The sequence below is a fragment of the Microcaecilia unicolor genome, chromosome 2 (genome assembly GCF_901765095.1).
Source record: "Microcaecilia unicolor chromosome 2, aMicUni1.1, whole genome shotgun sequence".
NCBI classification, from domain to species: domain Eukaryota; kingdom Metazoa; phylum Chordata; class Amphibia; order Gymnophiona; family Siphonopidae; genus Microcaecilia; species Microcaecilia unicolor.
This window is the reverse complement of record NC_044032.1, coordinates 119,594,684-119,666,772: the sequence shown is the minus strand read 5'-3', so window position 1 is coordinate 119,666,772 and position 72,089 is coordinate 119,594,684. Positions and strand designations below refer to the sequence as shown.

The 72,089-nt window shown below is 42.7% G+C and overlaps 1 protein-coding gene and 1 non-coding gene across 6 annotated transcripts; both read right to left on the bottom strand.

Moving 5' to 3' along the window:
* Nucleotides 1–17,644: 17,644 nt before the first annotated feature.
* Nucleotides 17,645–42,897, bottom strand: SDHAF1 (succinate dehydrogenase complex assembly factor 1). Of its 5 annotated transcripts, none has more exons than XM_030193252.1 (3): nt 42,478–42,897; nt 40,007–40,126; nt 17,645–19,945 (listed from the first exon to the last, which is right to left on the bottom strand). In XM_030193252.1, the coding sequence occupies exon 3, from the start codon at nt 19,891–19,893 to the stop codon at nt 19,639–19,641; it is 255 nt and encodes an 84-aa protein (XP_030049112.1). In that variant the 5' UTR covers nt 19,894–19,945; nt 40,007–40,126; nt 42,478–42,897; the 3' UTR covers nt 17,645–19,638. The 5 variants fall into 5 exon arrangements, with proteins under 5 accessions (XP_030049112.1, XP_030049110.1, XP_030049111.1 ...); XM_030193250.1 differs by having other exon boundaries at nt 39,986–40,126; nt 42,478–42,896; XM_030193251.1 differs by having other exon boundaries at nt 17,645–19,950; nt 42,478–42,896.
* Nucleotides 30,922–31,054, bottom strand: LOC115463953. The gene has a single exon (XR_003941208.1). It is a non-coding gene; the product is annotated as a small nucleolar RNA SNORA47 (small nucleolar RNA).
* Nucleotides 42,898–72,089: the final 29,192 nt, after the last annotated feature.

Below are 72,089 nucleotides of genomic sequence, written 5' to 3'. Positions count from 1 at the left end.
TAGAAGTGAATCAATATTTTACTTGTTATAAATGTACAAAGACTAGGGGATACTCAAGGAAGTTACATGGAAATACTTTTAAAACAAATAGGAGGAAATATTTTTTTCATTCAATGAATAGTTAAGCTGTGGAATTCTTTGCTGGAGGATGTAGTAACAGCATTTAGCGTATCTGGGTTTTTAAAAGGTTTGAAAAAGTCCATAGTCTGCTATTGAGACAGACATGGGGAAGCTACTGCTTGCCCTGGGATTGGTAGCATGGAATGTTTCTACTATTTAGGTTTCTGCCAGATAATTGTGACCTGGCATGGCCACTGTTGGAAACAGGATACCGGGCTAAGACCATTGGTCTGACCCAGTATGGCTATTCTTACATTCTTATGAGCCTTAAAAGTCATTAAGCTAAAATGCAGGTCTTGCTTAAATTAAACTAGGCTCTGAAAGGACAATGGTGACTGACTAGTACAGGAGATAGCTGATTTATTGTGTACTGGTTTGAAAGCAGAGTTGTCTGAATGGTGGCTGTAGACAGGTGTAACTTTAGGGTTTGAGAATGCCCCTTCATAAGAATAGGTTAATGTTCCCTAGTATATGGTTCAAAAGTTGTAAATAAGTAATGTGTGATAAGCTCCTAACTGTAAAACCACAACAGGATAAAGAGAGAGTCAGGTTTTGCTTTGATTTTTGTAAAGGTAGAGAGCAAGTCAAAATCAGAAGACAAGAAGTCACAAGAAAGCAGTTTTAAAAGATGAAAGCCAGTATAGCAGAGACAACTTTATTGCTGAAGTGGTACATACATAAAAACCCAACATGGCCACATTTTGACATATGCCTGCATTGAAGATATAGTTTATAAAAACAAAACAGACATATCTTAAAATAATCATCCAAATTTACATAAAAGTTAAATAAAATCCAAACTAGTTAGAAACAATATAAACAAAAAAATAATTTTTTGAATGCAAAACTCAAACGTGAAAAATGTACATCATTAAAATACAAATGTGCTTGAATTAAAAAATAATACATGGAGCAGAGAATGACATGGAAGTCCCCATCCCTGTCTCCACAAGCTCTGTCCTCTTCCTCACCCTGTCCCCCCACAAGCTCTGACTCCATCCTCACAAGCCTCAAACTGTTATGATTTTATGTTTCAACATTTACAACAATATATAGAAAACACGATATAAATGTCCAGAAATCTAAATGTGTACAATGCAAAGACGGCAGAGTAAGGTATGTCCTCCATTGTTGATGTTTTCTTGCCCCTCCCACCCCCCACTATCTTGATTTTCACAATATTTAACAGCACCTTCCATGAACCATAATATGCCAGAATAATATAAAAAGAATCATGCTGTAATCACTGACCTGTAAATAATAATCTCCCTCACACCCCTCTCCAAACTTAAAATCTTCCCCCCCCCCCCCCCCCCCCTTGTCCCCCCTTCCGAACCAAAACTCAATTATTCCAACCTGGGAAATTACATACCAGAACCCTTCAGATCACATTAAGAATCAGACTACGACCTCGGGGGTGCAAAATCTGGAGATATAGCCCCCAGATGGCCAAAAACCTTGTCTGTCTCTTGGGGGAACACCGAGATTCTTGGGCCTCCCAGGACGCCAAGAGATGTACTTGGTTCCTCCAGTACCTGTATGCTGGAGGGTCCCGCACCGTCCATTATTGCAAGATGCATTTCCGGGCAAGTAAACACAGCTTATGTTGGATCATCACATCATATTTATTCCTACTCCCAAAAGCTCCCGGCACATCAAAAAGCAGCCGATCTACAGTTCCTAGAACCTTGTTCTATAACCCATGTTCTATAAAACCCCCAACCCATGTTCTATAAAACGTGTTACCTGGCACCAAAATGCACTGTGAGGCAGCTCCACAAAGCATGATACATTGTCCCCGGGGCTCTCCCACATTTCAGAAGGTAGATTCCATCAACCACCTCATGTGAAATAGCTGGGTAGAAGAGATGAATGCTCTATGAATAATGCGATAAGCACATTCCCTTAGTCGTGCATCAGTAGTAAGAGCTGGTATGCGTGCAACAGAAACTGATATATCCCAATGTGTCAATGGAGCCCATAACTCCCGCTCCCATTTAAGTTTCAACCCAATGTAATCTTTAGTTGATTTCCATTTAGTGAGGGCTTTATATAATAATGAAACAGATGCCTCACCCTCCCTCAGGGATTTAAAGAACTCCCTAAGCTTGAGCCCCATCTGGCCACTGAGTGAAGTCTGAGGCAGCGTTGCCACATAATGGGTTACTTGTCCAAACGCAAACCTATTCCCCCAGGAAACTCCCACCCTCCTTGGTAGGGACTAACATCCCCTCAGTCAACAAGTGCTCCAGTTTGATTATATCCTGGTCTGCCCATTGAGCAAAACTCTGTTGGTAAAGTCTGGTTGAAAGGCTGGATTGCCCCCAAGGTGATCTGGACAGTGATGCTTGGGTCCCCCCCCCCCCCCCCCCCCCCAGGTTCTACACAATCAACCTCCATATTGCCCTTAAAGGGTTAAGTAACACACTCCCTCAAAACTCCAGCGGTATCTGGGTCTGCTTTTGATGTAATATGGAAAACAACTGGTAGGGAGCATAAAAAGCTCTCTCAAGCCTCAACGGGGGTATAAGTCTGTATCTGAAGGCACCAGTCCCCTAGATGCCTTAATGGACATGCCTGATTGTAAAGTTTCATATCAGGTAAGCCCACTCCTCCCTGCCCCAACCCCCTATCAAGTATGAAAGTGGAATTCTAGATTTCTTATTAGCCCAGCAAAACCGGGCGATCAATCGATATAAAGCCTTAATATCTTTCTGATATAGCCAAAGAGGCAATGTCTGTAGGGAGTAAAGCCACTTTGGGAACACCACCATCTTGACCAAGCTCAGTCTACCCATCAAAGATAGGGGCAAATTCCGCCAACCCTCTAAGATCTTCCCAGTATCCTCCAACAGTGTGGAAACAATTGATATACATGTGTCACGTCCATGGGTAATAAAATGCCCAGGTACCAAAAGGACTTCTCTGCCTATTGCATGGGGAAGTCCGCCCCCCATTCCGTCATTAACCGAGCCAAAGAGGCCTGGGCCTCTGATTTGCCTAAGTTTAAACGCAGTCTGGCATAGTCCCCATATTCTTTGAAGATTTACAGTAGGGCGGGCTGCGAATCTCGCAGCTCAGTTAAATGCACCCAGATGTCGTCTGCGAATGCCGCCACTTTAAAGATCTGGGTGCCCAACGAGACCCCGCGCACCGCTGGATTATCCACTGTGTCCCTCAGCAACGGGTCTAATGTTAAGACAAATAAAAGAGGGGAAAGAGGGCATCCCTGCCTGGTACCTCTTAGAATCTGAAAATCACGTGACTCCACCCCATTAACAAAGACTCGCGCTCTAGGAGTACAGTATAGCGTTTTCACTGCCGATAGGAATCTCCCTGTGAATCCGTACTTGACCAACATGGCGAATAGAAAGTCCCAATGAACCCAGTCAAAGGCTTTTTCTGCGTCAAAACTGACGAAAAGTGATTGCAAATTCTTCCTATGCCCATACTCTAAAGTTTATGGAATCATATGTCCATGTGGTAAATGGTATATTGGGTATACCATACGGAAAATCAAGCAACGCATTGCTGAACTTATTAGTAACTTAAGAATCCAGAAGAGGGAGGCACCCCTCATTGATCATTGGATGAATATACCCCACAATTTGTCAGATCTGAAATTCGTTGTGCTTAAGCAGATGAAAACCACATATGGCGGGAATATAGCTAGAAGACTGAAACATTACGAACAGAGAACTGTATTTCAGTGGGATAAGGTGGCCCCGTGGGGTTTAAATCATGAAATTGAATGGTTACATGACTAGCAGCTGTCAGCCTCGCTTTCAACGGCATGACGATATCTTTATTGAATTCGGTTGACGTAAACCAAACAGCTGAGTGCCTACGTCATCACGTCTGTTGAAAATTTAAAAACAGCGGAGGAATGCTGGCGCGGTCATACAGGTTGGACTTTGGAAGTGGAGGATGTTCCATCTGGAGGTATGCCATCATCAGAATTTATCAAAAGTTATTTGTTGTTAAAGAAGGATGATTTATTGAACAACTAAAAGTAATACTGGTAATATAGTGCAGGGTATGGAGGTGGTAAATGTTATGCGGATTACAGCAATTTTTATGTTGATTACAGATGAAAATTTTACGTCGGAAGGGAAGTCCAGTTGAATCTCGATTCTCCTGAGGACGCCAGCATTGGCGAAACACCATGGGTGTTGAGAATTGGAGTAAGGAGTGAGGATGGACTCATCATTGATGAAAACCAGTTTGAGTTTTTAAATTTCACACATGTACACGGATCACAGCTTCTGGCTACAGACTGAGTAATGGAGCAGTCATACAAGCACCAGCCCGCAGCTAAGTACCTACTGCTTGAAATCAATATGTATTTTTACATCTAGTCTCATGGAGGAGGCAGGGAGGGCTGAAGTGCAATGATGCTTGTGAAACATATCATTACTTTTGTTGACTAGCCAGAGGGATATGTTATTTACTGAGCACTTCTATCACCACTAAAATAGTGCATTCACTTTGACATTCACAGCAATAAAAAAAAGGAAAAAAAAGAGATAGGAATTGTTGGAGTAAAGCGGTTTCTATGTAGTACATACTCTAAAGAGGCCAAGATTCTCCGAAGATTTTTTGCCACCGTACAGCCTCGCACAAAATCCACTTGAGATTCATGCATAATCTTTGGGAGTACACGCGCTAGCCGATTCCCTAGTATTTTAGCAAGAAGCTTGACCTCATAATTTAGCAGTGATATGGGGCGGTAAGATTCCACTAATTCGGGGTCCTTCCCCGGTTTTGGTAGTACTATAATCCACACCGTGTACAACTGCTCAGGCAGATTGCCAACGTCCACTAAGACATTAAACATATCTGTTAAGGAGATCACAATCTCCTCTCCCAATAATTCATAGAATTCCGTTCAAAACCCAGCAATACCAGGGGCCTTCCTCAATGGGCTCTGCCGAATCCCTAGATGAACCTCTTCTGCTAGTATTGGCTTATTAAGCATCTCATTGTCTGCTGGGCACACCGACGGCAAGGACATGTGGGTCTAATGAAGCTCGCCGGGGAGCCCCACATCCTCTGGGGTATCATATAACTGCCGATAGTAGGATTAAAACTCGTTGCTAATTTCCTGATCTGCCTGGACCTTTATACCTCGATTTGACTTTAACGACAGTATTCTGGAGGGTCCCCTTTTGATTGCTATAAGACGCAAAAGAAGACGTCCACTTCTATTCCCGTATTTATATAACATGTATTTGTAGTAGGTCTGCAATTTAAGGGCCCTTTGATGCACAAGCTCACTTAATGGCACCTGCAGTTCCAATACCTTCTGTTTATGTTCCAGGGAGTGTGACTGTCCAAACTGCTGGCGAGCCCCTCCTAGTTGTCTACTTAAGCGAAAGATCTTCCTGTTCCGGACCCTCCTTTGTGACAAGTATAACTAATGATTTCTCCCCTCAAAACCACTTTTGCTGCCTCCCAATAAAGGATCGGATCTACTTCAAGTTCTGCATTATGAGCCTTGTAGTCTCTCCAACATTTAAGAAGTCTATCCCGAAAGACCTGATCTCTATATAATTCCACTGGAAATGCCCAGCGCCACCCTTGCATAGGAGACTGGGACCACGCACAGTCCATCTATACCCATGCATGGTCTGAAATAACATAGGGTCCAATATCTACCTTGATCACTGAGTTAAAGAACTGCCTGGAGACTAGGAGATAGTCAATGCGGGCCTGAGTAGAGTGAGCTCAAGACAAGTGTGTGAAGTCCCTCTCTTGAGAATGTAGTACCCACCAGACATCAATTAAATCTAACTGATGGCATAAGTTGGATAGTCCTCTACTATCATGAAAGGATCCAGTCCTGCCAGGGTGTGACTTGTCCAATTGTGGGTCCATTACTTATTTGAACCACCTCCCCCCCCCCCCCCCCCCCCCAAGACTGCAGTTTGAGGGCATGCCAAGAGTTTAGAAGTGACCATCTTATAAAATTGGCGATCATATTGATTAGGGGCATACACATTCCCAATAATGAATTTCTTTCCCCTCACTAGTTCTTCACATAGTAGGAGCCTACCCCCAGAATCTGTATAAAGAGACTTGACCTTATCCGCCACCCCCTTCTGAAACAGGATAGCTACCCCTCCCTTTTTCCCCTGGGCCTCCGCTGCAACACATTCTCCCACCCACCATCGTTTGAGCTTTGTATGTTCAGAGGCAAACAAATGTGTCTCTTGCAATAAAGCAATATCAATTCGGTGGCGCTGAAGATGTTGTAATATTTTAGAACATTTAATAGGGGAGTTAATACCTCCTACATTCCAAGTAACCACCTTCAGCGGTACTCCTCACACCAAGGCTTGAATCTTTCCAGATTGATAAATCCTATGTTCCGAAAGGGGTGCCCCAGCCCACTCCCCCCCCCCCCCCCCCCCCCACACACACACACAGATTTGCATTCCCCTAGAGGCCTCACATTCAAATCAAAAAGTAACCAAATAGTCTCCCACTGTGTACCAAAATTTTCCCTACTAAGTCTTAGTCTTGGGTTCTGACCCCCTCCCAAACACCATCCCCCTCTGCCACTTATCTTCCCACTATCTCCCTCACCCCCTACCATGCTACCTATGGTTTCCCCCTTGGAACCGTCAGATTAGACACCACCCACCGCAAATCCCTCTAGAAAGATGTAGTTTGCAGCTTAATCGACAAACCAAAAAAAAAAAAAAGGATTATACTTGAAAAAGATACTAGAAAAGGTATAATTCAACTAAAGTCTCACAACAAAGGCCATGTTACAGCGTTCCTTGGGTCCAGGTCCATCAATGGGCTAGCACCTTCCTAGACCTCCAAAACTTGGGTGTAATCCTTCTCAGCAAAGGATGGCCCCGGGCTCTCCCCCCTTGGCTGTCCTGAATCCACCAAGCGCAGGAATTCCTGTGCCTCCTCCACCGTCTGATAAATTTTGGTTTCTGTTTGATAAGTCACTCTCAGTTTAGCTGGATATTGCAGAGCAAAACGTATTTTTAAGGCAAAAAGTCTTGAGCACACAGGCGAAAACCACCGTCTTTGGGCTACAACTGCTGCAGAATAATCCTGAAAGCATAAGATTTTCTTGTTATATTGTAATTCCTGACCATCTCTCAAAGCTTGCAGAATGGCTGTCTTATGTACAAAGTTGAGGAGGCGGCAGATCACCACTCTCGGTCTTGAATGGGGTGGCTGGCGGGGACCCATTCGGTGAGCTCGTTCTACGCAGAGAACCCCAAGTGAGGGCAACAGCTTTAACTGCCACAGCAGCCGTGTTTCCAGGAATGCCTGCAGGTCCCCATCACCCAGCGCCTCTGGTTAGCCCACGTACCGAAAGTTATTTCTTTGGGACCTATTCTCTAGGTCCTCTAGTTTCTCTTCGTATGTTTTCACAATATTTTCCAGGCGGGTATAATCCTCCATTTTAGTTACACGATCCTCTTAAGATCCCATGTCGCTGCTGGTACGCTGCAAAATCCTTGCTAAGCTTCCCCATATAATCTTGTAGTTCTAACTTAAATTCAATTGGACTCAGTTGCTTATCAAATATTACTTCCATGGCCCCTGTTACCTCGGCCGCCACCTCCGCTACCCATGCCGATCCGATTCTTGATGTAGCTGGGGCCGCCATTTTGTCCTCGTGCGCTCTGACTTTCTCCTTGCGCAGTCCCTTCGCAGCCATGGCATGTACAGATCTTTCCAAACGGCGCCGGACACAGTAAGCAAGGATCTGGTTTGCGTTCACGGGTCTGGTCAGTCGATAACGATGATAACGGAGGGTTTAGCGGTGGGATGGCAGGAGCGGGATTTTTCAGTACCCGCTCCTGGACATGGTGTCACATGACTTCAAACTTATGATTTTATATTTAAATCTTTATATTAAAGTATAAAAAGGAACTGTATTCTGTACTACTGTTGCATGTAAATCACAAACCTAGTTAAGTACAAAATTACACTACCAGCAAATAGAAAACAAAAATAAAAGATCAACCCCCCTGTCTCCCCTTCCTCTTCACAAACATCTCCTCCCCTATACTCTCTGCCTCACTTGGAAAGGTGCCAAAAAGGCCTAAGCTCTTATAGCCCTTCCCAGCACAGCCACAAAACCCAAAGGAAATCCAGACAAATGGATTGTGTTCATCTACCTGTGGTAGGAGACAGAGAATGAAAATAGTTCCCAAGTGATTCATCCCTGAAGAGTATCGTGCAGCATAGAATATTCAGTATTTTGAATAGCCAAACCCGCCTGATTGCCAGTATTGAAACTTTGAGACCAAATGTCTCAATCAGGTCATAACCCTGCAAGCCAATGCAGATATTTCACCAAGTCAGGAGACATACAACATACAATAGGTGAGGAAAACTTAAAAGTAGAATCATTGATATCTGTAAAATATAGCTTGAGACCAAAATAAAATTAACCAACCAGAGAGGGATCCTGGACTGGTCTGATAGGACTAAAGGAAAGAAATACCAGTCCAGACAAATGGGATGCAGCAAAACAGCGACTCCAACATAGGACAGGATTAAAAGAAACACACACACAAAAGATTTTTCAAATACATCATTAATCTCCCCAGTTTAAAAAAAAAAGAGAGAAACAAGATAACTGAGAGATAAATTGGAATAGCCTTAGAGTTCCTTTCCAGTAGAACCCAGTAGAACTAACACCAATCAGAAGGACTCTGGAAAGACAAAGGGTATGGAAGAAGAGAAAGGAAGTAAGTCTCATAAGTAGGAATAATAGAAAATAGCATTGATAGACCATGGAAGAGATGTGTAAAGCAATAAATAGACCCAACTGGTGATTTTTTTCTTTAATGGGTCTTTGAATGCAAGACAGCAGCCTAAACACATGTATGAAAGGAATATCCTAACTACAATAGAAGTACTGGAGGAGTTGAATATCCAAAAGAAGGGAATAGAAGAACAAAACTGTCAGGAGCTGAAAAACAACTGTGCTTCCCTGTCTACATCTGTGACAACCAAGAAAATTCAGAAGCAAATTGAAGAATCACCCTTCACTGAGAGTAAAGAAGGGAGACCAATGGGGACTAAATAAAATGGCTATTGACTGACCTGGTGCCAAAGAATGCCCTATTCAGACATGAAAATCCAGATCTATATATATAAAACTCACCCTCAACGTTCTATTTTCACTGACGTCACTGAAGCCAGGTTCGTAAGTTCGAAGCTCTGAAGCCACAGAAAATCACAGTCTCTGGGCCCCGCCCTCGCATCAAACGTTATGACGTTGAGGGCGGAGCACATTCTCACTTCCAGAAAACCTTACTAGTGCCCGTTTCATTTGTGCCAGAAACGGGCCTTTTTTTTACTACTTTCTTTTTAAAGCTCGCTGCACATGCTCGAATTCATTAATCTGATCTCCTTCCTTACAACCTTTAGCTTCCCAATTGTTCTATGTGTGTTACCCACAATTCAACTTCTGCATAAATTACTGAACGCATTAAAGGAGCCAACTGCAAATCCCTAGCACTTCTACGGAAGAAAGCGCTCACGTCTCTCGCGATTACGCTTACCTTACCTTTAAGGCAACCTTAAGGACGTGGTGATGCTTGGAGTCGGCCTCTCGATTGGTGGAACTGAAACCGCCTGGAAGCAACAATATCCCGCCGCTAATTAAGACGAAAACTCGGATTCGAAAGGGTGTGGGGTTTGGTTTCAGATAAAACTCTGACCCCGAGGATCCAAACCGCACGACCTTAAATAGCGAGACCTCTCTGTTTGTTCTGCCGTCATCCACAGATCGAATGTATAAGTGATGACATTTCATACAGAATTCGCTAATTACTCTGATCAAAGGATTAAAACTGTGGTTTATCGGGGTAGCAGAAAACTTACATTTGAAAAGCAGGTAGTGGGGATGGGACGACTTTCCTACGAAGAGAGGCTGAGAAGGCTAGGGCTTTTCAGCTTGGAGAAGAGACGGCTGAGGGGAGATATGATAGAAGTGTATAAAATAATGAGTGGAATGGATCGGGTGGATGTGAAGCGACTGTTCACGCTATCCAAAAATACTAGGACTAGAGGGCATGAGTTGAAGCTACAGTGTGGTAAATTTAAAACGAATCGGAGAAAATTTTTCTTCACCCAACGTGTAATTAGACTCTGGAATTCGTTGCCGGAGAACGTGGTACGGGCGGTTAGCTTGACGGAGTTTAAAAAGGGGTTAGATAGATTCCTAAAGGACAAGTCCATAGACCGCTATTAAATGGACTTGGAAAAATTCCGCATTTTTAGGTATAACTTGTCTGGAATGTTTTTACGTTTGGGGAGCGTGCCAGGTGCCCTTGACCTGGATTGGCCACTGTCGGTGACAGGATGCTGGGCTAGATGGACCTTTGGTCTTTCCCAGTATGGCACTACTTATGTACTTATGTACTTAGGTAATTTGATCCCACAAACCAAATCAACGTATGAGCAAGCAAACATAGGAGCTGCTGCAAAAGCTCTTTTAAGTAGATAGAACCAAAAAAAAGGGGGGTAGAGAGAGGGGAATCACTCGGTGCCTGGAGGGGGTGCCGGGGAGAGAGGTTCCCCTCTCTCCCCGCCCCCCCCCCCACCCCCCTCCAGGCACCAAGCGATTCCCTGGGTGGCTGGAAGGGGAGCAGGGGACAGAGGAGACTCGCTGGGTGGCGGTAGGGGGGCAGGGGAGAGAACAGCATCGCTGGGGTGGATACAGGGAGGGGGGACCCTGGCACATACTCTCATTCTCACATACACACTTGCACCCACTCTCACTCTCTCTCTGTCACACACACTCGCACATTCACTCTCTCTCACAGTCACTCTCACACACGCTCTCTCAAACATACACACTCCGAGGAAAACCTTGCTAGCGCCCGTTTCCTTTAAAACAGAAACGGGCCTTTTTTACTAGTGTCTTCATAAGAGCCCTGAGACACTTAGACAGGACAACCAAGAATGGGAGTCTGTTAGGCTCAGAATAAAACCTACTATATCAGAGACTTCCTGAAGTTGTGTAACAGCGGTGGCTAATTGCAGTGCTATCAAATCAGAAAAACCGTGATCTAATATTGGCCATAATGGGATATGTTGTGGGACTTGTGGTAGAGTGATGGTAATTAGGGGTTAATTGCCGGAGCCACCAGTGGTAAGTCACGTAGTAAGTTTGACTTTATTCCACAGTTTTTCCCTGATGCACAATAGTGCAAATTCTGTATTATAAAGATTGAGACAGAATAGGCAACAAAAAACTTGTGACAGGAATCTGATCTATCAGATCTAGGGGGTTCCGCAGGTTGGCCCAGATGCACTAAACCCCCCTGCAAAAAGCCCTTACCTTAGCGATCCCCGTTTCTGCAAACCGATTTGGAGAAAGCCAGGCATGCACAAAGGAAATTGCATGCAAATGAGCTGCTCGCATGCGATTTCCTTCATTGGGGAGGAAGCCAGTCGCTAAGCGTGGCTGCTCTGCATGCTCAGAGCAGCTTTCATGCACGTAAAGAAATTCCGTCTATGAAAGCCACGTAAAGCCTTTTTTTTCTTTGAACACTGCTGAGACGAAGCAGCGTACAGCACTGAAGCATGAGAACTATTGTGCTGCAAAGGAAATCACTCTAATCCTCCTCCTCTGAATACAGGCTCCAGTTGCTATCCAAAGTGCCTGCCTGTCAGCCAATCACAGCACATTTAGTGGACACCAGAGAAGCCAATCACGCTGTGATTGGCTGCTGGATTGGCTCAATCAGGGAGCTCTGGGGGTGGGGTGGGGGATATGTAGCTGCGTATATGAGAGCCATGCAACCTTTTTTGAAAACTGCTGTGCTTCTAGCAGCAAGGCATGAGAACTGTTCCATTAGGGGGACACAGAGCAGCAGGTGATTTAAACAGAAATGCTGTGCTGTAAACAGAAGGAAGGCAGGAAATCACTCCCTACCAGGCATTTTTATTCCTCCGGGCTCACACACCTCACTGCCTTCCCTGCTCCATCGCGTCTTCTCTCCCCTAGGTTCCTTCTTCTTTTGCAGGAGTGGTAAAGGTGGCTGTGGAGTACTTCTAACATGAAGAACTGTCAGGACTGAGAGCTCCAGACCTCCTGCTAAAATTTCAGTGCTGAAGGTAGGTAGGGGCTGCATCCATGCATCAGGTTGGAAAATAGCTGTGCATCGCTTTGCATGCACATTTGTATAGTAATTAGCTCGTTATAATAGCTTTGCATTCTGTTTTCATTAGCTGCTACAACTGTCCCCTTCAGTCTGTTCCTCATGGCGGCAGCATGATTGAAACAGGCAGAGGCAGCCTTCTGTCAGGGGTGGGGCCTCTCCGCAGGTGCATCTACCTATCTCTATATATTTTTTAAAAAGCATGCACCCAAACATAATAACTGAATACCCTCAGTCAAAAGCATACTTTTATTTGTCAGCTCCAGGAGCAGCTTTCCTTTTCCATTTAGTAGAAGAATAGCAGTAGCACTGCTCTGGTATTTCAATAAGCTTAAACATTTTAGCTAAAATGGAACACTATCACACATCATTGTTAAGTCAAGTCATGTGTACCAGGGGCTGTTTTAAAGACTTATTCTGCATGCAGATTAAATAGGTACTGCTTTGGTCATGATACAGCCTGGTATTTATTTCTCAGAGACTTGTGTATATTAATGGTACTCTCAGGATTGCCAGAAATCATTATTATTACTTCATGCTTTTTTATTTTTAACCCTGGACTGTCAGGCATCTGAGCTGGCCCCAATCTTCACTGGCTGGCCCCTTACAGTTGAGCAATAGTGATTTCCATGCATGGTCCTATGTCTTTCATCCTCTGTAAGCCATCCTGCTTCCCACCGACCTTGCAACCAGTAACTGAGAAAAAAATATATATAAGTAGCCTTACTATAGGGTCTCATTGTCCCGGTTCCATCCGTGTCTGCTATGGCTCTTGCTGTCTTGCTCACAAAGTAAGTACAACAGTAGTATATCACTGTGACTTCACCACTGACTCGCCACACACTACTTGCCACTGTTGCCACACTCAAACCCACAAAACGGGTTTGCCACCTTTACGGCACACTATTTAGCTGTGTGGTGGCAATGGCAGGCAATGTAGCAAGAAGAAGAGTCCAATCATGGTACTCTTCCAGGTGACACAATGCTTGGAGGGCGAGGACCACAGTACATTTAATGCATTGCTGCCCCATGGACTAAGAGGAAGGTCTAGGCCAGGTCATGCACGAGGTGGATCATCGGAGTCTGCATCAGGGAGGAGGTGTAGGCAGGGAATGCAGCAGAACCAGAGAGAACAAGAGCAAAAAGGTAAATCAGCGGTGTATGTGTGTGAAAGGGGGGGTTACCATTCGTGCGGAGCAGTAAATACTTTTACTTCTGCATCTACATTAATTCTTTTAAAAGTGTACTGTTACCATGGATTTACCACGATCCGCTGTGTGTCCCCATCCCTGTGTCATTCTTTTATCACAGAGAAGCAAAAATGATTGTTCATTTGTTCCACTAGATGTCAGTGAAGTATTACTGACTTGTTCAAATCAATGCATTAACAGCACACAAAACTATGTACGGACCATAGTGATGTATAGAAACAGAAAAATGAAGGCAGATAGAGACCATAGGGCCTATCCATGCCAGCTGCTATCGCTTCCTCTTCCTTAGAGATCCTCCTCCCTGACTGCCCCAAACAAAGACGAAAACAAAAAACCAACCAGCCAAATCCTAACGATCTATGTTGAAGGCCTCACACAAAAAATGAGCCTTCAACAAATGCTTGAATGTTAACTGAGAGTTCTATCCGCAAATACTCCAGTAACTGGTTCAAGAGCATGGGACTACCATGCTAAACATTGCACTGCGCATTAAACACAAAGAAATCTGACAAAAAGACAACAATTAATAAAGATTGATAGTATTGTTTTTACATGTCGTCTTATTTTTTTCTCCAAGTTCTCGCATCAGGGTTGCCATTTTTAATTCAACAAAACCAAAAGATTAAACCTCAGATAGCTAGATCTGTTAAACAGTGCATATTTTAATTATAAAAGAGCTCACAAATATGAGTTGTAAATATCTAATGCCTTAATACATTTAGGGCCCTGTTTATTAAGGTGCGTGTTTTTAGCACGCCTACACTTAGCACGTGCACTAACCATGTAGGTGCCTATAGGGATATTGTAGGCACATACATGGTTAACACGTGTTAAAAATGTTAATGTGCCTATAACGCTGCTTAGTAAACGGGGCCTTTAGAAAGTAAAGCTGCTTCTCGTAATCGTGTTCCTTTGTTGGTTTCACTATGGAACAGTATAACCATAACCCCAAGTTTTCTGTAGCAGTTCAGGGATAGATTCTGCAGTGAGGGTTAAAAAAAAAAAATCCTGCCTCAAAGCTTTCTGAAATGTAGTGGCAATTCTGTAGTATATTTGCATTAATTCAAATTACTGTCCATCTTAAATGATGCAAATTATTTTGCATAATCAAAATAAAATATTCTTCCAATCTTGCTTTAGGTTTTGAGTAATTTCATTTGGGGGAAGGGGCCTATTTTGAGATGGGGTATTAATGTACAGGTAACAGCAAAAAAAAAAAAAAGGATCATGGAGGGGAAGAGGTTCTTGGATCTTAGGAGGAGGAGAAAAGAGGCAAGAGTGAGGTGTACCTACCCCCTGGCTTGTATATCACATTCCCATTCTCTCCCTGTCTTTACGCCCTCTCTCTCTCGTTCCTTTTTCCACCTGGTCCTCTTCTGTCCTTTCCTCTCCTGACTCCATCCTCTCTTCATATGCTCACACCCCTATCCACCTGTTTCCAGTCCCTTTCAAACATATACATACCTGGATCCCTAAGCCCTATCCTGTTTTACATTGCCATGGACCCCATCACATTCTCCCCACCAATTGTCAACTAGCTCCATATAGTCACCAACAGGGTTGATCCAGTCCAGGTTTTACCCACTGCATTTAGATATTCCAATCAAATTACCCAAGGACTATAGATAAAAACAGCAGGTGGGATGACCTCAAAAAGCTGAAGCCAATTAGGTTAGTCTCTGTTTCCCCTCCCAGCCATCATCCCCGTACACACAAAGCAAACAAACCTATGAGCTACTGCAGCCATACTGTCGTTCTTTATTGATGGTAGCATTTTTATTTATTTTTATCTCACTTAGGGGTCCTTTACTAAGCCGCATAAGCATCTATGCACGTCTAACACGTGCCAAAATGGCGTTTCCGCCAGGCTACCACGTGGCTCTTGTGGTAATTTCATTTTTGGCGTGCGTCTGAAAAATGTTTTATTTTTGGATGTGTATTGGACACGCGCCAAGTGGCATTTGACGTACGTAGGCCATTAGTGCCCGGTTACCGGGTGAGTCTTGACCACTAGGTCAATGGCTGGCAGTAAGGTTTCAGACCCAAAATGGACACATGGCAATTTTCATTTTGCTGTATGCCCATTTTTGTCAAAAATTTTAAAAAGGCATTTTTTACAGGTGCATGTCTACACTGCTGCAGGCCATTTTTCAGCACACCTTTGTAAAAGGGCCCCTTATATTTTTAAACATGCTGGCTGGCTTGTGCAGCACATGGATGTACATAGAAGACGTCTATCAACAGAATAACATTTTATAGGCAGAGTAGTAATTTGTTATAACTTGTAATCAGTGTGTCATTTGGAGGGACTGGTTATAGGAACACCCTGGCACAAATTGTATTTGTGCAGAGATTTTTTTTTTTTTTCTTGGTAAAGGGCCACTAAAACAGACATCACGTTATGAGAATCAGGTGCTCAACATTCAGAGTTTCTATCTATTTATGTATTTAAATTCATGTGCCTAGATCAAAATAGAAAGATGGTTTGTGGGAACTTGCTCCTTTTGTTTTGTAGAATGCAGTGGTATATTATAAAAATGCACTTAACATTGTTTACCAGGTTGTTATACATAGCAGAAGTTAACCAAGTTGACGTCATGCTTTCTAATATAATTTTGTAACAGCATTTTCTCAATACAAACACAGTTATAATGTTAACTTTGGGATGTTACTGAAGTCTATTATTTTCACTGTATTTCCAATTTTGGCACAGTATTGGGCTCATTTTCGGAAGATGGATGTCCTTCTCCCAGGGTCGTCCAAATCGGTGTAATCGAAAGTCAATTTTGGACATCCCCAACTGCTTTCTGTCGCAGGGACAGCCAAAGTTCAAGGGGGCATATCTGAGGCGGGACTTGGGCGTGCCTAACACTTGGACGTACTCGATCCATAATCGAAATAAACAAGGATGTCCCTGACGAACACTTAGACGACTTTACCTGGTTGTGTTTTTCTTACGACCAAGGCACAAAAAGGTGCCTGAAATGACCACCAGCGAGAAGCGGGGATGACCTCCCCTTGCTCACCCGGTGGTCACTAACCCCCTCCCACCCTCAAAAAAACATCTTTAAAAATATTGATTGCCAGCCACTAATGTCATACTTTGCTCCATCACAGCAGTATGCAGGTCCCTGGATCAGTTTTATTGGGTGCAGTGCACTTCAGGCAAGTGGACCCAGGCCCATCCCCATCCCCCAGTTGTTTGTGGAGGAAACAGTAAGCCCTCCAAAACCCACTGTACCCACATCTAGGTGTCCCCCTTCACCCATAAGGGCTATGGTAGGGTAGTGGTGTACAGTTGGAGGTAGTGGGTTTTAGGCGGGGGGTTGGGGGGCTCAGCACACAAGGAAAGGTAGCTATGTACCTGGGAGCAATTTATGAACTCCACTGCAGTGCCCCCTAGGGTGCCCGGTAGGTGTCCTGGCATGTCAGGAGGACCAGTACACTACAAATGCTGGCTCCTCCCACAACCAAATGGCTTGCATTTGGTCATTTCTGAGATGGACGTCCTTGGTTTCCATTATCGCTGAAAATCAGAAACGACCAAGTCTAGGGACGACCATCTCTAAGGATGACCAACTTTCAGGATTTGTGCGTCCCTGATCATATTATCAAAACTAACGATGGACGTCCATCTTGTTTCAAAAATACGGGTTTCCCCACCACTGGATGGGGACATTTTGCGAGGACGTCCTCATCAAAACTTGGATGTCCGTTTCGAAAATGCCCCTCTGTCATCACAAGGACAAAATATAAGAAAACCAATGGACTGTAATAGGGACTTATAGCCCATTTAGTTATGTTTAAACAAATGAGAGATCTGCATGAAAGAAAATATTTATTTTTATTATTTTGACTTATGAAAACCACTTGTCCCTGAAACATGCTCAAAACAGAATAATCCATTTGTACAAGAGAGATGAGGTGAAGATGTGATTCAATGTGCCCCAATGAGAGTTTAATTTTACTTCCAATCTTTATAACATCAGACTTCCCAAGGCAGATTACAACAGTTAAGATGAACCCATCAGTAAACAGGATATCCTCACTGAAATTTGGCCATATATTACTGTATTGTATAGAACAGTGTAGAAAAATTAGCACAAAATACAACCTTTATTAGTGCTGTTTATACCAGCTGCAATAATCTTTGAAGTTGTTTTAGTTTCAAGATATTTATATCTACATATGGGAAATGTTCAAATAAATTAAAAAGCTGTCAAATAAGTTAAAACAAATCTTTTGATCTCCCACCTTTTAAGGCTCTGCTTATCCAACTGGAACAGCTTTTGACTTATTAGAGATGAACCACACATAGAAATAAGGGGTTGCCTAATACTCTTCTTGCTATTGTTTTGGGTGAACTAGTGTGTCAGCAAGCTCCACCTACTGGCTTCAGCCCATATAATGGGCTAGATAGGTAAGATAAAACAGAAGGCGGATGAGCCCAAGGAAAGCAAGACTATGAGCCTGTTTATGCAATGAGGAAACCTAGGACTGGAATCCCGCCACCTTCCCCCCCAGCACTGATCCAAGCTGCTCCAAAAAAAAAAACAATATTAGTATCAATTTTACCAAACTACTAGCACAGCACCAGTTTTTTGGAGCAGCTGGGGGTTTTTTTTTTTTTTGCTCCATTATATTTGATTATGGAGTTTTTCCCTGCTGTTCTTGTTTTCCATTTTTTTTTTATTGAAATCTATAATAGAATTGGACTCCAAATAGGATTATTAAGCTTTAACAGCATTCCCGAGGAGATTTGAGGTTTAATTGGTATAGATTTTGAATATATTGATTTAATACAGCATAGCACTCTCCTGACTGATTTCTAAGCAAATATTCAGTATTTTTGATTTGTGTTATAGTTTCACTTTTTAGAATATTTTTGAGTTGACAAAGTTAAATATGCCATTTTTCTTAAAAGTTTTAATGTAAAATTACTATTTGTTGATTTTAAAAGGTTGAAGTAATAAAAGTGAATGTAGCAGCTATAAAAAAAAGTTGATTCATTACATTTTTTTTTAAAGTTAAGACCCAAACACTGGGGCTTACTAAGCCAGTAGTACAGCTGGCTGTGTACTAGTGCCAACACAACCCATTCACTCTGAATGGGCTGCGTCGGAAATGCTGTGAAGAAGGCCCCAGTGTGGCTTAGTAATGTAAACTGACTTTAAGCCTTCAATCTGCAGCGAGAGCTCATACATGCATTATATGCAAGGAGACCTAAGAATATTTATAAACCAGAAAAACTAAATAAGGAACTGACTGAAGGGTGCCCAAACTTTTGCACCTGCCATAATCACTATTTTCTTATTTTGACTCTAGAAAAACTGTAAATAGTAATTTTGCATTCTTCAAATTACAGAAAGATATGTTTTAACTTTCTTATATGCAGATGCTATGTCAGCTTCTATTTACTAATGAATTCACTAAAACAAACAAGAGTTGCAAAGTTACCCAGTACCAGGAGTGAAACATTTTAGCCATTCTTTGTTTTGAACCTACTTGTAAGCTCCCAATTCTGAAATCTGTGCTGCAAGTCACATAATGCACCAGGATGGGCTTGTTAAGAAATTCAGGCCCGACAGGAAATTTTTCTCCTGGAACTAGGTAACTTGATAGTACTGCATACAATTTGAACAACAATGCCTAAACCTTTGTACACACCTGTATAATTTCTGCATGCACATAAATGTGATGGTCTATATGCATTCTTTTCCTCTGTGACCTCGATACCTGACCAGAAATGCTGCCTCCTAATGCTAAATCTCTCGCATAATTTTACCAAGGTAGAGGGAAACGTTTCACAGCATTTTTACCTGGGGAAATCAATACTTTCAAAATTGAACTGCTCATGTTCTGGCCCAGTTTTAAATGAAGTCTTTGGGCAGATGTTTGCATGATCCTGTACAGAGTGCAAAATGCACCCCACAGTAAGGGACCTACCTTGCTAATGCTGGTTTCCCGGAGGGAATGCTTACCGAGTATTGGATCTTAACTTGCAAAATCATGACCGCTAGCATTAAAATAAGGCAATCGGCCATTTAACAGGTATTGAAGCAGATGTCCCCTCAACTGCAGTGTGATATATCCTTACCGCACAGCAGTATCTGTGCTACTAAGTGGGAGCTTGAATCCTGCACACAATTTATTTATTTGACTAAGTCAGATCTGGTTTTGATAAAGCTCCCCATTTGTTTTGTATGAGACTCTTTCAGCTGCTCAAGCTGACGCTGACCTCGCCGTAGAAGAAACTCTATATGCATGACATCAGCCTTGGGAATCTTGGCATTTTTCTGGAACTCATCTTGTATCCGGGGCAAGAATCCAGGTTTTTCCTTCCCAGCTCTTAAGAATTGCTTGTATAAAGTCAGTACTTGTTTCTGGAGTTTGCTGTGCCTAACCATAGTTTTCAAGAGTACCTTTCAGGTCTTCAGGAGAAAAGCAGCACAGCTACATCTGAACTGTGGGAAGGGGGAGGGGAAAAAAAAAAAAGAAGATGATGATAAAATTAGTAGAAGCCCTGTAACTTTTGATTTCCCTTCAGCCAAACTATGAATAGTTTTCAAACACATGTGATGCTTTCTATCGAGTTCTGCCTTCTTTTGGATCTTCCTAAAACACTTCCGTTCCATAAGCAAAAAAATCTTTCCAGCACTTGACACACGTAAGAAATCACAAACTTTTCTAATGCTCCTAATAAAATAGTTCAAATATGGGGTTTTTTGGTATTTTTTTCTATTTACTTTAAAATATTTATAGACTATGCCATTCATAGTTTCTTCAGACTGCTCCTTGCTAAAGTTTGTTTTTAATTTTTAAGGAGTTATGCTGAGTAGACCAGTGCTTCCCAAACATTTTTTCCCAATATGACCCCATATTAGTGGTTAAAAATTCATATGACCACAGCTGGTAACCAAAGAAAATTATTACTCAAATGATATAAGTTGCACATTCATTCTGTTTCTCAAAGATTCAATAAGATATAAATGCATGGATTTATGCATTTATAAGTAATTATCTGATCTACTCACCATGCTAGAGGCCACATGCAAAATATTTTCTCTAGCTCCTTCACAGCACAACTTCCAAACCCTACAGTCAACCTGACTCTTTGTTTCGTAGAGGCTGTGGGTAGGTGGCCCGAGTGGGTGTCTACAAAGTATGTTGATTTACAAGGTAGAAGGAAGAGAAGTACTAAAGCAGATAGTGTGAAGACAATACCTCCTTTTCTTACCTACAGATTAAGCCATGGAGTAAGGCAATTAACGAGCAACATTCAGGCACAGATAGCTGGGTCCTGCTTTGTGCAAAACAAACTCACTACATACAGTATCGCTTCTTCCCTCTCCTGAGCTTCCTTTGAATCCTTCCAGCCCGTATCTGATTCCAAGGCTGAATGAGATCAGAAGAGCATGCACTGAACTCACTGGATGCAACTCCGCACCACACAAATTTCATCTATATGTAAGGGGAGCTGAATTCTGTGGGGAAGGTGTAGAAAGAAGAATGTGTGGTAAACAGTGGGAATATACAAGCAGTGAGGAACGGAGGGAGCATGAGCATCTGCAGAATAGGGCACTGAAGAAGCTGGGTAATGACCCTAAAGGCAACAGAAGTGGAGATAGTGAAGAGGAGAACATAGCAGAAGAGGATAGGAAAGGAGTCTTCAAGACCCAAAATGAGAAGTTTGTGCATGAAAACCTACAAGTGTGTCTGAATTTAAGATATTCTGCAAAGAACAGTGGGCTAAGATTCCTCAGCAATAATGTGAAACACCGATATCAAATTTAGGAAGCGTGTTTGGAGTCCCCCTAGGGTTCGCCATTGTCATCTGTATTGTTTAATATTTTTATGAGCTCCCTGAGAAGTTTTTGAATTCATCTCTGTACTATGTTTCTTCCCCATCCCATATCCCTCCCAATCCCTATTCCTTTCGCCTATCCTATCCCTGTTTACCTTCCTTTACCCAATTCATCTACTCTTAAAACCTCACTATTATGTTTATTCAGCTTGTACTATTTCTCCTTACAAGACTCTAATTCTAGTTACTATGTAAGCCGCATTGAACCTGCTATGTGTGGGAAAGCGCGGGGTACAAATGAAATAAATAACAATAATATGCAGATATCATCTTTATTTTGTTATCATTACAGTTACTGAAATAGAGAAGTCGATCTTAGAATGTATTGAAACTAAGTTGCTTTATTTTACTATATCTTTATCCAATATCCCACAGAAGATAGTTCTTAGGACAGGAAAAAGTTTAACTTTTGATACATCATCCCAAGTCTTGGGCTTCATACTTGATTCACAATTGACTTTAGAACATCAAGTTAATAATTAGAAAGTTCTTCTTTAAACTGAGACAGCTTAGAGCAATTAGGTCAACATTTTTTTCCAGACCAATTTAGATTACTGGTACAGGTTATGATCTTGCCACAACTGGATTATTGCAGATCTCTTTATGATGGTATTAATCAAGTTCTTCAGAAGCAGCTTTAGCTCTTAACAGAACTGTGCAGCCAGATTGATTTTTTGTCGCAAGAAATGTGATCACTTTATACTGTTTAAGGCTTTACATTGGTTACCGGTTAGAACTAGAGTAGAGTTTAAGATGATTTGTCTGGTTTATAAGATTTATTATGGTTGTTGCCCTGTAGATCATATTTCTTTGATATATTATCCATCATCCAGTTAGCCTAGCCGGCACAATTATTCATTAAATTTAAATCTTCAACAATTCAATAAGATCTGCTACAAGCGCTTCTACAATAGTCCTCTTGGTTGTTTGGCATTACGATTATGGAATTCAATTCCAATTGAACTGCGTAACATTTCAGATTACTTGTTGTGTAGGAAGGTTTTAAAAACCTTCCTACTTGAAAAGTATTTTGAAATATGAGATTTAAATTGTATTGATTTATCTTGTAACCTGCTCTGACTCCTTAAGGAAACGTAGCAGGATAGAAAAGTTGGGAATGGAATGGAATTATTGCTGCTAAAGGTGGTACAATCAGTTAAGTTTAAGGGACAGTTACTTTTTCACATGGGTGAGATGGGTGTTAACTTTGTTGATTAAAAAAATGAAATCAATATAAAAACTGAAGGGCCCTTTTACTAAGCCACGTAGGCGCCTACGCATGCCCAACATGTGTCAATTTTGAGTTACCGCTCAGCTACCGTGTGGCCCTTGCGGTAATGTCATTTTTGACGCTTGTCTGCTACGTGCACCAGAAAATGTTTTTATTTTCTGGCACATGGGCGGTACTCGGCATTTTACGCTCATAGACCATTGCTGCCCAGTTACCCCATGAGACCTTACCGCTAGGTCAATGGCTGGTGGTAAGGTCTCAGACCCAAAATGGATGCGTGGTGACCCCCAATAGGACCTCAAGTTCTAATGGAACCAATGATCCCATCCTCTTTCTGCCACAAGGGATGGGGACTTGATACAGCGAAGATACTTACCTATAAGCAGATATTCTCAGAGGACAGCAGGCCTTATATTTTCACACATGGGTAACGCGACCTGCATTGCCCAGTCCAAAGCTTATTATAAGCTTTAGAGCGCTTTGTGGAGTGATAGACATGATCCATTGCGCATGCGCGAGTGCCTTCTTGCCTGCTGTGGAGCGCAGTATTACCAGTACAATACTAAAGCACATAAAAAAGAGGAGACAACTCCTAGGGGAGGCGGGAAGGTCTGTGAAAATATAAAGCTTGCTGTCCTCGGAGAATACCTGCTACAGGTAAGTATCTTTGCTTTCTCAGAGGACAAGCAAGCCTATAATTTTCACATGTGGGGAATCCCAGCTACCAGGCTCACTGAACAGGCAACAGTAGGTCAATCTGACCTTGCAACGGTGAGGACAAAACACAGATCAACCTGAAACTATATACAAATGTGTGAGAGTACAGCCTTAAACAGAACAAAATGGGCCCAGAAGGGTGGTTGGATTCTAGATCCCAAACAAATTCTGCAGTACAGTCTGACCAAACCGACTATCGCGTCTGATGTCCTGCTCAAGGCAGCAATGAAATGTGAATGTGTGGATTGAAGACCACGTTGCAGCCTTGCAAATTTCTTCAACGGAGGCTGACCTCAAGTGGGCTATCAATGCAGCCATGGCTCTGACATTGTAAGCCTTGACATGACCCTCAAGAGTCAGCCAAGCCTGGGCATAAGTGAATGAAATGCAATCTGCCAGCCAATTGGAAATGGTGTATTTCCTAGATTGCAACCCCCATCCTGTTGGGATTAAAAGAAACAAAAAGTTGGGTAGACTGTCTATGGGGCCTAGGCCACTAAGTAAAAGGCCAATGTTCACTTGCAGTGTAAGGTGTACAGTGTGCTCTCACCAGCATGGGCATGAGGCTTGGGAAAGAATGGTGGCAAGACAATCGTCTGGTTCAGATGGAACACAGACACTACCTTACACAGGAACTTAGGGTGCATGTGGAGGACTATTCTGTTATGATGAAACTTAATATAAGGCACATCCGCTACTAAGGCCTAAAGCTCACTGTCCCTATGAGCTGAAGTAACAGTCACCAAAAAAAATGACCTTCCAGGTCAATTACCTCAGATGATAGGAGTCCAGTGGCTCAAAAGAATGACACTGAGCTCCCATGACACAGTTGGAGGTTTGGCCTAATGGTTAGTGCAGCGGGCTTTGATCCTGGCAACCTGGGTTCAATTCCCACTGCTGCTCCTAGTGACCTTGGGCAAGTAACTAAACCTTCCACTGCCCCAGGTACAAAACTTAGATTGTAAGCTCTCTAGGGACATAGAAAGTATCTGGATATAATATGTACCACTAGAGGCTGTCCAGAGATAGACTTACCCTCTACACATTGATAATAAGCACTAATCAAACTGAGGTGAACTCTTACTCAGTTGGTCTCAAGGCCAGACTTGGAAAGGTGTAGAAGGTATTCAAGTAGAGACTGTGAAGAGCAGGAAAGTAGATCTAGGGCCTTGTCCTCACACCAGATGGCAAACCTCCTCCATTTAAAAAAGAGTAACACTTCCTAGTGGAATCTTTCCTGGAAGCCAGCAAGACTCTGGAGACACCCTCTGGAAGATAAAACGAAGCAAATTCTAAGCTCTCAACATCCAGGTCAAGAGGGCCAGAGTCTGGAGGTTGAGATACAAAAGAGATTCGTTCTGCGTGATGAAGGTTGGAAAATACTCCAATCTCCATGGTTCTTTGGAGGATAACTCCAGAAGAGGGAACCAGATCTGCCAGGGCCAGTAAGAAACGATCAGAATCATGGCCCTGTGGTCTTGCTTTAGTTCCAACAAAGTCTTCCCCATGAGAGGAAAGTGTCCGACGCTAGTCTGCCATGGGCCTGGACCAGAACTGAGGGACTTTGTGATTGACTTGAGTGGCAAAAAGATCCACCGAGGGGATGCCACACACTTGGAAGATCTCACGGGCAATGCCCATGTTGAGTGACCACTCATGCGGTTCCATGATCCTGCGCAGCCTGTTGGATTTGCCTGCCAGATAAGTGGCTCAAAGGAGAAGTCCATGCCGGACTGCCCAACACCACATCCAAACAGCCTCCTGACACAGAGGGCATGATCCAGTGTCCCCCTGCTTGTTGGTGTAATACATTGCAATCTGATTGTCCCTTTTGAATGAGTACAAGTTGGTGAGACAAGTGATCTCTGAAAGCCTTTAGAGCATTCCGAATTGCTTGAAGCTCCAGAAGACTGATGTAAAGATCTGTCTGCTGGGTGGACCAAGCACCTTGAGTGTGAAGCCCATCTACATGAAGTCGCCACCCCAGGTGGGATGCATTTTTTTTTTTGAGGCTCAGGAATTTAGAATAGTCTCAGAGTCATACTGGATTGAATGGTCCACCAAAGCAGGGAGCAAACAAGCTCCAAGGACACCTGGATGACATCCTCCAGATTCCCCGTGGCCTGATACCACTGAGAAACCAGGGTCCACTGGGCAGTTCTCAAATGAAGCCGTGCCATGGGAACCACAAATTGTGGAGGCCATGTGGCCCAACAACCTCAACATCTGCCAAGCCATGACCTGCTGAGAGGTTCAAACTCAAGAGGCAAGTGTGACTAGGGTGTCTGCCCTCAGTCTCGGAAGGAAAGCTCAAACTCCATGTATACCGAGCAGGGCTCCAACAAACTTCAATTGCTGGGTAGGATGTAGATGGGACGGGGTAGGTTAAAATGAACCCTAGGAGCTTGAGCACCCAAATAGTTCTCCATATGAACTCCTGAGCACCGTCCTTTAACGTGCTTTTCACCAGCCAATTATCCAAATAAGGGAACACATGGACTCCCAGTCTGTGTGGCAATGCTGTGACTACTGCTTGGCATTTGGTAAAGACCCTGGATGCTGATGCAAAGCCAGGGCAACACGTGGTACTGGAAGTGCTGTATTCCCAGCCAAAATCAGAAATACTTCCTGTGAGCTGGAAGTATTGGGATGCGAGTGTAAGCATCCTTCAAGTCCAGAGAGCATAGCCAATCATTTTCCTGAAGCACAGGGAGAAGGGTACCTATGGAAATCATCCTGAACTTTTCTTTGACCAGTAATTTGTTCAGGGCCCTCAGGTCTAGGATGAGATGCATCCTCCCTGTCTTCTTGGGCACAAGGAAGTACATGGAATAGAATCCCTGCCCTTCTTCCACTGGTGGAATGGGCTCAACTTCATGGGACTTCAGAAGAGCAGAGAGTTCCTCTGCAAGTACCTGCTCGTGGTGAGAGCTGAAGTGAGACACTCTCGGTGAGCAATTTGGTGGTCTGTGATGCCAATGAAGGGCGTAACCTTGATGGACTATTTGTAGAATCCACCAGTCAGAGGTGGCAAGAGGCCACCTTTCTTGAAAAACTTAAGCCTCCCCACAACCAGCAAGCCATCTGGGTTGGTCAATGGTATTGCGGCTATGCTCTGCTGGAGCCAGTCAAAGGCTTGCCCCCTGCTTAGACTGGGGAGCTGTTGGGCCCTCAGGCACATGCTGTTGACGTGAACGAGCACGCTGGGGTTGAGCCTGGCAAGAAGAAATGGCATACCTATGTCTCTGCAAATAGTAGCGACCCCACGAGCACGCTGGGGTTGAGCCTGGAAAGAAGAAATGGCATACCTATGTCTCTGCAAGTAGTAGCGACCCCTCCTCAATGAGGAGGCAGGTGCATAAGGTGTCCAGCGAGAGAGAGTATTGGATGGTATCAGTGTGCTTTTTGATGAGGTCAATGACCTCCACCTGCTCTCCAAAAAGATTATCCCCCCTGGCACATGGCATCCGCCAACCTCTGCTGGACTGCCAGGTCCAAGTCAGAGACACGCAGCCATGAGAGTCTGCACATCACTATACTCTGAGCAGAGATCCTGAAAGCCACATCAAAAGTGTTGTAGGTGCCCCTGACCAAGAACTTACGACACTCCTTCTGCTGCTTGGCCAACTCTGAAGGGAGAATGTCTGCCAAATCCAGCTTCCAGCACACTGAGTCCAGCAAGTACATACTTGTTAAGAGCTGGTAAGATTGTATACGGGGGATGAGCATGGAGGCCTGATACATCTTATGGCCAAAAGAATGTCCTAGCTTCTCTACCCGGGGACACTGAAGCATAGTCTCTAGAACTCTTGCCTCTTTTGAGCGTGTACTCAACAACCAGGGAGCGATAAGGCAACTGAAGTTTATCAAACCCAGGAGTACTCTGAATCCAGTACATAGTTTCAATCTTCTTGGGAAGTATCGTGACAAAAGGGACTCCCAGTTCCTCACGAGAACATCATGTAAGATCTCGTGGAGTGGGACCATCACAGCCTCTCCAGGAGACTAGTAGTCCAGGACCTTGAGCATCATTGTCCTGGGCTCATCTTCCATCTCCAAAGGAATGGGAATGGTAGCTGTCATTTCCTTGACAAAAGAGGGAAAAGAAAGTCTCCACTTGAGAGCCTTTCTCCTGTCCTGTGGAGGGGAGGGGTCAGAAGGTATCTCATAAGACTCCTCCTCCTATGAGAAGTACCGTGGGTCTTTATCAGACTCCGGCAACTACTGTGGCTTAGTTTTCCCAGTACTTTCACCAAGTTACTGAGATCTTCTTCAAATAGCTACTTGCCACGAAAGGGCAGTTTAACTAGACATGGCTTTGATGCTGCACCGCTACCCAATGCTGCAGCCAGAGTTGCCAATGTGCTGTGACAGTCAAAGATAAACTGCTGGCTGTAACATATCATAACATGTCCCGACTTCACTCATCACTAAGGATTACGCTCTTCCGATCTCACAAAGTCTAAAACTCCTTGGTGTTTTGTTGGATAATCACTTGCAGCTCTACAGCCAAGTTAAACTCATCACAAAAAGAATGTTCCACTCTATGTGGAGATTCAGGCGTCTCAGGCAATTCCTCACAAGGAAGCTCTTCCGAACCCTTACACACTGGCTGGTCCTCTCGCATATTGACTACTGCAGTGGTATTTATGCTGGCTGCCGAAATTTCATTCTACAAAAACTCCAGACTGCTGAAAACACGGCTGCAAGGCTAATATTAGGCAAATTGCGCTTTGATCATGCAAAACCTCTTCGTTATCAATTACACTGGCTCCCAATTATAGACCGTATTACCTTCAAAATCTGCTGATTGACTCACAAGATAATTTATGGGGAAGCCCCTGCCTACATGCTAGATTTGATAGATCTACCATAAAGAAATGTGTCGGTGACTGCTCGATCCTACCTTAATCTACATTACCCAAGCTGCAAGTCTGTAAAATACAAACTACTCTTTTCATCTTCTTTCTCCTACGTCAGCCCAAAGTCTTGGAACGTCCTACCAAGGCATCTAAAAGTGATTGACGACCACCAGCTATTCAAGAAATCCTTAAAGACATTTTTATTCGAGAAAGCATATCCCCCCCAATTAACACTCAGTCTTCACCTTCCTCATATTACCAATACTCATTTAGCCAATGTGTTTTGCCCTCATGTTCTTTCCCGTCCTTCAGACTTTTGTGTCCTTACCCTCCTTATATTGTAATCTTTGTAGCATTGTAAGCCACATTGTGCTCACTCTAGTGGGAAAATGTGGGGTATAAATGTACCAAAAATAAATAAATAGCATCCACCACATAGGACAATCATGCTTTCAGCTGGGCATTATGGCACCAGTCTTGTGTTGCCGATTGATGATGCCACTTCAGACATGCTCTTGCCACAAATGAGCTGCACACTGTTGCTTGAAGGCCCAAAGAAGTCGCTTCAAAGGCTTGCTCCAGCAAGCCTTCTAGCTTTCTATCCAGTAGGTCTTTTAGAGCAATGTCCCCCCCCCCCCCCCTTCACTGGCAAGGTGGTCTTCTTAGTCACTGCCATAACAAGGGAGTCCACCCTGAGAAGCTGTAATTTATCTTTCTCTTCCAAAACTAATGGATAGAGGTGAACCATGGCTCTTCCCACTCTCAGCCCCATGTCCAGCGAGACCCAGTCTACTATAATCAGGTCCTGAATGTCTGGATGCATCGGGAAGGCCTTAGAAGAACCTCTAAGCCTCCCCAAGATTGATGAAGATGGAATTCCTGATGCCGAAGCAGAAGGCTCTTTAATGTAAAGCACTGCCAGTGCTTCAGAAAAAAAAAAAAAAAAAAAAAAAAAAAGAGTACTGAGCTCCTTTTTATGAAACAACCTCGGTACTTTTGGATCCTCTCCCTCCTCTAACGGCTCCTTCAACAATGGCTCCTCTGAATAGACTGAGGCCACATCAGATGAGGGAGAAGCAGTGATAGCTTCAACTGCCCACTCCTGGAGGTCTAAACGAGATCTCTTAGGAGCCAGCAGGACGAGAAACTGGAACACCTTGCAACAACTCTGACTGTCCCTACTTCAGTAAATAGGCTTTGTATAAAAGCAATATAAACTCCAGAGAAACAAAGATCCCAAAGCAGCTGAATGCTTTCTCAGGCCCCGAGGCTGTAAAACAGCGGCTGTGCTCCTCACTGCCAGCTGGTCCCGACAAAATGGTGCCTGGTCCCATACTCTGCTGTATCAAACTGCACACCAGCCCTGCCGGAGAGCCCAAAGACCCCAGTATATTTGGATGCTGTGCCAAATCCGAAGATTTGATGCTGCCATTTCCTCTACGTTCCGCAGGGTTCCCAGCTTGCACACATTGCAATGCCCCAACACCGGCCAGCAGGTCCTACAGCAGAAACACCGCTTAACTGCCTCCATGGGAGTCGCCATTCACCCCGACTATCACAAGTGAAGCACAACATGTCCTCAGAAGTGAGTCAGGATCCCTCCCCTGAACCAAGTAGAACTTACAACACTCTAAGAAGTTCCAACTCAATCTTTAGTCTGACTTACCACTGCCAGCTGCTCCCCACCAAGCTCACAGCTTCCACAAGTTTTACCATAGATGAGAAACCTCTTTCCTTCTTTTTTTTTTTTTTTTAATTAAGGTTGTTGAGATGGTAAAGGAGAGCTCCACAAAAAAACATGGGAGAGGGAAGAAGTAAATTTGTGGGACACCACAGACAGGTATCTGAAGAAATCCAAACATGACTCTGTAGACTCAAGTCACCTGCAAAGCTCAATTGGGGATCAGCTGACCAATTGGACCAGGATCAAAACACTAAGAACCAGAGGCTGAAAAGTGTGCCATCTAACTGATGGAAATAGAGAACTGAAAACTGAGCTAAGACATATCTCTCTTGGCATCCAGTCGAGCTGCTCAGTATTTTCTATCTCCACTTTCTAGCTGATGGACACAACTATCGCACAGGGTCTGGAATAGTGGGAAGCTACTTAATGGAAAGTGCCCCAATTACGCAGAACATTCTGTGTTGGTCATACTGCTGGATCTGTTGAGCATATTTGATTTGGTTAACCACACTACCTTGCTTGATAGCTGCAGACAGCTAAGACTTTGTGATCATGGTCAGGTGGATTCTGTCTTTCCTTGAGAATTGTGTTTTGTGATAAGAGCTAACAATACATTAAACATCTGGATAAATCCATAGAATTTGCTGTATTTGTCAGTTCTTATCACAAAAAGCTGAGATTAATACATCAAACTAGCTGCAAAAAAAAAAAAAAAGGTTTTTTTTTTGTCTAGGACACAAGTGACGAGACCTCAGGGCTTCTCTTCTGTTACATTATCCATGTAAATGCTTGGTACAGTTGTATACGACTTATTACGCGTTCTTCATCCCTGACAGGAATGCATCCTATATGTCCGTGAAAGACACACATCACTCTGGTCCCAAGGCGCTTTTTATACATACAGAAAATTCCAATAAAAATGACAGCATCTACAACTTTTTTGTTGACCTTTTATTTATAACAAGTTAACACCACCAGTACCATTTTTCTCACTATTTCCTGAAATTTAATGGGAAATTCTACTGTATTATCATCAGCATTTTGTTCTCAAGTAACCTACAAAGAAAAGACAACTTGTAAATGCAAAATGCAGTAGTGTTTCCTCATTAAAAAGGAAGAACCCAGACTGATTTTCCATTTCTTAATGTTGGAGGACATAACCGGTCAAGAGCAGTACAGAGTACAACTGCATTACCTTCTCAATCCTCCGTAAAAGTAAGGGAAGAATTTGATATCTTAGTGCCTCCATTTAGGCACACCTGTGCTGCATGCTAAGCATCAATTCTATAATGGCATCTGTGCTCCAAGAACACTGGTGTAAACCCAAATTGGTATACCTAAATTTAGGCGCGACCGTTTATGCCATGTCTAAATACAGTGTCTGAATAGATAGAAAATGGGCAGCACTTAAGAGCTTCATGCAGGGCATAACTTATAGTATTCTATAAATTACAAACGTAAGTGGGAGACACATCCAGAGCCCAGAGCCTTGCAGTTGAACTCTACAGTACTTAGGCACAACATTATAAATAGCATCTAGTGTACTTATGTTTTTAAGTGCCACTTTTGGCACCTCTGACACATGAAATTGTAAGCGCCAATTTATAGAACTGCCCTTTAAATGTTTCTCAATATAAGCAATTCTCTTTTCTCACAGTTGGCCAGTCAAAGTTCCAGATGTCCAGGAGGTGGATAACTTGTTATACCAGCATCACAAGACATCTACGATTATTCAGATTCCTGAAACTTCTCCCAATGACTTCACTCTAAATTTTACTGAAACCTACCATAACCTGATCAAAGGACTTATAATGGAAAGCAATGATTAATGACCAGGAGAACACAACAGCGAAGGCCTTATGCTCTTGCTGTCACTAACAGGAAGAAATGCTACCCCTGATCAAAAGTTATTATAAAGTACTTCTTTAATGGTATTTTACATGTTTCCAGTAAAAGATCTTATACCATTATCAGTTATCATGGTCAACCAAAAAGTTTGCATTCCTAGATCTATAAAGCGGACAGAGGCAGATGGCATCTTATAGACTAACCAATTATTGGGGCATGAGCTTTCAAGTGACCAGAGGTGGACTTTGCTTCTGTTAAAGCACATTTTTTACAATTTCACTCCTTTTAATTGCAATTTTCCTCATTCACTCCAGGGCTTGTAAAGTCATAATACTGTGTGAGAGACCCATTCAACCTCAATGGCTCCCGTGTGCGTGCTGTGTAGCATTGCAGATGAAGTCCTAAGGCTGGGAGCCAAAGAGGTCAGAATGGGCAGTCCTCCCTCTTTTCTCTCTCTCCTTTATCAGTTAGCAGCTTGTGATGCACAGGGCGAAGAGATTGTTTGACTGCCATTTTCTTTCTTACCCGATTGCCGAGTGGAGGGTGCCCACCATTTTCTTCTTTGTCCAGAATTTGATCAACCCAGGACCTCAAGAACTGTCCACACAGGTACCAAAACTGTGGACTGTAAAGTTTGACCACGCACTTAAACGTCCATTTGAGTCTGCGCTTGTACCAAAACTGTGGGCTGTAGTGGCGGCAGAATAGCAAATGTTTGGGCTGTAAAGCACAACTGAGAACCTAAATGCAAGTTTGATTCTGCATCTGTACCAAAACTGTGGGCTGTAGTGGCGGCGGAATACTAAAAGTGTGGGCTGTAAAGCTGAACCAAGCACCTAAATGTCCTGGCAGTAATGGCTGTGTCACCACGCATGTGTAAAGTGCTATCACTCGCAGACAGGATCAATGTTATAAAAAGACTGGCCAATAAGGAATGTCAGGCTTTCACTGCAAAAGAGTATGGGGTGCATCCAAGCCAAATCTCACACCTCTACAAGAAGGACAAGCTCTTGAGGATTGGTAGAGCACCAACAATCCTGAAAGGAAACGCAGATGTAGAAGAAGCTCTTCTTCACTGCTTTTCACAAGCAAGAAGCTGTCGGCTTCCCGTCACTGAATCCTACTGATGGACAAAGCCAATCATTTGGCAAAAAACCTTGGATTGGCCAGTTTCAGTTCACTTTCAGTGCAGATGGAAACAGGTCTTTATTGGAGAGCTACTGCAGATGGGATGCTGGCATTGCAACCTTCTCTATGAAAGATTCTTCCTTAATCAAAGCCAATTCAAATATTATTAGCTTATCGGCCCCCAGGAAGTTGAGAGCAAGTGGAAGTTATGTTGAATGAGTTCACTGCAACTGATTGTGTCAATAATGATGACATTTTGTTGATTAGAGATGCCAACCTTCACCTTGACAATCCTAATAATCATAATACCAAGCAATTTCTTTACTATCTTGAACTGTGGCAATTCTCAATCTTCAATGGTCAATCTTCTAACATCAAAGACAATCAATTGGATATAAACGCAACCAAATTTGGAGACTCATTTAATTTTAAAACAAGAAAATACTCACATCTTTCAAACAAGAGGTAAAATTGGCTCTATAAACTTTAGGTCAAATGAGCAATTTCATCAACTATTTTCCTCTCCTCCATCCATTGATTTTATTCAAAAATGGAATGACACCTGTAGCATAATTCTAGACAAGATAACACGATTAAAACCAAATCCAGACTTAATCCGAGGTTATCTCCCTGGTACAATGTAGATCTCTTAGAAATTAAATGAAAATGCAGAAGATCTGAATTTGGTCCAAAACTAGGTAAATTTGAAACAGCTCCTAAAAGAATACAAACATATGATTTCCAAAGCTAAAATTACAATTTACCCTAGAAAACAACAATTAACTCTAGAAAACTATATGCTTTAGTTAAGTTATGGCTGAATATTCAACAGGTATTCTCCATAAATGAGTATGTCCTTTCAGTGGACCAACCGGCCTATTATTTTCAACAGAACTAAAATAAAACAAGAATTGAAAAACCCTTCCATCTCATTAGAGCAAATCCTTAATTTACAAAATCAATCACTCTTTTGTTCGTCTACGAATAGAATCTGGTTGACATTTCAACCTATCACAACGGACCAAGTCAATCGTTTAATTCGCAAATATACCAAATCACAATGCTTGCTTGACTCCTGTCCTAATTAAATCTTGAAAGCAGCTCCTAAGGATTTAATTGATCACCTACTTTCAAGTCTAACTTTAATGTTATCTCAGGGTATATTCCCCTACTTGCAATGGTAGCACAATCTTAACTCCGATCCTGAAAAATAGTCAAATTAGTATTGTTTTCAACTGCAGACCAGTGGCCTCAATATCTCTAATAGTCAAAGTTTTGGAGGGGCTAATCACTCATCAGTTCATGGAATATCTTCAGCATCATTCAATTCTACATAAATATCAATCGGGTTTCAGAACCCCACATAGTACTGAAACTGTTCTTTTTGCATTAGTAGCCAATCTTAGAAAAGAACTAAGTTTAGGCAACAAAAGTTTAAATTCTCCAATTCAACATGTCTAGTGTGTTTGATATAGTAGATCATGATATCCCTTTTAAACATACTTGACTATTATGGAATCTGTGACAATGTTTTGAAATGGTTCTCTGGATTTCTAAAATCCAGGTCTTACCAACTTAAACGATGGGGTACTATCTCGTCATCTTGGGTTTCTTGTAGTAGAGTGCCACAGGGCTCTCCTCTGTCACCTATTCTGTTTAACATTATGATGATCCCTTTAGGCCATTTGTTAGATCAAATGGGTTTCCAGCATTCATTAATGCTGATGATGTTACAATTTATATTTTTGTGTATCTTTCATTTCTACAAAATTTCAATAAAGACATTTAAAATATCTACTTTAACAAATGAGACCTCAAAACTCTCAAAAGGGATAAATACAAAAAGTAAACTCCACTATCATAAATGGAAGCAAGACAATATCATAGGTCCATATATATAAGAAAAAAGAATCACCTGCAAAAACTCCTTCACCAGGAGAAAATCAGGCGATTCAAAAAAAACTTTTTTCAATCCCAAAATAAGGAACAAGTGAATGGTCACACCAAAAAATAATTACAAAAAAATGTCAACTCCCAAAGACAGATTTCAAAGCAAAAATCAAGCAGGAGCCCCACAAGTCAGAAGACTGCACTTCAAATGTAGAGTCAGAAACAAAACCCCCCAAAAGAGATTGACCAGCCCCTCCAAAACACAACTTAACTGAAGCTGTCGTTAAAGCCTTTACTGGAACTGCTGCTTAGCTGGTACATAGCTGTGATTCCAAAATACCTCCAATTCAACTCCAATCCGACTCTAAGTACTTGAGGCAGTGCACTGTGGAATTCCTGAGATAGTGTTAGGCCTGTTTTCACCCAGAAGAGTAAGTATATAAATATCTTTGCAAGTTCAGTTAAATATGGGATTTATTTTTATTAATATGGATGTTATTTTTCATATGTAGACTCATCAAGTTTAAAAGCTCCAGGCACCCTATTTTGAAAAACTAAAGATGTTTGCTCAGTCATGAAACAAAACACATATAAAAGCTGCCCCAGGAAATTGCTTTTCTTCTGCGTTGATGGATTTAACAGACCTTGTTCCCTTAGCCCTCTGCAATAATGCGTTCCTGACTGTTCTAAAGTGTGCACAGTGATTTCTGCTGTTTTCAATGATGATGTAAACAGGGTTTATTACAAAGAGTGGGATAGGACAGGGGTGAGCTGAGTTTGGGGGCTCTCACCTCTTTTTTATATACCCCCTGCCCCTTTAGGTGTGTCTGCATCCTCTTCCCTTGACTGACCAAGCTTCAGACAACCAGGGATAGTAAATGCCTTGGTGGTAGGGAAGGGCACTGACATCAGTCTTTGCTTGGAATGCTATTTGCCCAGCAATAGTATGAAACGGTCTTAAATTTTGTCCAATAAAGCATAATATATTTATATATATTTTTCCTTAGGCATGAGTTATTGGAGGAAATGTCCTTAAACTTATTAAGGTTGTTGGGGGGGGGGGGGGGGAAGCCACTTCTTATCTCTGAGGTTATGTAGCATGGATTTTTGCTACTTTTTGGGCATCTGATGATTCAAGCAAACATGGCATAATCCAAAATAAATGCGAATGCATCAGATAAACTTTGAAAGCAAGGATACTGGATCTCTTGCTATTCCAAATCCCAATTATTTGCATTCAACATTTGACTTTATGCTTTATGTATAAATCATCTTTAATGAGCAAAGCAGTAAACAACAAAGGAAACTATGCCAAATTTCCTTGCATCAAAATAATCAACTTTGAAGAACCACAATCCAGTTATAGCAGAAACAGCTAGATTATCCTTGCCCCCCCTTCACCTCCCAACCCCCCCCCCCCCCCCCCCCCTCTACTGCAATGAACTCACACACCAACATTAATTGAAAAGTTGACTGCGGGCTACAAAGTCTCCCAAAAATGCTCCCAAGTTCTTTGACATCTTTGGCCCAGAGGCCACTGCACAATGCTCCATGGACAATAAAGACATCATTTGAATGTGCCAGGATGCATAGGTAGGAGCTGAAAAGTCTCTCCAAACAAGTAAGATTGCCTTCTTACTCATCAGCACAGTGTGTCTGAGAAAGCCCCGAAATCCTGCTGGAGTGGATGAAGTACCGCCAGGATGGTAAAATAATAACAGAGGGGATACAGCGATTGCTTGGGACCACATTGCAGAAATTGGAGCCACTAACAACTGGGAAAAGTACACAGCAACATTGCTTCAAGAATGTTAAACAACTTCTCGTGGCCTATGAGGCAAACAAAAATGCTTGGATGACCTAAGAAATTTGGCTGCAGAGGCTGAAAAAAATTGGATAATACAATGCGCAGCAGAAGCATGAAATTTTGATGCTACATGACAACTGCAGCACAGAGCACTGAGGTTCGACTATCAGATAAGTTTGTATTCCTACCACCCAACACAACTTCACTTATTCAGCCAATGGATCAGAGTATCACAGCCAATTTCAAGAAGCAATACACAGCACTGATGCTGTACCATCTGATAAGGACAATGATGAAAACATTGGCAAGAAAGTGGCCAAGATGGCTTGCAAGCTAAGCACACTCAACTCAATACACATGAAGAAGGCTTGGCATCGTGTTATCCAAAGTACAACTGCTACAGATGTGCTAGCTTTATGAAAGAATGCTATGATGATGAGAAGAACGGTGAAAAGAAAACTTAGAGGAGTGACTGCGAGGGTCAAAAATTTACATCAGGCATGGATGCTGTTCAAAAACACCATCGTGGAAGCCCAGGCCAAATATATATGCCTTTGTATGGCTCCATGGTGCAACCGCACCTCGAATATTGTGTTCAATTCTGGTCGCCGCATCTCAAAAAAGATATAGTGGAATTAGAAAAGGTGCAGAGAAGGGCGACGAAAATGATAAAGGGGATGGGACGACTTCCCTATGAGGAAAGGCTAAAGCGGCTAGGGCTCTTCAGCTTGGAGAAATGCGGCTGAGGGGAGATATGATAGAGGTCTATAAAATAATGAGTGGAGTTGAACGGGTAGATGTGAAGCGTCTGTTCATGCTTTCCAAAAATATTAGGTCTAGGGGGCATGCGATGAAGCTACAATGTAGTAAATTTAAAACGAATCAGAGAAAATGTTTCTTCACTCAACGTGTAATTAAACTCTGGAATTCGTTGTCAGAGAATGTGGTAAAGGCGGTTAGCTTAGCAGTGTTTAAAAAAAGGTTTGGATGGCTTCCTAAAGGAAAAGTCCATAGACCGTTATTAAATGGACTTGGGGAAAATCCACTATTTCTGGGATAAGCAGTATAAAATGTTTTGTACATTTTTGGGATCTTGCCGGGTATTTGTGACCTGGCTGGCCACTGTTGAAAACAGGATGCTGGGCTCGATGAACCTTTGGTCTTTCCCAGTATAGCAATACTTATGTACTTATGATGAGAATCCTGTGGATATCCCAGCGAGAATTACTCCAGAGGAGTTTAACCACTTTGTAGCTGTTGATGACAACCTGCAAACATCTGCAAATATGTAGGAGCAAAACCAACACTATATACAGCAGTATATATGTTCCTATGTAAAAAAAAACATATAGGATTGTAATACATGGCATTGTTCTGTGTTCCCAACCTGATTGTAAAACTGCAAACTCAGACTTTTCCTCTTTCACTGATCAAGCGTATTGCTTCATGAACCTCGACCTTGCGTACAAAGACTACTGACAAGGGTCCCAATGTACTACAATAACAAGGTTGTTATCAGGATCAATGTCATGGCCAGAACAGCCCAGGACTCAGGGAATTACCCTTGCAGCTGGAAAGATGCAGTGGCTGCAAAACTGTACATTGTTTATAAAACCATGGCTCCTTATTAAGGTGACCCCTCAATGTGGTAACAGTGAGACAATCAATCATGTGGCCCCTGAAATCACAGCAATGGGGATAACAAAGTTATTTGTGCATAGACAAGACCAGAATGTATGTCATTAGCACAGCTGCAGCCCATGATTTCTGTATAAAAAGGGCTCTCATCAGAGGCAAGAGGCTGCTGTGTTTACTTTCCGAATGAGGAGCAGACCTGCATTGCATCTGACTGACCATCTGAGGAACACACACTGCCACCTGGAAGTTTGCATTAGGTTGTATGTGTGCCATGTAACCTTGTATTAGGGCTGTGAGTTCCAAATGACTTTTTTTATGTAAGAGTCTAGTTAGGGATTTATATGCGTTTACTCTGAGCTATTTCTATGCTAAGACTTTCATTGTCTTCATTCTTGCTTTCTTTGCACATTATCTCTGCTGCTATTTTAAACAAATAAATAAGCACTCTATTTTTATAATAATACTTGCTTGTGAGGCAGTATTTGGGCGTAGCGAGCTTGGACCTAAGGATAAGAGGGAGCACATTTGCTTCTTACAGTTCACTCACTAATGCTGGTATTACTAGAGACCTATTCCTTTTAAGATTTATACTAAATGCCAGATACCCCAATAGCATCCCAAAAGATTGTTATCTGAACACACCCTACAGATATCAACAATGAAGAGATTTGCTCAGAGTTGCAGTCTTTGGCTGAGGATGCTGGAGACATAGATGATAAGCTAATGGTGGTGGAAGCTGGCAGTGAGCATGAAGCAACACCCACTATGACATTTACTGCTGCATTACAAAGTTTGGACATTGTAAGAGCTTATATGAAGGGTAATGGTTGGCCAGTTATGAACATTATTATGACCTGCTGAACCTTGTCTACAACACAAATAGACAAAACACAATACAGAAAACAATTACAGATTTTTAATACCTTTTAAATGATACTAGTTTTGTGTTGCAAAAATGTTATTTTTTATGTTTTATTGATCTTTTTCAGAAAATGGGCAATGCCTCACAACATTTTGCATCGAAGGAAAATCTAAACTATCCAATAGCAGTAATAAATGAGTTAAGCTACACTGGCTACAGTGCCTCTGTGTGATTTCTTAAATAATGGTGTGAAAACGGTAACATCAGTTATGTGCATGCTCCAGTTAAGTGAAAGTAAAATTACAGTCCAGAGCCCTTGCACTTAACCGAGTGCACTGTAATAGTAGAAGATGATGCAAGTTGCTGGCATGTCACCACACAAAGAGGGTGGGTGGGCTGTAGATACAGGAAGTTTTTGCCCTGGATTACTAACCCAACACATACCCTGGCCCCTAGATCCTGGAGACTGTCTGGGGAAAGTGCCATCACCAGGAAGAAAGCAAGAGAGAGAGTAGGGAAACAGCACTAGAAGAGGTAATGAGATAGAGGACGAGAAGAATGGGATAAATAAGATGGGGATGGGTACTGAAAGAGGGATACAAGGGCTGGGAAAGATGAAGGACAAGGAGACAGAGAAACAAACTGAGGATAGCTGGGCAAAAGATGGCTGGAATGCATTGGAAGGAGAGATGAGAACAGGCTTAGAGAAGACAAAAAAGGAATACTGTAAAGAAAGGAAGGGATAGACTGACAAAGAGGAAGGAGTCAATGGAACTAAAATTGAAAGAATAGCAAGGTGGAAAAGTACTGGGCAAAGGTAAACTAATTTTATGATTTAAGTTAGAATGTTAAAAGTTATTTTATATTTAACTATGTAATAAAATTACACTTGACTTTGGACAGTGCTTTACTTATGTTAGCCCTGCAATATTTAACACAACTCAATACATACTAAAACAGCAGCAAACCTGTCAGATTGCAGCATCCACCTTGAATTGAAGACAACCATTATTTCTTCTCTCCTACGCATCATCTTTAATTTTGTAGTCAGATATCTTGGAAACGGCAAATTCTGAAACCCGGGAACAACTGTCTTGCAGGACTCAAAACTGTAAAACAACAAAATAACAGCTGGGTAAATATAACTACAGCATCAATCCTGACCAGCAAATACAGCAGCAGCATGGGCTGGTTCTTTGTTGAAGAAGAACCAAAGGTATATGTCCACCAGTATCTAGTCTGAGAACACAAATTTGAGTCTCAAGTTATGCTCCATCCTCAGCTCAAATATAGCACCAATGAAAGGATTTTCCAGCTAACATATACTAAACTGATCTTGTGTTTAAGACAGTATAGTATATTTTATTTATTCCAAACTTTATATACCGTCTTAAATGACTAGCAGGGCAAAGTGGTTTACAAACTAATAACAATGAAAAACAGAAAAGGACTACAATCAGAATAGTAAAGAGTCACACCAGTCAAACAAGAGTAATAAATAATCAATGTATAACCTTCAGCAAGTTGGTGTCAAATCACATCAATCAATACTCACCGATTGATAATACTGTAGGCCTGCTCAACTAGCCAGGTCTTAAGCGAAGCATAATGCCACTTAATGACAATGGCATTGAGTTCCAAAGAGATGGTGCAATGAAAAAGAAAGCAGAATGGCAAGTACTCTCTATCTGGGCTACACAAAGCCCAGGCAAAACCAAGCGATGATCGTTTACTGATCTCAGGACATATGCTGGGGAGTAGGGAATGGTTAAAGAGGTACGCTGATGTACCCTGATGAAAAGCGCGTAATGTCAGTAAAAGAAGTTTATATTGAATGTGGAAACAGACTGGTAACCAATGATGACCTTTGAAATACGGTGTAATATGATCAGATTTTTTAAGACGACACAACAGGCAAATAACCATATTCTGCATTGTTTGGAGCCGTTTAAGTGTAGATTGAGGAAGTCCGAAGTAAACACAGTTGCAGTAATCAAGTCTGGTCATAAATAAGGCTAAGATCAAAGAAAGAAAGATGTTGTGGGTAAAGAAAGGTCGCACAGTACGTAGTTGACGCAAAATAAAAAATCCAGCCTTACACAATGAAGATACCCGAGTCCCAAAAGTAAGACGAGAATCTAGTATTGTACCCAGATAACGAAAACTAATTACAGGAGTGATCATAGTTCCTAGCAAGGAAAGGGGTGCCGAAGGATATGTTCTGTGAAATAATGTGGTAGCACCCTCCCAGATAAGAAATTCATAAAAAATATAGAAACACAAACTGATTCTATTCTGCTCCAGAACTGCAAAGCGCTAAAACATCTCTCTGTGGCCAATGATCAGAAGCAAATGTGGGCACTAGAGGTTATTACTGCATGCTTTTGCTCCTGCCCCATGATCAGTGCCCACGGGCTCTGAACACAAGTAGCATGCAAATGCTTGCTAAACAGGTCATTAACTATTTCTCCCCAATGCTCAATGGGCAGCATGTCAAACATTGGCACTGCTCCCATAGCAAATCTTATGCCAGCTAGGAGCTGGCATTAGGGTTTGCTGAGCATTGAAGAAGAATGGGAAGCCCTGTCCAGTATACATTTGCATGCTTACAGGCGCCCCCCCCCCCCCCCCCTCACACAAGGGACTAGAGGTCTGGTAGAAATCCAGCCCCCTTAACCACCCCCCAAGACAAGTTTCCCTGGTGGCCCAGTGGCCTTCTCCCTCCCCCCACCTCCATGTCCAGGGGAGGGCGGGAGGCCACTGGGCCACCAGGGAAACTTGTCGGGGGGGGGGGGGGTGAGGGGAGCTCCATGACCTCCAGCCCCTTTTATTGGTAATGTTTGACAGATCTAAGTATTTTTTGTTTTGACAGACCTGTCAGACAATTTCTGGGAGAGGATTGTGCCTTGGGCAAATGCCCAGGCACAATCCTGCAGAAGTACCCCAATAAAAGGAGCTAATAGTGTAAATTTGCATGCAATTAGCTCTGATCATCTGGGTTTTATTTCCTAGGTAGGGACATTGATCATTGGGGCCTCTGTTAACAGGGAAAAGCTTTCGTACAAAGAAAAAAAAAGAGAGGTAGCGGATAGACCAATTGTCCGTCCAAACCGTAGGTTTATTTAAGAAACAAATCCAAACGTACCGCTTTTTTTCTTTGTTGTTTGTACACTGTGTTTCTGGTTAAGGGTACACTTGTTTGGTTTCTGTGTGCGTGTTATTTAGGGAAAAGCTTTTAACAAACGTACTGCTTAAACAGCTCCATATTCAACCTTTCTTTTCCTGGCACGTGCAAAGATATCAAGTCACATACATTCGGTTGCCCTCACGCATTATCATAGGCCGAGCACACTTCCTCACACGCATTCGGGGATCGGGGAACCGTCTCCTCTCCTCATGACCTGCCAACTCTCCATCTTACACTTGTCCGCAATACGGCACCTCTCCCCGACATACTCACACCTGAGGTCGTCCACCAACAATCCCACAGCTTTCCTTCTCTGGAGCCCTTTCCTTTAACTCGACTTACTCTGTTCTCTCCCTTTGAGGCATGCCGCCTTGCCGGAAACAGGAAATTGTGTCACATAAGACAGCGTGGGGCGAGTCCGGTCTCCTTGCGCCGGACTGTGGGGTTTGCGGGAATCCCGGGGGGGGGGGGGGGGATGGAACTCAAGGTGGTTGAAGGCTTCAGCTCATAAATGGACTAGATAGATTCACTTCTCCTTTTCATCCAGCCTCCTTGATAGAAATAGGTACCGCCTTCTCCTCCTTCATTCAATAATTCAGAGCGAGCAGCTGTACTTCCTTTGTGCCCGGGCTGATGCAGCGAGGCTCAAAACCAAGGAGATTTATGACCAAGAACACACACACGGTCAATCGGTCACTGACACCAAGGAGGTTGAAGAACACAGGACACGGGATGACGTCAAACAGTTGAAGCCACTTAAGTTAGCCTTAGTTTCCACTTATCGTGCAGCCGTCATCTAGTACACACAAAACAAAGCAAGCAAACCTATGAGCTGCTGCATCCTTTGGTAGCATTTTTATTTAATCTCACATATTTTCAAACATGCTGGCTTGTGCAGCATACCAATATACCCAAAGGAAGTACTGATTTCATCTGTTAGAGTATTAATTTGTTCTATGTTTTAAATTATTGTGTCATTTGGAGGGGCTAGCTATGGGCACTACCTGTATATTTTCACCTAGTAAAAGGGCCACCAAAACAGACATGTTATGAGAATCAGGTACTTAACAATCAGACTTACTATTTATAAGTATACTTTTTTAAAAAAAAAACATTAATTAGGTTGAAACTGGGAGCATTTAAAATTTTTCTTTTGTGCCTACATCAAAAGAAAAAGATGGCATGTGGGAATTTGTTCCTTTTGTTTTGTGGTTATCAATAGAAATCAAACAAAATAAAACATGGAAAATAAAATAAGATGATACCTTTTTTATTGGACATAACTTAATACATTTCTTGATCATGTTTGTTAAATGTTTCAGACATCTCTGCTATAATAAAAAGCACCTCCAACGTTCTGAAGCTGACTCCGTGGCTTCACTGAAGTGAAGGGTTCGTAAAGTTCGTCAGTCTGTCACCATCTCTCTCGACCCTGCCCTCGCGTCAGAACATGATGCTGTCGAGGGCAGCGGACCTATCAGAGGCGCGAGGGCGGGGCCGAGAGAGATGGTGACAGACTGACGAATCTGACGAACCTTACCAACCCTTTACTTCAGTGAAGCCACGGAGTCAGCTTCACAACGTTGCAGGTGCGTTTTATTACACTACACAGCTCCCTAATTTTGCAGTTAAACATCGCCGGGTGGCTGGAGTGGGGGGGGAGGAAGAGGGGGGGCAACGACCCTGGAACTGGGAGGGAGGGAGAGAGGGGGGCAACTACCCTGGAACTGGGTGGGTGGGGGGAGGGGGGCAGACCCTGGAACTTGGAGGGGGGGCGGGTGGACCCAGGAACTGGGAGGGAGGGAGAGGGTCGACCCTGCAACTGGGAGGGAGGGGGGAACCCCTGGAACTGGAAGGGAGGGGGACGGAGCCACCCTGGAACAGGGAGGGAGGGGGGGCCCTGGCACACACTCTCATTCTCACACACACACTCTCGCACCCAGTCTCACTCTCTCTGTCACACACACTCACACATTCACTCTCTATCACACACTCACTCTCACACACACACTCTGTAAAACACACACACTCTGTAAAACACACACACTCCGAGGAAAACCTTGCTAGCGCCCATTTCATTTGTGTCCGAAACGGGCCTTTTTCCCTAGTATCCATATACTTGCTCCCATGATATAACTGAATTCTATTATTCTGTCTCACTGTATTTTCAAATATAAGCCACATTGAACCCGAGTTTGCTTGGGATAATGTGGGATATATATGTAAAATTCTATATGGTGAAGTTCCTAGCTATATGATTAATCTAATCATCCTACCACCCATGAATGCATTAAGACTATCCCGTTCATATCTAAACCTTCATTACCCAAGCTGCAACGGACTTAAGTACAAAACCACTTATGCTTCATCCTTCTCCTTCATCAGCTCACAACTATGGAATTTTCTGCCAAAAACTATTAAAACCATCCACAACCATCTCAATTTCAGGAAATCACTTAAGACCATGTTATTTGGAAAATACAGTGTCTCCTCTGCTTGATACACATCAATCAGCAAGTGTCTCCTCTGCTTGATACACATCAATCTATCGACAATTTTGGACACATCCACCCTTCCCTCCTCTCCCCCGGTTTCCCTGCTCCTTCCATCCCTTCCCCATTATTTCTTATGTAGGTTTTCTGTTGTATTAGCTTGATTTTACTGCACTGGTGTCTGCCTCTGCGGTGCGCCGTAAGCCACATTGAGCCTGACGCTGTTGGGAAAATGTGGGGTATAAATGAGATAATAAAAATAAAATTATTTATCCTACACCTTTTAAGACACCGCCTGCCTATCTAGATGGATGGTGATGGCACAATGAAAGCAAGTTTGGTCCAGTGAAGACTAACTCAAAATAATCTGTTCCTTATCTGGGCCCTAGTATTACCACATTGAAAGTGTGGCCATAGCATGCCTCTGTGGTTATGTTCCACTAATAAGTTAAACAATTGGCTATCATGAAAGGATTATATAACCTTTGGATGCATGACTAGGGACACAAACATATACTTATTTATTCAATATCACAGTTCCTCATGCACAGCCAGAAAACAACCTTTTAGGGTGGATAGTGTTCACAATGAGCTCCTTTTATTATTGACCAGATAGAAGAGATAAGAGAATTCAGTTTTGGCACAGTATAAGTCATCACAAGAACAAAATATAAGAAAACCAATGGACTGCATGAAACAAAATATTTTTATTTTGACTTATAAAACCACTTGTCCTTCAAACATGCCTAAAACAGAATATTCCATTTGTGTATCTAAAATATAAACTTCTACAAAATAGATGAAGATGTGATTGCATGTGCCCCAATGAAAGGAGAGTTTATTTTACTTCCATTTAATTTCAGTATATTCCATCTTTATAGAAACAGGCTTCCCAAGATTACAACAACAGTTAAGATGAACCCATAAAAAAATAGGATATCCTCAATGAAATCTCACCATCTGTATCGTATAAAACAGTGTAGAAAAATGAGCACAAAATACAGAGGTTATAACTGCTGTTTCTACCAGCTATTTTCAGCTGTTTTAGTGATATTCAATTTTTATTTAATGATATGTATATCTAGGTATGGGAAGCTATTGTTTTCAATAGTTTTTGCTATTGTTGTGGGTGAACTAAAACTCCGCCTATTACTGACAAGCTCCGCCTACTGACTTCAGCTCCTATAATGGATTAAATAGGAACATCCCATCTCCTGTTTTCTTCAGCCTCCTTGACTGACACTGGCACATCCTAAGTGCCTTGGGTTACCATATGTCCGGATTTACCCGGACATATCCTTTTTTTGAGGACATGTCCGGGCAACCGGGTGGATTTTGCCAATCTGCCCGTTTGTCCGGATTTCTGGACAAAAGGGCAGGCTGGTGGATGGACAAACGGGCAGATTGCTAGCCTCCCCTCCCATTACTTACTACTGCCCTGGTGGTCTAGTGACCTCTTCCGCCTTGGCTGCCGAGAGTTGAAGTGACCTCACGAGACTTCAACTCTTGGTGGCCATTTTGAATCGGCGCCGAGATCAGCAACAGGAAGGATGCATGCAGGGCAGCGCTCCGGGCAGGAAAGAGGGGGCTCTTTCCTGCCCCGAAGAGGTCACTAGACCAGCAGGGCAGTAGTAAGGTAAGGGGAGGGGGGTGAAGGGGTGTGAGACAGGGGGAGGGGAAAATGTGACAGGGGGTGGAGCGAGAGCGTGAAAGGGGCGGGGTGTGGTGGGGCAGGGCATGTGTCCTCCTCTTTGGGGGACTGGTAACCCTATACGTGCCAGGAGCACTCCTCCCATGGCCATGACCCCTTTTCAGCTATGCGCATTAGAATTTAGGTGTGCCTCTTTTAAGAATACATCTAAAAAGATGCGCATGTAAATTCCAATTATTGCCTATTAGAGCTGATAATTGGTTGTTATCGGCCAATTATCATCACTGGCTTGTTACTCAAGGTGCATGCGTAACTCACCACACCTTATATAAAATCCAGGGGAAAGTGTGCACTAATATATTAATACACTTTAGTAAATGTAGCTCCACAGGAGGGTGAAAATAAATAAAATTAGTAATATTGAAATAATTCCTGAGATACTGTTAGGCCTGTTTTCACCCAGCAGAGTAAGTATATAAATATCTTTGCAAGTTCAGTTAAATATGGGATTTATTTATTTATTTATTTATTTATTTATTTATTTATTTATTTTTATTTATATGGATGTTATCTTTCATATGTAGACTCATCAAGTTTAAAAACTCCAGGCACCCTATTTTGAAAAACTAAAGATGTTTGCTCAGTCATGAAACAAAATGTACACATATAAAAGCTGCCCCAGGAAATTGCTTTTCTTCTGTGTTGGTGGATTTAACAGACCTTGTTCCCTTAGCCGTCCGTAATAATGCGCTCCTGACTATTCTAAAGTGTGCTCAGTGATTTTAGCTGTTTTCAATGATGATGTAAACAGACAGGGTTATTACAAAGAGTGGGATAGGACAGAAGTAAGAGGGGTGAGCTGAGTATTTTGGGGCTCTCACCTCTTCTTTATATACCCCCTGCCCCTTTAGGTGTGTCTGCATTCTCCTGCCTTGACTGACCAAGCTTCAGACAACCAGGGATAGTAAATGCCTTGGTGGTAGGGAAGGGCACTGACATCAGTCTTTGCTTGGAATGCTATTTGCCCAGCAGTAGTATGAAACGGTCTTAAATTTTGTCCAATAAAGCATAATATATTTTTTCCTTAGGCATGTTATTGGAGGAAATGTCCTTAAACTGTTATTAAGGTGGGGGGGAGCCACTACTTATCTCTGAGGTTATGTAGCATGGACATTTGCTACTTTTTGGGCATCTGATGATTAAAGCAAAAAGAGCCAAGCTAACAAGGCATAATCCAAAATAAATGTGAATGCATCAGATAAACTTTGAAAGCAAAGCTATTGGATCTCTTGCTATTCCAAATCCCAAGCCTATTTGTTGTTATCAATCATTTGCATTCAACATTTGACTTTATGCTTTATGTATAAATCATCTTTATTGAGCAAAGCAGTCAACAACAAAGAAAACTATGCCAAATTTCCTTGCATCAAAATAATGAACTTTGAAGAACTACAATCCAGTCACAGCAGAAACAGCTATATTATGCTTGCCCCCCCCCCCCCCCCCATTCCACTTTACTGTAATGAACTCACACATCAACATTAATTGAAAAGTTGACTGCGGGCTGCAAAGTCCTCTTGTAATTTTTCACAATCCTCCTGCGATTTAACGACTTTTAATAACTTTGTGTCATCAGCAAATTTAATTACCTCACTAGTTACTCCCATCTCTAGGTCATTTATAAATATGTTAAAAAGCAGCAGTCCCAGCACAGACCCCTGGAGAACCCCACTAACTACCCTTCTCCATTGAGAATATTGACCATTTAACCCTACTCTCTGTTTTCTATCTTTTAACCAGTTTTTAATCCACAATAGGGTACTACCTCTTATCCCATGACTCTCCAATTTTCTCTGGGGTCTTTTATGTGGTACTTTGTCAACTGCCTTTTGAAAATCCAGATACACATCATCGACTGACTCACCTTTTGCCACATGTTTGTTCACCCCTTCAAAGAAATATAATAGATTGGTGAGGCAAGATTTCCCTTCACTAAATCCATGTTGGTTTGTCTCATTAATCCATGCTTTTCAATATGCTCTGTAATTTTGTTCTTTATAATAGTCTCTACCTTTTTGCCCGGCATAAGTATTGCACTTGAAGTTTAGGTGTGGGAATTGGCACTAAGCGTGATCCTATATAGAGTCATGCTCAGCACCAATCTTTTCTGGCACTCATTTTTTAGCACGATTTATAGAATCCTGGATTAGCGTGCCTAAGTGCTAATATAGACAAACAGACTCAGTTATTCATGCATCTTTCTTTGCTCTTCACCACCTCCATGCTGTTCATCCACTTATTTTATCCTAATACTTATGCTACTACTACTACTACTTATCATTTCTAAAGCGCTACCCCCTCATTCTTGCGCTTGTTTTATCCTGCCTGGACTACTGTAATTTCCTTTACTCTGGTCTTCCTTTTCAATCCCTTAAATGCCTTCAGCTCAGTTAGTTAACTGTTGTTAGAGTCCTTCACAATGCTACCTGCTTTGATCATGTGACCCACCTCCTCCTTTATGAATATTGGCTCCTGGTCATCTCTTGATCAAATATAAAATCCTCCTTCTTGTCTATAAATACCATCAACCACTTGCCCCCTTATATCTTGCTTCTCTCATCATTCCCTACTCCGCTCTATGGATCAGAACCTATTGACCCTCCCCCCACCCTCGGTCCTTCATCTCAAAGTCGAGAGGAACTTCGTCTTTAGATACGTAGGACTCAAACTTTTTTGTCCCTCTCCATCATAAACCAACCAACCCTCACCTCTTTTAAGAAACTACTTAAGACTTGCCTTTTCCTAGATTCCTACCCCTCCTTCGCTACCTAGGTCTCTGCTTGGTTATATTCTGTTTAGTACCCCCTTAACTCCTTTTTATGGTAAACTGCTGTGTTGCCTATGAAAGTGGCATAAATTAAAAAAAAAATAAATAAATAAAAATATGAGGCCCTTTGCGGTGGTAGGGCTACCATGCATGTAGCATGCTCCAATTCAACACTACCGCCTGGTTAGCGTGCCTACCTGGCAGTAATTTTGAAGTTGGCATGCGCTGTTTCCCATGGTAGAAAATATTTTTCTATTTTCTACCGCGGGGGCATTCCTGGTGGCAATCGGCAGTGTGGCCACGTTGGCGCACGCTGCATGAGTACCACATGTGTAGCACTTGAGCCCTTACCACTAGGTCAATGGGTGGCGTTAAGGGCTCAGGCAGTAAATATCCACTCACTACTTTTAATTCTAATGCACGGCCATTTACTGCCCCCGTTGAAAAAAAGCGTTTTTCCTAGCCGCGGTAAAAAGTGGTCTAGTGTGTACCAAAAACATACGCCCACAGTACCGCAGGCCACTTTTTACCGCGGCTTAGTAAAAGGACTCCTATGTGTGTTACTTACAGTATCCAACAAGTTATGCATGTAAATATGCACCCTGCCCACTCTCTACACAGAGTCCGCCCGTATGCATGCCCACCTGTAAAATATGTGCTATGTATTATATGTGTGTACTTATTGAATAGCACTTAAGCACATGTCTAACATGTGCATATTTATGTGCCCACATACACACATATATGCTAGAATTCTAGGTGGTCTTTTACTAATGCATGCTAGCATTTTCAGTGTGCACTAAAAATAGGCATGCACTAAATGCTAACGATGCCAATGTATTCCTATAGGCGTCTCTAGCATTTAGTGTGTGTCTATTTTTAGCGTGTGCTAAAAACGCTAGCGCACCTTAGTAAAAGACCCCCCTAATCATTTACACACAGTCAGAGTGTAAATCATAACAAAGGTAATTCTATAAGGAGCCACCTAGTTGTAGGTAACAAGAATATGCGTAAATGCTATTATTCCAGTCATTTATTATTATGACATTTGTATCCTGCATTATCCCAAACAGAGTTCAGGTTCAATGTGGCTTACAATCCAGTTATAAGCAGGTACTATCTCTGTCCCTAGAGGGTTCACAAACAATCTTGGTTTTTGTAGCTGAGGCAATGGAGGGTTAAGTGACTTGCCCAGGGTCACAGGAAGCTGCACTGGGAATCAAACCCAGGTTGCTGGGATCAAAGTCTGCTGCACTAACCATTAGGCTTTTATGTGTGTACATGAGCAGTTTCTAGTTAAAAGGTATTCTGTAAGTAGGTGCTTCAGTGCAATGGTGCGTACTTTACGGATAAGCATTCATATTATTTATTTATTTCAATATTTAGCCCATCTTCCCGACAGTGCACATAGGACACGTTACAGAATAACAAACATAATCAGAACAATTATGATCAAAAATAAATACAGCATAATGATCAAACTTAAATGAACTAAATATAAACTCAAACCCCCTTCAAACTAAAATATAAATCTGTTAAAAATTTAACAGTTAAAAAAAATCTTGGTTTAAAGAAAAAGTCTTAACAACTTTTCTAAACTCCAACATATCCTATATAATAATTCTCACCTTCAACGTTCTGACTTGCCTGGGACCATGCCTCATTCCGAGTTGGTCTGCTAGGCTCCGTAGATCAAGTTGATATCACCGTAGCCATTATGATGTCAACTTCAGAACACGGGGAGGGGGGGGAAACATGCCTCACAGCTGATCCATGTCCAAAGGAGGGTCGCTGGACATGGGTGGCTGGAGGGGGAGGCAGGGGAGAGAGGAGGGTCGCTGGACATGGGTGGCTGCAGGGGGGCAGGGGAGAGAGGAGGGTCGCTGGACATGGGTGGCTGGAGGGGGCAGGGGAGAGAGGGGGGTCGCTGGACATGGGTGGCTGCAGGGGGGCAGGGGAGAGAGGAAGTTTGCTGGACATGGGTGGCTGCAGGGGGAGAGGAGGGTCACTGGACATGGCTGCAGGGGAGCCGAGGAAAACCTTGCTAGCGCCCATTTCATTTGTGTCAGAAACGGGCCTTTTTTACTAGTCATCAATAAATCTACAAAAGGAAGGGCACTATTCCACAAATGAATAATAGAAAAGAGTAAGAGCAAGATTGAGTATGTTTCAGTCGTGAAGATCTACCAGAGGGGATGACAAAGAATCTCTCTCCTTGGGAATGTAATGGACGTTTAAGAACATACAATGGAACCTTCTGTAAACAATACCCATGGGCTTTACCATGATAGATCTTAAAAATCAAGACCAACAATTTAAAGGAACATTTTTCAATAGGAAGCCTTGGTAGAGAAAAAAAGAATAGGTGAATTATGGTCTTGAGTCCGAATAGCCTTGTTGCTGCATTCTGCACATGCTGAAGCCTCTTCATACTTTTAGCTGGCAATCCTTGAATAGAGCATTACAATAATCCATTCGAGAAACAATATAAGCATACAGTAGCTAAGAAAACACTTTCTCTGATACATAACAATAGATTCTATGGAGCTGGCATAAGTAATAAAAACATGAACTAACTGCATGGGAGATGTGGCCCTCAAATGTCAAACCTTCTTCCAGTTCAACTAAACTTGATCCTGTGCCACCTTTTCAACTTCATCCCCAAACAAACTAGGACACAAACTAAGGGCCCTGTTTACTAAGGTGCGTTAGTGTTTTTAGCACCCCTACACTTAGCGCACGTGCTAACCATGTAGGGATCTTGTAGGCACTTACATGGTTAACGCACATACATGGTTAACGTGCGTTAAAAACATTAATGAGCCTATTACGCTGCTTAGTAAACAGCTATCTCTATGGATCCATAAAAGTTTAGTCTTGGAAGAATTCAACTATAATCTATTAATCATCAATTCGTCACAATCCAACTTTTTAATAGTTTGCAAACAATTTTGCAGCTTCCTAATTTGACTATCCTGTTCTAGACCCAAAGGAATATGTTGTCAGCAAAAGTATGAATATGGACTCCATACTTAATCACATTTTTAAAAATAAGGGTTCTGTTCTTGGTCCCCTCCTCTTTTCTATCTACACTTCTTCCCTTGGTTCATTAATCTCATCCCATGGCTTTTCCTACCATCTCTATGCTAATGACTCCCAAATCTACCTTTCTACCCCTGATATCTCACCTTGCATCCAAACCAAAGTTTCAGCGTGCTTGTCTGACATTGCTGTCTGGATGTCTCAACGCCACCTGAAATTAAACAAGACCAAAACTGAGCTTCTCATTTTTCCCCCCAAACTCCCCCCGTTTTCTATTTCTCTCATTCTCCCTGTCTCCTCAGCTCAAAACCTTGGGGTTATCTTTGACTCTTCTCTCTCCTTCTCTGCTCATATCCAGCAGATCGCCAAGACCTGTCGTTTCTTTCTTTACAACATCCGTAAAATCCACCCCTTTCTTTCAGAGCACTCTACCAAAACCCTCATCCACACCCTTGTCACCTCTCGTTTAGACTACTGCAATCTGCTTCTTGCTGGCCTCCTACTTAGTCACCTCTCCCCTCTCCAATCGGTTCAAAACTCTGCTGCCCGTCTCGTCTTCCGCCAGGGTCGCTTTACTCATACTACCCCTCTCCTCAAGTCGCTTCACTGGCTCCCTATCCGTTTTCGCATCCTGTTCAAACTTCTTCTACTAACCTATAAATGTACTCACTCTGCTGCTCCCCAGTATCTCTCCACACTTGTCTTTCCCTACACCCCTTCCCATGCACTCCGCTCCATGGATCAATCCTTCTTATCTGTTCCCTTCTCCACTACTACCAACTCCAGACTTTGCGTCTTCTGTCTCGCTGCACCCTACGCCTGGAATAAACTTCCTGAGCCCCTACGTCTTGCCCCATCCTTGGCCATCTTTAAATCTAGATTGAAAGCCCACCTCTTTAACATTGCTTTTGACTCGTAACCACTTGTAACCACTCGCCTCCACCTACCCTCCTCTCCTCCTTCCTGTACACATTAATTGATTTGATTTGCTTACTTTATTTTTTGTCTATTAGATTCTAAGCTCTTTGAGCAGGGACTGTCTTTCTTCTATGTTTGTGCAGCGCTGCGTACGCCTTGTAGCGCTATAAAAATGCTAAATAGTAGTAGTAGTATAGAGGTTAAAAAGTAAAGGTGAGACAAGTGAAGGCTATTCGATCTGTAATGAACCCTTTAAGTTTTAGATTAGTAGTTCCCAAGCCTAGTCCTGGAGGCACCCCAGCCAGTAGGGTTTTCAGAAGAGGCAGTGCATACAAATCTCTCTCATGAATATTCATTGTGGATATCCTGAAAACCTGCCTAGCTGAGGTGCTTCCAGGACCAGGTTTGGGAATCACTGTTTTAGATGCCTTGCTCAGTCTATATTGCTTCCATATTTAGACTTTTATAACTCTTTATATGGCAGAATGACATATTGCTTTTACAAAATACATCTGCAAGATTTATTTTTCAATTAGGAAAGTTTGAGAGGTCTTTTCCATTGTTATTGAAATTACATTGGTTTCCAATTAGGTCGAGAATAAAATTTAAGATTGTTTGTTTAGTTTTTAAATCATTTTATGGATTAATTTCCAGGAGGTTAGTGTTTCTTTCTGCCTGTAACTCATATCGTTTGAAATTGAATTATTAATCTTTAAAGAATATTAATTGCAAGCATCTATTAGAATATTCTTTCACATACCAGGGGACTCATGTTTGGAATCAGCTTTCTCTTTGGATAAGGTGTTTGAAGTTAGGAATTAATGGGTATTGTAAGTATTGTGCTTTTCAAGTTTTTCCTCTAATAGAGGACTTCTTGATTTGTCATCTGCATTGAATCCAAGTGGAAAATTGTGGAATATAAGAGACTGTATAGAATAGAATAGGGTTCCCCGAAGAACTCCAAACAGCAAAAGATTTGGATTAGACACTTCTGTCCCCAGAAGAATACATTATTATTATTATTATTTATTGCATTTGTACCCCACATTATCCCACCTTTTTGCAGGCTCAATGTGGCTTACAGAGTAAGAGTTAAACAAGGATAGAACCACTTACTCCACATAATCCAATATCAAACAGCCATTTCAACAAGTCGGCTTGGTCTAATGTGTCAAAGGCAGGACTTAAATCTAATAGCACTAAAAGAACATCAATACCCTTATCCAAATATTTCCAGCAGTCATCCCCAATGTCTAATAGTACAGTTTCTGTACTATAGGATTTCCTAAATCCAGATTGATGCATAGAAAATATAACTCATTCATCAACCACATTTTGTAGTTGTGTCTAGATTACCTTCTCTATTAGCTTTGATAAAAATGGGAAGTTAGAAACGGGCCTAAAATGTTCAGGTTTACTAGAGTCAAGTGTAGGCCTCTTCAAAAGAAGACATACAACAATTGTTTTCCAAGCATGTGGGTCAAGCCCTTGCTTCAAAGAACACTTTTACATGATGTAGGCATTTCTAGGGGCGGAGAATAGGTGGGGGTAGGGTGCGATTGGAACTTAGGTGTATATTTTATAAAATATGTGCATATATGCATATTCTTACTGGCAGAAATACGCACATAATTACAGCTGCCTCAGAGAGAGCAGGGGTAAAAGTATGCGCCTATTTCTCAGGGGTAATTTTCTAAGCCACATAGGAGTATAGATTGCCTTTATATGCACTTATGTGCCTTCTCTGCCTAGGTGCCCTTTGTATAATTACTCTCCATGTGGGTAGCTGAAACAGAGGGAGATAATTGACTTGGTTGATTACAGTGAGCTTCGGTGGCAGGTCTCTTGAGTCCCAAGCTGATTATTCTGATCAGTAGTCCATTTCCTTTCCATTATAGTAGGACTGTACTATCTATTTACATTGGACATGGTTACCTAGTTGATAGTGGTTTATTCTGAATGATTAGCTTTGTCTCAGCAGCTGCATGGAATTTAGTATTCTCCGTTGAATTCTGACATGAAAGGATAGATGCTGCATGACAGAAAATGCAATAGGACCTGAAATATAAGGCAATGGATCCATGGTTTGCAGACTGGGTGGATACTCCCTAAACGGTTTCTGTGTTAAAATGGACAGATGCTGCTAAGGGCCCAAGTGTTAGGTAAGTAAATTATAAATAAAGTTGATAATGAACCACACAAACATACCCCTCCCTCATTCAGGCATTCATGCTACTCAGCAGATGGAAAATGTGTCTATCAACCACTGGAGCAGCATGACCTGAAATCACATTCATAAAATAAACTGTTGGAATTACTGCAGTGTAATTAGCAGATGGAAGATGTTGTGCATGTGAGTTCAGAATCCACGGACTACATCTGTGCAGCTAAATGGAGAATTTGCAAAACAGCTCATATTCTGAGACTTGGAGTCCAGGCTGTGATAATCATTGGGATAATTACAAGCATTTACAAGGTCAGAGTCCAATGAACAAGTTGTTTTGTAGATTTACAAGTGCTGCTATCTATTTGTTTTTTGTCCCTGTGTTTGACTTTTAATCGATCACTTCATATGGATTGCAGACTGGATGGGCCATATGGTCTTTATCTGCTATCATTTTCTATGATTCTAATATATTCCTTTTATTTTTGTCTAAGTTAAAAATGCTTGTTGTTTTTGGGCTGTAATGTGCTCATGTTAGAATTGTTTCTTACGAAGCATTAATTTACCAGTCTTTTAAATATACATGGTATATTTCATAGTGACAAGAGATGCAGACGTGGGAAAAGAAGGATAGCTAGGCAAGCCTCTGGTTCAACCAATCCACTTTATTCTTAAAAAGCCCGTACACACACAGACAATATTCTGTCAGGAGAATAGACAGTTTTGTAAAAAAAACTGAAGCATTCACAGGCACATGATCAAAAGCCCTGTGCTGTTCCAAACAGCGCTCTAAAATAGCACTGGAACAGCACGGGGCGCTATTAGACCTATGATCAGAGATAACGCATGCAAATTTAAGCAGTGCAATTATTCTGCTCATGGGCTAGAAATGCGGGAGAATTGTGCCTGAGCATGCGCTCAGTACAATCCTCCCGCCTTGTTGGACAGGTCTGGGCTGGAGACCAATGAAAAGAGAAGGACGCCCATCTTTAAATCGGAAGATGGACGTCCTCAACTGCCCTGTTGCAGGGACGGCTAAATTTCAAGGGGGTGTCAGAGGTATAGCGATGGGGCAGTTGAGGACATCCAAAATTTGGACGTTTCTGTGACGGGGCAGTTGAGGACGTCCAAAATTGGATGTGTCTATGAGAAAGACGTCTTTCTCATAGAAACATCCAATTTTGGACGTCCTTAACTGCCCATTGCAGAAACATCCAAAATTTGGATGTCCTCAACTGCCCCATCACACATTGGTTACTGATTTGGTATGCTTTCCAGTAAATAGATTTTCTTCATATCTGCAAAAATTGCTTATTCTGCGTTCTCTGGTCTTTAAGAGAGTTAGGTTTTGAAGAATTGCTGATTCCATTTTTTTCTATTACTTCTATATTTTGCTGGAATCTTCTTCCCACAGATATTAGAACGGAACCTAATTATTTGTCTTTTTGTAAGAAACTTAAGACCTTATTTCTTTAGATATTTATTTCTTAAAGTTGATTTTATTTGTATTCTATCAGGATAACTTGTATTTCTTTTCTTATGGTGTTGATATGTATGTTTATATATATGTGATGTAAACCATATTGGACCTCTTGGGAATCTTACAGTATATAAGAAATGTATTGGTATTGGTATTATTGCTGCCTGGAACCGTGTCATCACTCAGGAACAACTCCTGAAGCTGGTGCACTCTATGCCAGAGAGAGAAAAAAAAAACAAAGGCTGGCTAATTAAGTATTAAAAGCCAAAACTGTTCAAACAGGCCTTTTCAGGGCCACTACAACAAATAAAAATTAATTCCTAGAAGAGATGAACATCAGTATGCCTGATAGTAGTTATATTGTTTAACCACAGTTCTGGTAAGTTCTGGTACATGTCTATATTGCTGTGCTGTGCAATACAAATGCAAGTCCCCCCAGAGCATATAACATCTCAGTTGACATTCTGATAGAAATTTATAGTCAGAAAGAAAGCACAATTGAATTTTGATCGTAAGCGTGTGCATTGTCTTGGAATTCTAGAGAAGACTTTTCCATACTAGCTCACAATCCTAGAAAATTTGTATTATGACAAGGTGATGCAAAACTTTTTCACAGCACCATTCATGTTGAATCTAACACCGAGATTTTCTACAAAATAAAGTTATTGTTACAAGGTATTATTATATGAGAAGAAGCTATGTCTGTTGACTAGAATTATACTAGTGTTAAATAATATGGCATTGACAACATACAAAGACAGTATTGCATAATAGTTAACTAGAGCAAATTATACATCTTCTACTATAATAAAACGCACCCTCAACATTCTGAGGACACTGACGTCACTGCAGGCACTCACACACCGGTTCGTAAGTTCATGGTGGTGAAGCCACAACACTCACCATGTCTTCATGCCCCGCCCTCGCGTTACACACGTGATGACGTCGAGGGCGGAACATGAAAACAAGGCAAATGAACGCACGGGGAGCAGTAGGGAAACACGCGGAGCATGTTTCCCTACTCCTCCCCTTCCAACAAATCCCAGCCAACAACAACGTGCCCATCACCCCGGCCCCTTTCACCACATCGCCCCTCCCCTGTGAAGGTACCGCCCCGCCCCCGGTACCACATTCTTCCCCTCATTACCTTCCCTCCCCCTGTCACCTCCCCTCCCCTTACGCCACTATCCCTGGTGGTCTACCAGTACCTGTTCGCTCGGGCAGGAATGAAGGAACCCCCGGTTTCCTGCCCGGAGCGCTACTGCTAGCTGCCCGGCTGCATCGTGTCTGAGTCCGGCTCTCGGCGATTCAAAATGGCCGCAGAGAGTTGAAGCTGCCTCGCGAGACTTCAACTCTCGGTGGCCATTTTGAAATGCCGAGAGCCGGACTCCCACACGATGCACCGCAGCTGTCATCCCTGTTCACTAAAAAAAAAACAGATCCGAGAGCTGCCCGAGCAGCACCAGCAGTACCCGCACGTTCTGGCCGATCAGCGACCCGTACTTCCGCTCGCCTCCGGCACAAGCAGCTGCAGCCCCAGCAGTGCACGGTGCATTGGGGGGACAGCGCTCAGTGATTGGGAGGATGCAGATAGAGATTTGGACATTGGGTGAAAATGGTGAGCAGGTAATGACATAATGGAAGACAAGATGGGGAGCTACAAGGAAAAGGATGATGCACTGAGGTTGAGGAACATGATGGGAAAAGGGGGAATTGATGTGCAAGGGAGTGCCCACACACTGTCTCACACACACACACACCCGCACTGTGTATCTCACACACATACACAACATGTGTCTTGGGGGTCCTGAGACCTGGGAGGGGGGCCTGAGACCAAAGGGGGGGTCCCTGTGACCAGAGGGGGGAGGGGGGTCCCAGAGACCAGAGGGGGGAAGGGGGGTCCCTAAGACCACAAAGAGGGGGGAAGGGGGGTTCTCAGACCACAGGGGAGGGGGTCCTGACACCTGAGAGGGGGGAGAGGGGAGGACACTCACTGTCTCACATACGCACTAGCACACACTCATTTGCACATACACACACTCTCTCACAGACACACTCGCACCCACTCTCACTCTGACACACACACACACTTGCACATTCACTCTCTCTCTCTCACACAGTCACTCTCACCGACACTCTCTCAAACATACACACTCCGCGGAAAACCTTGGTAGCGCCCGTTTAATTTGTGCCAGAAACAGGCCTTTTTTACTAGTGAATAAATAAACACTCCAAACCCTGTAGTTCCAACATGATGCTACAGAACATTAAGAAATGTTCCAGGATCATTGTTTCCAACAGTTTTTAGTTGACATATATGCTCGGTTTTTACATCAATACTATGCATCTTTTACATGTGTTTTGATGACAGCACACATTTCTCTCTTTAGTGGGTGACATGCTTTGATATCTCACTGGCTCTGTCATAGGACATGGATCTTCCTCAACAAGTTCAGCAGAATATCAAGTCCTCACACGTGAGCAATGGGAGACTGTAGCAGCTCATAGAACTGTAGTGTATACCATAATCCAAAAGAAAACCATGAAAGCAGCAGAACTCAACTTAAAACCTTCCTTGTTGAATTCAGGAAGACAATGGGAACAAGACTCGGGATTAAAATCTATTCATTAGATAAATCTCAGCAAACATAAATAGTGAGACAGATTATAACTCAGCCAGGCTAATTTCATGAGTTATTGAATGGGGCAGGGTCTCCAAATGGATTTGTTTTGAACATAAGGTCAAACAGTGGAGAACAAACATAAAAGATACAAAAACATACTGTGGTGTGCAGTAACATAAAACTTTTTAATAAAATCTATTCAAGACCTGTCATGGGCCGCGTTTCGGCCTAATGGCCTGCATCAGGGGGGTCCAAAATATCTGTGAGAGTGGATACGATATTCTATACTCAGAAAGAGAGAGACCACTGTGAAACCACAAAATAAACATGCATTCACACAAGAGAACTAGCGCAGCCACATACTGTACTAATGCAGCATGTCTGGATAATTCCCAAAGATCATGGATTCAGCTCAGGTTCTCAAGTAGAGCACTGTCTTAGAGAAGCAGGCAGATACAGAATCACTTAGCTTCTAGATGTGAAGGGTTTCACAGCAAACGTGTGAGGGTCAGATGATGGGTCCAGTCCAGTCTATGTCTGCATCAGGCAACACAAACAAAGCACAAAAGGGCCTTCAAGGTTGGAATAACGTAGCAACTTTAATGGAAGGTGACCCGACACGGGCCGTGTTTCGGTGCTCAAAGTGCCTGCCTCAAGGCTCAAGGAGTAGACGTCTCAAATGTCGATGAGCAAATAGACCGCGTAGCTCATTGACATTTGAGACGTCTACTCCTTGACCTCTGAGGCAGGTGCTTTGAATGCTGAAACACGGCCCGTGTCGGGTCACTTTCTATTAAAGTTGCTAAGTTATTCCAAACTTGAAGGCCCTTTTGTGCTTTGTTTGTGTTGCCTATTGGACTTGTGTACTTTTGGACCCTCTCTTCTGCTGTATGTCTACATCAGACCAGAGCACAGTTTTTCTAAAACTTGAAATCGTGCTGCTCTGTAACACAAGCTGGGAAACATCTGCCGTAAGGCTCAGAATAGAGATTTGATCAACAAGGATGCACACCTCCCCTGTATTTGTTTCATTCCAGATGCCACATCATAAAAATCCTTTGAAATAGCAGTTTGATGTCTAGTTTTTTTAAAGAACCAATGAGAATCGGCTAAGCGCCAAGAAGGAAGAGGTCCCACTGCAGGGACCTGTGTGCAGTCGTCTCTTAGGGGCCCTTTTACTAAGTGGCAGTAAGCCCAACGTGGGCTTACCATGCACCAATATGGAGCTACCGCCAGGCTAATGCGGGCACTGACAGTAGTTCTACCTCCAGCGCATGGCATTTCCGGTGCTAGCAGAAATATTTAAAAAATAATTTCCACATAGGGTTACCTGGCGGTAATCAGGCAGTGCCATGCACTACCCAGTTAGCACTGGGTTAGGGTGGGAGCCCTTACCGCCACCCCAACGGGTGGTGGTAAGTGCTTTCTCCCCCTCCCCCCCCCCCCCCCGCATAGCCACGTGGTAAGAGCAGTCTTAACATATGGCCATGTCTTTTTTCAGCCATTTTACCTGCTGCAGTAAAAAGGGCCTCAGCGTGTGTCAAAAATGGCTCATACCGCTAGCACAGTGGCGTAGCCACAGGTGGGCCAGGGCCCACCCACTTAGGGCTCAGGCCCACCCAACAGTAGCACATGTTTAGTGGTAGCTGGTGGGGATCCCAAGCTCCGCCAGGTGAAGACATCCCCCTGATAGTAATTAAAACGCTGCTCTCCACTATACTGGCACCTGTGCATGCTCAGTTTTCAGTGCATGCCTGCTGCAAACTGCCAAGGTGGAAAAAAGCATTTTCCCACCAGCTCAGATATTTTTCTGGTGGGGGATGGGAAGAACACTTGGTGCCCACCCATTTCTTGCCTAGGCCCACCCAAAATCTGTTGTCTGGCTACGCCCCTGCGCTAGCACAGGGCCCTTTTTACTGCAGCTTAGTAAAAGGGTCTCTTAGGGAAAGACAGCAGCTCTCTCTCTCTCTCTGTCTGACCAGAATTACCATCTTGAGGAGATAGACTGGAGCAGAAGCTGCTTCCTGAACCTGGCAGTATTTGTAAAAATTCAGATAAATTTAAGGTGATTTTAACTCTTTGGCTAAGAACTGTAAACCTTACTAAAGATTTAACATAGCACTCAGTTCTGGATAGCATTGTGTATGTTTTTGGGGTTTTTTTGCTCTTTTAGAGACTGTTTACTGTGCTGACAGTGAACAAACTGTTCTTTGATAAATACCTTTCCTGCATAAACTAAACTATTCTGTTGACTAGTCTAAGAACCTGAGATATGTGGAGTGGCAGTGGACAACTCTTGAACATGCTGAATGGCCTCTCTGGTGTGAGAAGTAAAACAGCATTTAAGAAAGGAGCACAGGCTCACAGACTGCCCTGAGAGGAGGGTGAGATGAATGGAGATGCCTGCTTCTGCAGAACTTCGCTAAGGGTAGAAAGGGTCAGCAATACCATTTACAAAGTTCACAGTGAAAGAAAAACCCGTTGATTTGCCTTATATGGACCCCAATGACCCAATGTGCATGAAACAGTCCACACTTGAATCTTTACTTTTTTTTTCTAATTCAACTTCCATTGGTTATGTTTGTTTTTCCTTTGCCACTCGTTCTTTCAATAAAGATAGAATAAAAAAAAAAAAAAGACGCACTGGTTAAAAAGCCCTTGTACCCACCAGCAGTAACTGCAACTGCAACAGCAGTTACAGGTGCAAAACTTGCAATGTATCTGAATTCAGCAGGAGGGGCAGTTACAGAAAGATAGATACCCTAAAGGAAAGCGTACACTTCTGGAAAAATAAAGGGGTCTTTTTACCAAGCTGAGGGGAAAAAGGGCCCTATGCTAGCATCAGGGGCTGTTTTTCCTGTGCACCAGGGCCCTTTTTACCACAGTGGGTAAGAAGCCTCCAGCTAAGCATGGCCATGCGGTAAGATAACTCTTACCATGTGGCCCTGCGGCAGGGAGCCCTTACCGTCATCCACTGAGGTGGCGATAAGGATTCCCACAGTAACCTGGCGGTAACTGGGCAGCGTGTGGTGATGCCTGATTACTGCCAGCTTACTGCAGCCAAGATGGTGGCTAAGGCTTCAGCCTTGTCATGTGATGCTGTGTCCCAGTGGCGTACCAAGGGGGGGCGGTGGGGGCAGTCCAACCCGAGTGCACGCCGCTGGGGGGTGCCACAGCGCGCACCTGCTCCGAGTTTGCTAAACTTCTTTGCTTGTTCGCTGCAGCTCCCTCTGCCCTGGAACAGGTTACTTCCTGTTCTGGGGTAGAGGGAGCTGCAGCAAACGAGCAAAGAAGTTTAGCGAACTCGGAGCAGGCACGCGCTGCGGCACCCCCCCCCAGCGGCGTGCACCCAGGGGGGGTGTCATTTCACCGGAGGGGGGGGGAAGGTGTAATTTAGTTGGGGGGGGGGGGCATCGGCGCTCCACCCCGGGTGCCATCCAGGCAAGGAACGCCACTGCTGTGGCCTGTCAATTAAATCTCTTTGGGTGGGACCAACGCTTACAAACGTAAGTTACAGAATACTTTAAGTTATGTGCTAAAGTGCTGCATTTAGATGCCCGCATTTACATCTGCTATGACATGGTGTAAGTGGAGTATCTAAATGTAAGCACAGAGATGCTGACTTGCACTAGCATTCAATATGTAATTTTTGGTGCCTAGATGATGATGTCAAATTGGTTCTCATCGCACTACATTTAGACTCCAAAGTGTGGTGCCCAGTTATAGACTTTTCCCCATTGAGGGTAATTTTATAAACCATTTTTGCCTGTACAATTGCTCTTATAAAATTAGGTCTCTCCCAAAAGTACATGCATGTACAGTAGGCATACTCAGGGGTGGAGTTAGGACAGAATGTTGACAGATTCTTACATGGGTCTCTTACAAAATAAACCTTACATGTATAAAGTATGTGCATAGAGAGCAGGTGTAATGTGTGTACCTTCAATCTAGGTACAGTATCTGCAGGATTTGTGCTAGTATTTTATGGACATGTGGAGGGGCATAATCGAATGGGGATGACCATCTCTAAGGGTGCCCATCTCTAAGGACGTCCCTGTGAAGGTGCGGGGAAACCCATATTATCGAAACAAGATGGGCGTCCATCTTTTGTTTCGATAATACGGTTGGGGACGCCCAAATCTCAACATTTAGGTCGACCTTAGAGATGGTCGTCCCCGGTTTTCGGCCATAATGGAAACTGAGGATGCCCATCTCAAAAACGACGAAATCCAAGTCATTTGGTCGTGGGAGGAGCCAGCATTCATACTGCACTGGTCCCCCTCACATGCCAGGACACCAACCAGGCACCCTAGGGGGCACTGCAGTGGACTTCAGAAATTGCTCCCAAGTGCATAGCTCCCTTACCTTGGGTGCTGAGACCCCCAAAACCCACTTCCCACAACTGTACACCACTACCATAGCCCTAAGGGGTGAAGGGGGGCACCTAGATGTGGGTACAGTGGGTTTCGGGTGGGTTTTGGAGGGCTCACATTTACTACCACAAGTGTAACAGGTAGGGGGGGATGAGCCTGGGTCTGCCTGCCTGAAGTGCACTGCACCCAGGGCCGCTGAGAGACTGGGCCAGGCCCAGGGCAAGGCCGCCACTGGGGCCCAGCCCCCCCCCCCCCCCCCCGAGGTCGCTGCTCCCCCCTCCAACCGCTCCCCTCCATCCACCACCGGGCCGGGCCCCCTGCATTCAAATCACAGCGCTCCTCACCTCCTTGTGAAAGTGCTGCAGGCAGCAGGGCAGCAGATCGCTTCCCTTCGGGCCTTCTTCCCTCCCTGTGTCTTGCCCTCGCGGACGTTACGTCAGACGAGGGCGGGACGCAGGGAGGGAAGGAGGCCGAAGGGAGGCAATCTGCTGCCTGCTGCCTGCAGCATTTTCACACGGAGGTGAGAGGTGCTGTGATTTCAATGCAGGGGGCCCGGTGGCAGACGGTCAACGATGGAGAGTAGGTGGGACTGCAGCACTGGGCCCCCCTTGGAGGCCCGGGCCTGGGGAATTTTGTCCTCCCTGCCCCCCCCTCTCTGCGACCCTGACTGCACCCACTAAAACTGCTCCAGGGACCTGCATACTGCTGTCATGGAGCTGGGTATGACATTTGAGGCTGGCAAAATTTTTTTTTTTTTTTTTAGGATGGGAGTGGGTTGGTGACTACTGGGGGAGTAAGGGAAGGTCATCCCCGATTCCCTCCGGTGGTCATCTGGTCAGTTTGGGCACCTTTTTGAGGCTTGGTCGTGAAAAAAAATGGACCAAGTAAAGTCCACCAAATTGTCATCAGGGACGCTCTTCTTTTTTCCATTATCGGTCGAGGACGCCCATCTCTTAAGCACGCCCCGTCCTGCCTTCGCTATGCCTCCCACACGCCCCCGTGAACTTTGGTCGTCCCCGCGATGGAAAGCAGTTGAGGATGCCCAAAATTGGCTTTCGATTATGCTGATTTGGGCAACCCTGTGAGAAGGACACCCATCTTGCGATTTTTGTTGAAAGATGGGCGTCCTTCTCTTTTTCGAAAATGCCCCTGATAAGCACCTTCCTGCTCTCTTATAAAGTGAGGTTGATTGCTCAAAAGTTTCTTTAATACCTTTTTGAAAACAAATTCCTGTAATAGTATGGAGGGTAATTCTATGACAAGGCACCTAGGATAAGAGGGTTAGCAGATGCCTATTTCAAGCCAATTCTAGAAAGAAACAGAGATGCCTACTTTTCTTTAACAAGCTTATATATATGTTTTTTGTGTAATATTTTTATTAAACAGAAACCATCCAACGTAATAATAAGAAAAGTCACTAATACATAGCAAAACTATTATAGGCTTTAGAAACAAAATAAGTCCAACAGAAAAGTCATTAAGGTTCAACTTACAAAACTAATCCCCTAAAACTTCTGGTTTATTCTGAGTCCAGGAGCAAAGGATATAATAAAGCACATTTGCTGTGAGCTTATTGCATCAGTGTTTCTTATTTTTCAAATATTTTTGCGCCCCAGACTCCCCTTCCACCCTCCTCCCAGCAAGTTTATCTCCATAATCATATTTTCACACATCTGTGCCATTAACACCCAATAATTAGCTTTCTGTCTCCCTTTGTCTTGGCAATCCCCTTGTAATTCCCACCGGGTCATCTCTTTTGTGCTCTCCTTCCACACTTGAACTAGAAGAGAATCTTCCATCCATCCAAAATTGTAAATTAGGTTAAAAATCTTTTAAAATTTAATATTAATTTTATGTTTCTTTTACTGATATATTGTATCTGATCATTTAATTTATTTATTTTATTTATTTATTTATTTCATTTGTATCCCACATTATCCCACCTTTTTGCAGGCTCAATGTGGCTTACAATGTATCGTATTTGGTGGTAATAGATTAGGACATAATCATTTATTGTTACATAGAGATTTTGAGTAACATGGTAGAAGTTTAAAAGAAGCAGAGATTGTAAAAATAATTACATATTGTTACATAGAGAATTTGATGTTTCTTGTAAACCACTTTGGACCCTTAGTGGGAATTTAGAGGTATAGAAATGTCGAATTAGATTAGATTAAATTATTCCTCTTGTAGCAATTTCTAGCTCAATTAGGATAAACTTTTGTTATTATTGGGAGAAATGGTGCTCTACCAATGGTGCATCATGTCCCAATAACAATACTGTATATGACTGTTGCACCAGAACCTGAATTATTATTATTACTATTTATTGCATTTGTACCCCACATTATCCCACCTTTTTGCAGGCTCAATGTGGCTTACAGAGTGTTGTTATGATGCAGTCATTACATGGTCTTAAATACATATTCATATTAAAGACTCCAGCACCCTTGACCAATAGCATCCCAACATAGGGCATTCCACTCGTGTATGTACCAATGTGTCTCTCATTCACTTAGATTTCACAAAATCCTTTCCCTAGAAAAACATGCTTATATTTAATGCAAAATCAATTAAATCAGCCCACAATTCAGCCTGGTTTCAGGATTTCCACAATGAATATGTATCAGTGAATGCAAATAGATTTCATACATATTCATTGTGGAAATCCTGAAAACCAGGCTGGATAATCATACATCATACTTGAGGACTGGATTTGAGGACCCCTGGCCTAGGGTCTTGGTGTTCACGCCCAGTGCTTGAGGGCCACCAACAGGTCAGGTTGTAAGGATTCCCCTTATGAATGAGTAGGATAGAGAATTGCATACAGTGGAGGTAATACGTATGCATATCTCTCTCATGCATGTTTATTACATAAATTACTTCAACCACCTACAAACATCTTTACAATGAAATACAATACTTGTATTGAAACCTAAATATAAAATCACAATGTTCTATATAATACAGTTTGCCAATTCCTTTCTTAAATCACCTCTTAGTCATTCAGCTTGAAATAATGAGTTAATTATCTTCTTTGCCAAATATATTACTAAAAAACATATAAAAAAATAAAAACATACCTGATACACATGATTCAAAATACTTGAACCACCTCAAGATGGATCGAAACTGGTAGACTGAACTAAAGCAAAAGCCCCACCAGATCTTTGGTCTGCCTCCAGATATAATGTCTTTATATACTTAGCCACTCAGTTTACAGCTGTGACCAATCTATTTCCTTGTTTAACCCTGCTGGTTCAACTGTTCCCCGAGTATAAATCAGTTTTTGCTCTTTACGTATCAAATTCAGGGCAATGTCACCTCCTCTCCAAAGTTCTATTTGTAACAAAACTACAAACCGCAAATCCGCAGGTTGATGGTGTGCTGTAATCCAATGAGTGACAAGTGGTGCTTCCAAATGATTTAAATACAGATTGCTCAAATGTTGAGCAATTCTGCATTTTACTGGTCTGGTGGGTTTTTTTTTGCTTTTGTGCAGCCTACTGGCTTCACTCCATCTTGAGGTGGTTTGAGTATTTTGAATATTGTGTATCAGGTATGTTTTTATTGTTTATATGTTATTTAGTTAAGGGGAAGTAACCTTGTGCTCTAATTGTGATCTCATACGGGCTTGTGATAATTTTGATTTTAGTCTTGGCTCCTGAAGAAGCCGACATGGCGAAACATGATATCATATAGAGCCCAGACATCAGCTGTGATTATAAGAGCACAAGGATGTTTGTCAACCCTTGATTATTAGTCGTTGTTGACTAGAATGAGAACTTTGATGAATAGTATTTGCTTCAGTTGTAAAGCTTGTTGAAAAGAACAACTTCATTGATTATAGGATTTATGAAGACACTATTAATGGTTGAACATTACTATTCATGGTGCTCTTCTGACATTGAGTTCATCAACTCCTGATATTTTTGCAAAGAAGATAACTGACTCATTGTTTCAAGCTGAATGACTAAGTGGTGATTTAAGAAAGGAATTGGCGAACTGCATTATATAGAACATTGTGATTTTATATTCAGGTTTCAATAAAGGTATTGTATTTAATTGTAAAGATGTTTGTGGGTGGTTGAAGTAATTTATGTATATACAGTATTACCACTTTAGTTAGAATGTGAACCCAGCTTTGATTTGTATGTAATGCATGTTTATTAGGGATATCCTGAAAACCTGACATGGTGGTGGCCCTTGAGGACTGGGTGTGAAGACGACAGACCTAGAGGGAAAGGGAAGGGAAAGGGAATGGGACTTAATATACTGCCTTTCTGTGGTTTTTCCAACTACATTCAAAGCGGTATACATTATATACAGGTACTTATTTGTACCTGGGACAATGGAAGGTTAAGTGACTTGCCCAGAGTCACAAGGAGCTGCAGTGGGGATTCAACCCAGTTCCCCAGGATAAAAGTCTGCTGCACTAACCACTAGGCTACTCCTCCACTCATCATTTAACCCCATGACTGTCCTGGCAACATCTATATGCAATTTTCATTTTCATCCAATAAATAGTATCATAACTTTCTCTAGAACCAGTACATCTACTAAAACTTTGCTACGTCAGGTGTAAGTATAGTGACAAATCTAATTTTTGTTATAATGTTTTGGGGAATCTTACATACAGTGCTGACATACCAAACACCACATCTTTGCTTCACTGTTTACATACCAAATAAAAAGAGGGTGTCTCATACATTTCTCAGAATTAAGTTTTGAGAATTGGAATCTTACAGCCCTTCATGTGCTGTGCTGTTCTGTTCTGTGTGCTACTGTTGCTTTTGTGTTATTGTTTGCAGTATGACTGTCAAATCTTTCATAAGGCAAAATGAGGACACCATCTACTGCAATAGAGTCTATGGTGATTATTCTTCAGTTCAGGGACATAGGCCTCCCTGTTGCAAAAGGTGCTTAGAGTGAATTTCTGGGGATGTTCTCCTATCTCAGTTCTTGTTTTTCTTTTACAAGGAGAATAAGGAATGTCTGGTTTTGGTAGAACAGTGATGCTGCTGCTCCTTCTGATCTTGGGCAAGTCACTTAACCCTCCATTGCCTCAGATACAAACTTAGATTGCGAGCCCTCCTGGGACAGAGAACTACTCAGTGTACCTGAATGTAACTCACCTTGAGCTACTACTGAAGAAGGTGTGAGCGAAATCTAAAATCTAAAATAAAAAAAAAATAAAAAATAAAAATATATTTCCCACACATTGTCAGTAAATTATGAACACCTTGGAAAAAACACAAATAGCATTGAAGTGATTATTATGTGAACGAAGTGACTGGGAATGAACCAAGATATTAAACCAAGTCCATTATTAAACACATAAAACAGCGCTTGCTTGAAGACAAAACACCAAACAGACTCAACAAAAATATTTGCTTGACGAGCAAGCAGCAAGTGCTCCGCGATATGTATATAGTACTTTGTGACACTTAGATGTCCTTTTACAAAGATGTGCTAAAAAGTGGCCTGCGCTACTTTTAGTGGGTGATTTTCCTGTGTGCTCAGGTCATCTCTTAGCTCTTCTGCCAAAAAGTCAAATTTCTATTTACAGTAATAATGGCCAAGGGCTAAGTCCAAAATTAGTGCCTGGCCATTTACCGTGTGAGCCCTTACCACCTCCTACTTACTTGGTGGTAAGGGCTTACACTCTAACCCTGCGGTAATTGGGCAGCGTGCGGCAGTGTGGCCACACTGCTGATTACCGTTGGGATCGCCCCCTGTGGTAGAAAATAGAAACTTATTTTCTACCATGGGAAACTGTACGTGCCAACTTTGGAACTACCACCGGGCTCCTGCGCTACCCCTTTGGTAGGGCCGACTTGGCGTGCGATACCTTTCGGGTACCCTACTGCGCCTTTGTAAAAGGGTCCCTTATAGCACATTTATTGTGGTTGAGAAACTGATATATAATGCTTTGTGACATATAGGGCATTTATTGCTGGTGAGGAAATTGAATTTCTGATCAGAGCTGGCTCAAGGGACCATGGCGCCCTGAGCCAACTTTTGGTTTGGCGCATCCCCCCTCAGGCTATCCACCCGCCACCATGGCTACATTTAAAGGCAGTTTCCCCCTCCTGAATACCGACAGTGTTTCACTTTCACCTAACATTATCCACATTGGCCCCTGCGCCTTCTCTTTGCTGTGCCTCTGTGGAAACAGGAAGTTATTTCGAAGGAGGGGCCGGGGCACAGCAGAAGAAATATGCCAGGGCGCTGTTGCAGGTAGCATTAGATGGAACACTGTCTGTGTTTGGGAGGGAAAAACTGCCCTTAAATGTAGACGGGGGAAGGTTCCCTGAGACAGAAAGAGCAAGGGGGTTGCCAGCTCTTCTTTTTCCCCTGCACATACAACACCACCAGGTAAGCTCTGGGCCAGCTTAATCTATAGGGCCAGTGACATCTCAGGCTCAGGTGTTTGGCACCCTTTATCTCTGGCACCCTGGGCTAGATCCTCACGTGGTTCATAGGTTAAGCGAGCTGTGCTCCTGATGAAGGTATGTAAACCAAAACACAGACCGTGTTTCCATGTTCAAGTCAAGATTTTCAATGACTCTGGTTTATATATATATATATATAAGTCAACAATAGCAGGACCAAGAAAATAAGGTAAATCAATATAGGAAAAGAAAAAACAATATCACAGAGTCAATGGAATAAATTAACCTAAAGATTAACTATGGGAACCGCCAAAACATTTAGCGAGCCTTCTTCATAATGGATCGTGAAACTGTTTAGGGGCGAGGGAAAGAGAACATTAGTCACCATATAGTACAAAACAGAAATAAGGAAATAAAAAAAAAAAAAAAAATCAATTGTCCCATCCACAAGCAGAACTCAAGGTTTTAAGGCCCAAAAAATGAATGAGGAAAAAGCACTCCCATAAACAGATCCCTTACATGTCCAAAAGGCATAAGTCTAACATTATAATCCAATCAGGTTCCAGCAGAAAGGTTAGCGATAAAGTTCTTAATGTCACTAACTCCATGGAATTCTCCAAAAGAAACATCAAATCCAAAGCGTCACTTTATGTTGACTGTCTTCCAGGCATACAAATTCTGGATGCTCCACAAAATCAAGACTGGCAGTAATACCTTAATTAAGAAGTAGATAAAATTAGAAGAACGATGGGAAAAAATCTTAGAGGAGCTGCTGCAAAGGCCAAAAATGTACTTCAGGCGGCCTGGAAGCCCAGGCCAAATATATTACATGTATTAAAAAAGGAGGAAGGAAGGCCAAATCACAGCCGGCATTATTAAAAAGTAAGGTGAAGGAAGCTGTTAGAGCTAAAAGAAATTCCTTCAGAAAATGGAAGAAGGATCCATCCGATAGAAAATAATAAGAAACAGCATAAGAAATGGCAAGTCAAATGCAAAGCACTGATAAGGAAGGCAAAGTAAGACTTTGAAAAAAAAGATTGCGTTGAAGGCAAAAACACATAGAGGGGCATAATCAAAAGGGGCACCCAAGTTTTCCTGAGGACGTCCTCACAGAATGTCCCGGCGAAGGGGACAAAGATGGGTGTCCATCTTTCGTTTCGATAATACGATAATACGGTCATGGACACCCAAATCTTGACATTTAGGCAGTGCCGTAGCGAGGACGCTGCACACCCCCCCTCGGCATGCGCACCCCCCTCCAGGAGCACATTCTTACTACTAGAGTAGGAAAGGGGGAGGGCCGGTCCACCCTGAGTGCACGTCGCTGGGAGCTGTGTCGGCTCCGCTGGTTCCCTGCTCTCTCTGCCACAGAACAGGGCAGAGAGAGCAGGGAACCACATGGTTTTGAAACCGAGCATGTCCTGAGAGGAAAAGCAGCTGCTTTCAAAAATACTCTTGCCTTGAGTGGTAGCCAATGTAGTGTTTCAAGCAATGGGGTTGCTCTTCCATATTTCGATTTCTTGAAAATCAGTCTTGCTGCTGTGTTTGGGCTGTTTGCTGCAATTTTAGTGTGTTTCTCTTGCACCCTACATATGCTGCATTGAAGTAGTCTAGTTGCGATATTATCCTTAATGGAGTGGAGGAGTGGCCTAGTGGTTAGGGTGGTGGACTCTGGTCCTGGGGAACTGAGTTCAATTCCCACTTCAGGCAAAGGCAGCTCCTTGTGACTCTGGGCAAGTCACTTAACCCTCCATTGCCCCAGGTACAAATAAGTACCTGTATATGTAAGCTGCATTGAGCCTGCCATGAGTGGGAAAGCACAGGGTACAAATGTAATAAAAATTAATTGGATCAGTATCCAGAAAGATTGTCTAGGGAAATAGTCTCTTATTCTTCTCAATTTCCATAGTGTTCTGAAG

Coding starts and splice junctions, on each gene's coding strand:
- SDHAF1 (XM_030193252.1), bottom strand. CDS start 19,893: ATGGTTAGGCACAGCAAACTCCAGAAACAAGTACTGACTTTATACAAG.